Below are 68,681 nucleotides of genomic sequence, written 5' to 3' on the forward strand. Positions count from 1 at the left end.
CGACTTATTCATCGTACTCCGTCGTTGGATCAAATGTACGAACATTAGAGTAAAAGGGGTTTCCTGAAATTTGGAGATTAAATACCATATTCATTTTCCACATCTCAGAGATCACAAGCGATAATAAAGTACGGAGATTGACAGCGTAGGTATTATAAAACACACTAAAAAGTAATTAAGCTTTTCCCTATCTTTAGTAATTCCGTTAATTATATTATTATACTAATTAAACATTTATATAGTAAATTTTAAATAATAAAAGTATTATAACTTTTATTAAATTTTAGTAAAATCGTTTGAATTTATTAAAAATTAAAGTTTTTTATTAATAATTCTATTCTAAGTTTATTTAGAATAGAAACTTTTAAAGGGTTTAAAAGCTTTTAAATTATAGAAGTTGAAAAAAAGTAATAAAAAGCTTTAAAATTTAAAAATTTAAAAGGGATGACTAAACATCTCATAAATCTAATCAAAGTAGTATTAGAATTTCATAAAATAATAAGTTTTATCAAAAATAAGACTTATAAACTTATTTCACTCCCCTCTATATTAAATAAAGTTTGAAGTTAAGTCATTCGTATGGAGAAGAAATACTATATTTGAGACATATGAAACTCTAATTTTATGATTACGAGCGTAGCAAAATGCTTGATTTGATATCAAACCAGGATAAGCAGAACAAATTATGCTCACAGGATATGCTGTACGAGCCTAGAATATCCAAGCCTCGCATCCTCTTCAACATAGCCGCCACTTGATCATCAGCTTGAAAATAACCTTGATTTCACATCTTCATTGTGTTGTGTTGTGTTGTGTTGTATTGTATTGTATAGTATTGTGTTATTGCATACATCTTTGCTTTCATATTGCCTTGTACTTTTCAAATATATCAGTCTTTGTTGTATGTTGCTATTGTTGATTGTTCATCAATCAATAAATTATCATTCCCATATAATAACCAGGTTCGCCTAGTGAGGTCACTGCGTCACTTAACATCTCTAAAGATAACCTTAAGAGAGTCCCTGTTTGCGGGCATTACAAACATCACGACATTCAACTGTCGATATTGATTCCATTTTCAATTAGAGAATATTACCAGGATTTCGCAGACGATCACTTATCAATCCTACATATCATCGCAAACTTTTTATATCCCATACACGTTCAAGAATATCGACTGTCGTCGTACCTAACAGCTAATGCTACCGCCACCGGGCTTGGAGCCCACATCAACATCAACTTTCCTCAACGATGTCTCTCCCACTTCCATTATTTCCTCTGCGATAGCAACTTCCACGGCACTGTTACTCGATCTCGTAAATCCATCATCTACAACAGCGACAATGCTCGCCACCGCAAAAGATGAAGATTCCCCGGATTCAGACACTGGAGAATGCCAACTTCTTGGGAATTTTGCCATATTGGTTCAGGGTTCGTTAGGTCTATTGGCTGTGATGGCCTTGGTATTCAAAAGATGGAGAGAACGGCCCCAGAGACCTGTGAAAATTTGGTTTTTTGATGTTTCGAAACAAGTGGTTGGAAGTGTGTTGGTTCATATCGCAAATTTGTTGATGAGCATGTTATCGAGTGGGCAATTCAGTATCAAATTGGATGCCAGTAATGTTGCGAAAAGAATGGTGGATGATTCGGGGCAATACAAGCCAAATCCTTGCAGCTTCTATCTCCTGAACTTGGCTATTGATGTAAGTATATTCGTCTATGATATAACATTTCAATATATGCTAATGTTTGACTCCAGACAACTATCGGCATTCCGATACTCATATTTCTCCTTCGAATACTTACTTCGCTTTTTGTTATGACACCATTTGGCAATCCTCCCGAGTCTATCGAATCAGGCAATTATGGCCACCCACCAAAAGCATTTTGGTGGTTCAAACAATCTATAATTTATTTCATCGGTTTGATGGGTATGAAAATTTGCGTGCTCATCATCTTCCTTGTCCTTCCTTGGATTTCACGGATTGGAGACTGGGCACTGAGATGGACAGAGGGTGATGAAGCATTGCAAGTGATATTCGTCATGTTGATCTTCCCAGTCATCATGAACGCCACTCAATATTACATCATTGATTCATTCATCAAGAATCAAAAGCCTGATCATGAGCTTATACCAGATGAGGATAGCGATAGTGATCTTGAGGGGAGAGACGGCCGTTATGCTGATCCCAGCAGAAGCGTCGATGGAATTCAGTCTGAAGGAGAGGGAGATGATGAAGTTTTGGCAAAAGCTCATAAAAACACTAGACCAGAAACACCAAGAAACAAACGTGCGGGTTTGAGGTCGGGAAATAAAGACTATGACCCTCTATACGATGGTGAGAGTAGTCCAACGGTAGTGGGAAGCACAAGTTCGACACCAGAGGATGATAGTGATAGCACTACGAAGAAATAAATTACCCCGCCATTTTGATTTGAGAGGAAATGGATGCAACTGTTAATACGAGGGATTGGTATATGACTTTTGAGTACATACTTGAGCAGAGTACATTATGCAAGGTGTTTGTGGAGTTTAGCACATGGGATTTTCTGTCGTCGGTCACACATAGACACACATCATATTGGTCGGAAAGTTTTTAGTATGGATGAATTGGCGTCTTCACGGTATGACATACAATTGGTTTGTGGATTTTGGCTAGGTTTGGTCCTGTATAGGGCTGTGAATAAAAATATTCTTTCCACTTTTACAGGTTTTCAATGTTTGTAATTGCATTATCTTCTTTTTGTATTAAATGGTTGTGAATCTGATTGCTTTTGATGTGATGTGATTTATATATGTTCTAGCAAGTGCTGGTGATAAGTATTTAGAGATCTGCTCTGCTGGCAATTAATATATATACGAGTACATGAAGGCGTTCCAGAGTTGGTATCTACTCCTAGGTATGCATGCAGACATTTTCGGATCTCCAAACAGCGGGTTTGAGTATCAACACTTGACATTTTTCAAAATTGTGATTTTGAATAAAGAAAAGGATGACTACTTATTTGAGAGAAAATGTATAAGGATCGAGATATCATATTTTGATATACTCGAAATTTGAAAACATGATATACTCGAAATTTGATTGTTTCGATATGCGTACTGTTTAATATTAAGTCGAGAGAAAAGAGAGGTTAAACGAGGAGAGCTTCCTATGTAAGGTCAATATTTGGCGGTTCCTACTGGGGAATTGATATAATACTACGTTTCTGATCTGATGGGATTCGCAAACGCGGTTGGATTTACACTTGGAGGTGTGGAGAGTGGGATACTGTTTATATTTATATTCATCGTTGAGATGATTTTCTGGGTATTGAGATTTTGGGGATCTTTAGGTAGGTAGATAGGTAGATGGGTAGATAGGTGGATAAAAATTACCCTAACTTTGCGGGAGGGAGGCAGTGCCTGAGAAGTTTTTAGTTAGTCGGGCGGTTAGGAACTAGGAGATAGGAGCTAGGGTTGAGTTCCTGGCGTTAAGGGGGGGGGGGGGGGGAGGTTGGAGGTTGGAGGGCTTGATATTATATATGAAGGAGGGGTTTTGAAATTCTTTGGATAAAGTTTGTGGTTTGTTTGTATTCAATCAAATCGCTTTTTTGTTACTTTATTGTTGTTGTTGTGGTTGAGAGGAAAGGAAAATACTATCGAGTGAGGATTTTTAGGAGATTAGGTATTCAACGAGGAAGGATATCATTGAGACTTGGTTGAGTGAGAGAAAGAAAGGAAAATATGGATTCAAATCTCTTTCCTCAATTACCAGGACAGTGTTATACACCTGGGAAAGCGATGAAATCAACTCCAAGATTAGAGGAGAGCGTGTGGGGACAACCTGTTAGTTTTTTCTTCTTCTTCATATTGCTTTGACTTGAGAGGGAAGTAAAATTAACAAGACATAGTGTCCACTCTCCTCAGGAATGTCTATGCAATATCCTACACAGTCATCATCTCCAATCACGCAGTTATCGTTGCAATCACGCGTGGATCTTATTATGGGTGGGCAGAGAGAGGAGAGGAAGGGCGGAGCGAAGGGGTTTTTGGATGGTGAGATGGGGGAGGGCGAAGAGGAGGAGGAGGATGAGGGGGAGAGAAATACGCATATGAGAGGGGGAGGGACGATTTGTGATTTGTGTGTGGGGATTTGTGCGGGGTTGTGTGTTTATGAGTGTTTGAATTGTTGTTGTTGTTGTTTTTAGGAGGGGTGGGAAGGTGGGAAGAGAGGGATGAGTTTTATGCGTTGTTTTGGGGGATGGGAATGGGAATGAATGGAGTTTTGGGTTGGAATTAAGTGGATGGAGTTTCAGGGTGCGGAGAAGATGGACGGAGAGCTTAATGCTACTGATTTTGCTTTTACTTTTGCTTGGGTTTGGTTTCTGCGAGGAGAGGATATTTTCATTGTTGATATTTGATAGTTGATATTTGATTTCTTTATGGAGAAGTGGGAGGAGTAAAACGTTTCGTATGGGATGGTCTAGGAATTTGGGAGCTTAACTTGGAGGTACCATCTAGATATCCGGTTTGCTAATTCGTTACTATCTGTCTGTCTTTCTGTCTGTGTCATGAGTGCTTTTGTGGTCGAAATGTGTTGTGTGACGTGTTATGCTATGCCTTCAGTTTTATGATCTGAAGATTTCATGAAGTCTACATATCCATGGATACTTACTTGCGAATTATCTAGCCTTGTACTGTTGTGCTAGAAATTACTTCATTTGTAAATTGCAACTTCCCTGAATCTCGTCGATTCTATTGCACATCTTCTATCCTATGCGGTTCACGGTGATATCTAGCAATCTAGAAGTCTAGAAGTCAATTACATAGCGACTTAATCATCACAACACATCTCATCCCATCTCGTTTCAAAAAGTTCAGATAATATCTCATAATGCATCATACCACGTGTTATTTATCACATCAGTAGGTAGAAAGTTTTGTTGCATATCTGACGCGTATTGCTTTCGCTAGAGGGTTGAGTCTAGTTTGTTTGATGGCTATAAAAAGTCGCGTTGTACGGTGTGTAGAAGCTAGCAGAAACTAGCAATAAAGAAGTGCATATATCTTCTACAGATATGCAACAAAATTAATGGGGGTTGGATATTCACTCTTTTGTTTAATGGGTGTGGCTCGGTAATTTAAATTATTCGGTAGGTAGATAGCGATTCATGTGGATTGTTGGGGAGGGACTGCTGTGTGTCTGATGTTATTCTTTTTTATTGATGTTAAAGAGTCGAGCTAGGAAATGATACAGAGACTGATGGAAGCTAGCTGGTGAGCTAGCAATGAGCTAGCAGTATACCACCGTCTATTTTTTCTTCGGGTGTGCAACAAAAGCATTGGGGGTTGGATATTCACTTTTAACAAAATGATTTTGGTAGGTTGGATAGCGTAGCAATGGTGATTCTCTTAGATTTTCAGGAGTTTTTGTTGCACATCTGACGCTTTTCTTTCTTATTCTGGATACAGATTCAAGCTAGCAATCAAATGAAACCCGATAGTGAGCTAGCATTGAGCTAGCATTGAGCTAGTATCATATCACCGTCTATTTTTTTTTCAGATATGCAACAAAAAGATCAAGACATCGGATATTCACTTCCTCGTCCAATAAAAATATCTCGGTAGATAGCACAGCACTGGGTAGTAATTCAATCGAGGGTTTGGATACTTTTGTTGCATATCTGATGCGAGTTAATTAAGCTAGTGTGAGAATGTCTGCTAGCAATTGTCGAGGAAGTACCTAGTGGTGATATATGTTGGCGCTAGTATTCTGCTAGCGATATAGTGGTAGCTATATATTTCTTAGATGTGCAACAGGAGGGTTGAGATGTGGGGTATTTGCTACTGCTGTTTCGGCTGGTAGATTTACGGGGAAGATGTGGTGTGGAAAAGTGAATATGGAGAGGATGATATGAAATGAAGGTGGTGAGATGAGATGAGATGAGATGAAAGAGAGAGTAAGATGACAGGTGAGAGGATGAAAGAATGGAATAAACTGGTACGTTTTGTTTTGTAAATTATAACATCACTTAGGGGATGAAGTTATGATTAATTGAGTAATTTATTATTCCTCCTTTATGTATTAATCTCTGGCTATCTATCGAGGATTGGGAAACAACGCATCCACGCACTCCATCCCATAAAAACACCTCTTGAATTCAAATTATCTACGCACTCTTCTCTTTAAGCAACTCCTCAATCTGCGCCTCAATAATGCCAATTGGATCCATACTATCCATTTCCTTTTTGATTTCCTCTACTTTCTTCTTGTACTTATCATCCGAAATTACTTTCTCCACCTCCCTTCTCAAAAACTCAGCATCGGGTCTCGCAGTCTTCAGATTCACACCAACACCAATCCATTCACATCTTGCGCAGTTTTCCGGTTTATCCTCCGTATCACCGCCCATCACCATCGGAACTCCATTACTCAAACCATGTTGAAATGCTCCATATCCTCCATTCGTAATAAATACATCACAATAGGGAAGGATATCATCGAAAGGAAGGAAATCCTCTACATAAGCATTTTTGGGTATCGTAACCGAGTTTGGTAATGAAGCACCTTTAACACCTAGTGCGGCAATGACAATAGTGTCTTCGTGATCTGCAAATGCTTTGATGGTGGGTATAATCAAATCTCCGTAATTGAGTGCCACAGTTCCTTGACTAACGAAAACAATCCGTTTCTTAGATGCGTTTGTAGTGACTTCCTCCCACCAGCTAGGATGCGTGGCATTAACCACATCTCTATGGCCTTTTGGTAAACCACCGGAGAAGACCATTGTCTTGGGCAGATCAGTCCGAGCATATTCTGCACTACGCGTGCAGAGTTGAATGACTCTATCAGGAAGAATATATGGCGCATCCAGGAAAAACAACCCTGGATTTTTTGCGCCACAGGCTTCGAACTGGTGGTGAAAAAGCTGGGTGATGTGAAGGAATGGTCCGTTTTGCATATGAGCATGCATGGCTAGATTACGCTCGCGTCCTTCAGGAGAACTATCTGGGAAAAGCCCTGATCCCATGGGTGGAACATCTGGACTTGATAGTACAATGGGTGTGATTCCCAAGGAGATAACTGCTGTGGGCTTAATGCCTGGTGCTCCCACCAATAGTGGGAAGACACCGGTGAAGATAATGTCCTGAATGATAATAATTGGTCTTCCTGGATCTTTATCCGTCATGAGCTTCAGAGCCGTCTGAACCGATTGGAATTGTGAGGGCATGGGATTAAGAAACATATGTTCCATATCGAAAAGCATTTGTGCTGGTCCCTGAAGAGTCTCTCGAACTGGCCATTTCTCCGCCATTCCGCTGGGAGAGTCGTTGAAATTTGAATAGCCTTCAAGAGGTACAAACGTGGCGCCGATCGCTTCAATCCCTGGACCGAATTGTGAACCGGTTAGGATGGTTACTTCGTAACCTTTGTCTATGAGAACTTTGGCTATGATTTTGCATGGTGCGTAATGACCCGACACGGGATTGCTGCACACAAGCAAGAGTGGCTTGATTGTTTCAGCCATATTTAGGAGAGGAAACGTAGACTGAGAAGTGGTATTTCAATATGTTGATGTCGCACAATGGTAAAGAAAAGAAAGTGAACAAAGGTTTGGCTAGTAAGATTATGATGTTGACTGAGGACCTTCCAAGCTATATAGAAGCCGCTCGGTTTGGGTCCATAACCAGCTCGTATAATAACGAATGCACGTTGCTCAATATTACTGTGTGATCGACGTTATATCATGCAGATTACAGATTCCAATCCATGGCGCCTCATGCAAGAGCCGCTTATCTATCCCAACCGTCAGATTATTGAATGGATTCATTCTCAACCACAAGCATATTGGCTATTACCACTCACCTGCATGAGTTGTAGCAGGTTTCGGGGTTCTTGATAAGATTCTTATTGTGAGAGCCAACAATCTACTTAGTTGTTGGGCGATGAAACATGCACAAATACTGGGTACAGCGAATGAAAGTGGCAGTGATTCTCATTGTCGCCAAGTCATTTGCCCAATAACAATGTTAAATCGTCGTTGATTTTGCTTGATATGAACGGTGTGGCCAAAGCTTCTATCACCCCATCGCTACCACGCCGCAATCATTTGGCCTGCCCTGTGTCAGATTTTAGACTTACCGCGCCGCACTCAGATTTCATAACTTGACCCACTAGATTTGTCAGAATGGTAAGGCTGTGAGAAAGTAAGCATCTGTTCTGAGAACCACTACATGCATAGAAGGATTTGTTGTCTGCAATTGATCATCATCGCATGGTGGCTAAATGGGCAGGTCCGAAAGAGACACCAACTTGTAGCTCGCGAGGCTCTATCTATGTAGTGTAACAAGAAATCTCCACTGAGATTATCCCACTATACAGTTCGATACAATGCTATCCACTATATTCCTGATATCACCAATAGGAAGAGCAACCGCCGAGCGCGACGAGCATGGGGTGTGATGTATCATCAGATTGCCGAATTGACCTTGCTCTCCTAGCTGGGGCTCTGGAAGAAAGTAAACCGAGTATACAGATTCCATGACAAACGTCGATCATTTCCAAAATGTTAGGATGAATTTTGAGATGGCATTGAATAGCCCGAATCCTATGCAGAAATCCCTATCACTCGTGCGAGGCTTTCAGTATTGCATCATGAAGGGCTCAGAGTTGCTGATCTCTGAAGTCATGATGATGCTAGGGTACTGATGGCGAGACAAATATATTATTTGACTAGGAGTTGTTTGACAATAATGAAGTAGGAGGTGAAGGGATACGAAAGCATGTAGGATATGGTAGGGTTTGCTAGACACTCCAAGACAAGAATTGACCTACAGGAACGAGGAATATCTTCTTTGAGAATGGATCAGAAATAAACAGTTTAGGTGGAATGGCGTCTTGGATGATGAGTAGACGCTCAAATTTTGCCTGCAAGAGAATATTCGGACTCTTGTGGGCGTGAGCTGAGGAGGTTGAAGAATCTTTCAGGAAGAGTTGTCTATACCGGATTCTGTGAAATGGGAGTATTGGAGGTGTACCAAGCAGAGAACCTACGAATACAAAGTATCATAGTTGCTGAGTGCGTATCATCATGTACAGCTGTCGGAAAATCAGGCTAAGGAATCCTCTTCCTGGGAGCAAATTAGAAGAATATCTATTTCTCGGGCATGTCAGGATATGACACTTTGCAGGGAAGAAGTAGATGTCTATCGAGAGCTGTGGACTGTGTGTTGAGGATATCAGATACTTTCCACGCTCTCAGGATTACTTGATTCAACCGAGGGAGTGATGATCTAGTATACTTCGCCACATGCTAGAGACAATTGCTCGAAAAGAGATAAGTAGGGGGACATTTGGACAGTAGCGCGATGAACAGTAAACAAACTGGGAATGAAGAGATCCACAGTCAAAGGAAAGATGGCAAGTTATAGGGTGCATAAAGTATTCCTATTGATACATACCGCCGTCCACGAATCTTCAGGTATATAATCTGAATCCAAAACATAACGAGGTGGCTCAGTGGATGACGTCGAACATCTAAGTACACTGAAAACTCCTATCTAAGTCACTAATAGCGATGACATGACTCATAGGGACATTACAACTGGAATTCACAAAAAGAGTCAATGACTTGATGATTCACTAGCACACCAAACGTATGGTTCTGCGGACTTTAAGCCTCCAGCCTCCACATCACTGAAGTCATTAGGAGAAGGATGACTCAAAGCAGATTTAAGTGATGAAGTCATACTAACCACCACTGGCTAGAAGACACAAGTTCCATTGGGTATTGACATCTACTATAGATACATACATAACCCATCATCAGTATCCCGGCCTTCTCAAGCAAAAAGGCCCCAAAAGATCCCAAAATCATCACATACAGAGGGTATGGTACAGTGTAACAATATAGCACCAGCCATAGCATCTTAGATACCACTCATATCATAAAGTCAAATAACACATTATAGAAGCCAAACCAAGCCAAAGGATAAAAACATGCTATCATATCCAACCATTCATTTCATTATCGACTTCCTGCCTCAAAGCCGCATATCTACTTCCATCCCACCTTTTTTTTCCCCAACCTCCACTCCTCAATTTCTCAATTCTTGCTCGGATGTCCTGTCGTTCCATTTCTGCTCTATCCTCATTACTGAGACCATCTGGAGAATTGAATAATGAAGGGGCAAATGAGGGTTGATTACTGCGTCGAGATTTGCGTACGTTTTGCATGTTATCGATGAGATTGTTGATATGTGTGATGTGGTAGGTAATTTGTGTTGTTAGTGATGAGAGGTTGAGATTATAGCTTGTGATAAGCGTGTTGTGAGAGGGGTAGTCCGGGGATGGTGATTGGTACTTGGAGGAGATGATAGGTCGAGAAGGAGTGAATGGAGATGGAATGGCGCGTGAAATGGTTTCGATCAAGCTTGAATCGTTGTCAGGGCTTTGTTCAGATATAAGTGTGGGCAATGCTGGAGAGAAAGAAACTTTCTTTTTTATGCGAAGTGGTGCTGGCTTATGTGGAGTTGTGGTAGTGTCTGTTGATTGTGTAGATTGTATCGATGCCATCGATGATCCGGAGAATGTACGGCTGTGTCTGGGGGTCTTGTTATCGTCACAACTCTCAAAAGAGTAGGACGAGAAAGCAGGTGAGAGTCTATCGATGGTAGAAGGGAATGATGTTGAAGAAAATACAGAGTCCACGGAAGAACGAGCACTAGATGTGGATGATATCGAAGATGACCGATTGCTTCGCGACAAGTCATTGTTTTGAATAGGAATGTCTGCGTATGTGATATATTCCTCTGCTTTCCGGAAGTATGACAAAGAATCTCGGAGAAGTAGAAGCTTTTCGGGAGAGTTGTTGGTAAGGTTCGATGCTGTTATTTCCAAACAGGTGGCACAATAAAAGGATAAGAAGAGTGAGTGAAGAGGATGAACACGATACTGTGACTTTATGTTAGTATGATGATTGCATAGCGCACTCACGACTTGACTTACTGGGTCTGTAATGCTATTGAGAACCTTTGTACATTGCGCAGCACACTGTTCGTATTGTCTTGTCGAATACAGCTTCTTGACTTCATCCATAATGACCTTCCAATCTCCCAAGGTATAAGGGAACACCAGTCTGCTCCAAATTGATCTTATCGATCTCGGCCTTTGCTTCTTAGTTGTAGACTTAATTGATGAAGACGTTGGTGTTGTGAAAGGAGTTGGGGTTGTAGAATTCCCTTCCACTGGCTGTAATTTAAGATGGATCATCTCTCCCATGCTTTTCAGAATTACTTGAGTGAAGATGACTATGCCGTAGTTGTTACTAAGACAATATATCTTTCCAATGTCTTGCCCCCGTTTGGAGAGACGATATCGATTTCGGACGGTAAACACTTGGTACCCGTGCTGCAAGCTCCCGTATCATAACCCAGAACGTCGGTGGCCACTGGGATGTTGCAGGTCGATGCGCTCAGTATCAACCCAGATATTTAGGTGGGTAATGATATGAGTAGATAGAGTATTTAGAAGATTCTAAATTGATGTGGTTCTATCTTGGGTAATTTAATCGATACTTAGGTATTCGGCGTGGTTTGTTTATATCAGAAATATTGGATAAGAATTAACACATTAGACACGAGAAATCAACAGAATACAGAACAAAATGGTATCATAGTACAAATGAGATGCGAAAGAAGCAAAGAATGAAATAAGACTTTAGATGCCTAGTCTTTAGTCTTATTAATATGATATTAGAGGATAGAAGTAAGTAACCTTTGTACCCAAGACCTTGCGGGTGACTGTTTTTTCACCTCACCACCGACTACTTATTACTACTACTACTAATGGGTACTCACCACTCACAATCACTACTCACAGCCTTCACTTGTTCGACCATCAAGTATCATCATACTCTTAGTCTAGATCTGAGAGGCTTTCCCCACGTGTGATAGGATGATTTGGAAGAAAGATAGGTTCGTCAAAATATATTAGGAATGATCCACCACATTGGACGTCTGTGAGTGAGTGAGGTGTGGTTGAAAATTCGTTTCGAAACCAAACGCACTGATATATTTACAACATGTTGTGGCCCTTGTGCTTCACCCCTGAATAGCACAGACTTTCCTTACGAAAAGTCATCGGACTAGCCTGCGCCATTTTCCTTTATTTTTGATTACAAGGCTGGTTGTAAACTATAGAAAGGTGTGATCTGATATACTTTCATCCAATACTTTTTGTTCTGGCTCGATCTCAATCTATTAGCCAGTATTTTCATCCATAGACACTCCGCTCTTGAAATTTCAAACACCGACGTCGTTTCGTAATATATCCGAACAACCATCTAATATCTCATGTCACTAGGGAACTGCCGTTAAATCTTACGGATCTTGAAAGATCATGGTCATAGATGCCTCGAATCATCCCAATGGATATCAGAATGGATATATTAGATGAAATCATGATCTCATGAATAAGTCATTAGTGCATTGTGTCTCACACACCCTATGCTTTTGCGCTGCAAATATGTACATGTAAATTGTTGCAAAGAATTTTTAATTTTTCTTTAAGAAGCAGGAACCGCTCCTATAGCTTCTTGAGACAACGGACTTTCTTCTGCAGGCTTCTCAGTCTCTGAGGCAGGCTCGACACCCTCTGTTGATGGTGCAGACTCTGTAGGATTCGTTGCCGATGCCTCAGAGGTAGGTGCTTCTGCAGGGACTGCCTCAATCTTAGCTTTATCATCTTTAATGCCTCCAACAACCCTCAGACCATCAGCTTTTCGTGTCATGTTATCGATGTCAGCCTTTCTTTTCAATCGTTGCTTGACTTCGGAGACTAGTGCGTCAAGATTGACCATAACACCGTCCTTCTCCGGGTGGCCATCCCTTAGACCATTCTCCTTAATCTTAACTTTTCCTTGAGCAATTTCATCCTCGCCTAGGATGACGCTGAAAGGTACACCATTTACTTCGGCAGCCTTAAATTGATTTGGCAATTTTGGTTTGACTTTGTATAGGAACTCCGCCTAGGGAACCTGTTAGTATACGCAAGGTTCTTAAGAAACTTAAGAGAAATTTTGACTTACCTTGATACCAGCCTCCCAAAGAGTGGAGCAAATTGACATTCGTTCTTTCAGGAGCCCTGTGAAACCCTTTCCTCCAAATGCCATGACGAAGCAGTCTACGTCGTTGTTACGCACTTGCTCTGCCGTTTGCTCTTCCTCCATTCTAGCTTTAGTTATAGAGAAAATTCTATCTACACCGAACGAAATACCAACGCAAGGGATTTGCTTTCCTTTTCCGGCAAACATACCAACAAGATTATCGTAACGTCCACCAGCTGCGACACTTCCAACACCGACGCTAGGATCTGATGAGCGATCCTCATCAGCATCGGCCACTTTCTTAGGTTTCTTTGAAGATTTTGGCGGGGCAGCAGTGGCAGCAGACGTGCTGACAAGAGGTGCAGACCCTTCTGTAACAACCTCATAAATGATTCCTGTGTAATAATCAAGTCCTCTCGCTAAGCTCAAATCGAATGAAACATTCTCTAAACATTTGAATGCCTCGAGATAACCGAAAAGGAGATCCATATCTTCCAAGCCAGCCTTCATAGAAGCGTTGGCCATTAACTTCTCATCAGCTTGTAATTTGCTGAGGAGGTCTTTCTGGCCTTTCTGTACGACATACTCTCCAATTCTGTCTGCAACATCTTCTGCCAAACCTTTTTCTTCTGTCATCTCCTTGCGCACATCTTCCCATGGTAGTTTATCGAGCTTATCAACTGCCGAGGATATTGTGCGAATCTTGTCCTCTGGAACTCCACAAACTTCGAAGATTCCATCTAATATTTTTCTGTGGTTGAGTTTGATAGTATATCGTCCCTTCCAGCCAAGACCCTCGAATACTTCAGTTGCAACTCTGATAATCTCAGCATCAGGCAACATAGGATCATAGACACCAGCGATATCAAAATCGCATTGGTAGAATTCTCTCATGCGGCCTTTGGTCATTGCTGGCTGATCTCGTCTGTAGACTTTGGCAATGTGATATCTCTTGATACTTTGAACGCTTCCATTCATGGCCAACCATCTTGCGAATGGTACTGTTAGATCATATCTGAGTGAGCAGATCTCACCACCTTGGTCAGCCAAGTCGTAGATGAGTTTGCTGTCTTCGCCATATTTTCCTGCGAGAATGTCCTTTAACTCGAAAACTGGGGTATCAATAGTGACTGCTCCATGGCGCTTGAAGGCTTCTGTGATAGTCGAAAAGATTTTGTCCCGAATGACCATATCCTTCCCTTGCCCTATTGAAATGAGTATCATGTCACATGTTGGTGATGATTAGAGATAGGGACGGGATTGTGAATAGCAATGTGACAGAGATATATGGGGTTACCTACAATCCTTCGTCCCCTTGGGAGTCTTTAACTCAAACTTTGGTCCTTTAGCCATGTTTAATTCTTCGTAGTATTGCTTTCTTTCTGCTTTTGAGAGAGCGGGGGTTGCTGGGGCCCAAGCCGAACGCGAATTGGGAATCCTTAAAAGCTGTGGAAGTTGTGGAAGTCGTGAAAGTCGTGACGATCTCGCAGATCTAAGTAATTGAGTTTGAACGACCTTCATTCACTTTCTCACATCTATATGGAGTTCTGATAAGGTTGGGAGGGTCAATTTCTTTGATTCTGAGTCATCTGGGGTGCCTCGAATTTTTTGTTTTATGCACAATGGCGAGGCTGAGTACGGTAACTGTAGTGGCATGGAATTCGCTTGCAGTTTGTTGGTGCGGGGAGTTGCCTCATTCGATCGGTGAAATCTGGTAGAAAGTTCCGATGAAGCTTGGAACTAATAAATGATGGAACCTTGAAAGCTTTCAAGTTTGTTTGTCTGGACGTACGGGAACCTTAGGAGACCGATACAGCTACAGCTTGCTTATCCTGCACTTTCCTTCCCTCTCATTTTCATCAAATACGTGATCATTCAGCCCGCATGTAGAGCTAATCATGGCTCCTCATGCTGGGTTTGATACGGATCAGATTAAAGATAAAGCGAGGAAGGATTTATTATACTTATTAGAGGGTGTAAGTAAGGCCTCACCGTCTCCCAAGCTGCTCGAGGTTGCAGCTGACATGTTAATCCTCGCAGGTTCGTGGAAAGAAGAATCTCGTACTTGAACAGAGTTTGGCTGGTCCACTTGGTGTAATCGTCAAGTTTTCGACTCTTCAAGATTACGGTGTCGATAAGGTCTTCTTTTTAGAGAATGGCAATGCAGATGTTAGCCAGCAGAATGTCGTGTTCATCGCTAGGGGAGAGAGTGCAAAACATGCTCAATCAATAGCTGGTAAGTACTCGGTCAATCTTGTCACCCTTCATTCTTTTCTTATACCTTTGATGGGATCTCAAAAGTAGACCTTCTAGCTGTATCTCTCCAACTCTATTCGGTCAGTCTTGATCCCTATATGAATAATTATCATATATTTGAGCAACACGATCATAAGCATATATTCGATTTCAATTTCTGTTTGATGCTATCAGAACGTGCTGACAGTCTCAGATCATATCAAGCGCATGCAGCGAGAAAGCCAGACAGGACATGAATTTTCCATATTTTGGGTCCCGCGAAGAACATTGGTATCAGAAAAGATTCTTGAAGAGGCCGGCGTACTGGGTGATACTAGTATCGCCGAATTTCCTCTCTATTTTCTTCCGCTCGAAAAGGACCTCTTGTCATTAGAATTGGACGAATCATTCGAAGATTTATATCTTCGAAAAGACCCAACGCCGACATTTCTCCTAGCACGTGCTTTGATGCTCATACAACAAAAACATGGCCTATTCCCTAGAATGACAGGGCAGGGTGATAATGCGAAAAGACTTGTCGATCTCCTCTTACGAATGCGACAAGAATTGATCGCGGGCGAAGATTCCAATGAAAGCAATAAACTTGGACTCTCCCCAAGTAACACTGTCGAGAGCCTCATTGTTATCGATCGCGAAATTGATTACGCGACCCCTTTACTGACGCAATTGACATACGAGGGGTTGATTGACGAAGCGGTAGGTATTCAACATAATCAAGTCGATGTGGATTCATCTATTGTGGGGTCCGCTCCTCAAGCCCCTCAAGGGTCCTCGAAAACAGTCGGAGCAGCACCTGTACAAGCCAAAAAGCGGAAAATAATACTGGATTCGTCCGACAAACTTTATTCTCAACTGAGGGATACCAATTTCGCTATCGTTGGACCGCTCCTTAACAAGGTCGCACGACGCCTGAAAGATGATTATGAAAGTAGACATGGAACAAAAAGTACTGCAGAATTGAGAGACTTTGTGAACAAGCTTCCAGGTTACCAAGCCGAGCAGCAAAGTTTGAAAATACATACTGGTTTAGCAGAAGAGATAATGAAACATACTCGTACAGAACAATTCAGCAAATTGCTAGAAGTTCAACAAAATCTGGTCGCCGGTGCCGATCCTTCTTCGCAACACGACGCCATCGAAGAGCTCATTGCTCGTGATGCCCCCCTCCCAGAAGTCTTAAGACTTTTGTGCTTGGAATCATGCATCTCTGGCGGTATCAAACCTCGCGAATTGGAAACGTTCAAGAAAATGATTTTACAGGCGTATGGGTACCAACACATGCTCACCTTGGATGCTCTGGAGAAACTGCAATTGCTGCTCTCAAGGACATCTCCAATGGCATCAATGATTCCTATGACCGGAGCTGGAGCTCAAGCTGGTGCCAATACCAATTATACTTATCTGCGAAAACAACTTCGCCTAATTGTTGATGAAGTTAACGAGCACGATCCAAATGATATCGCTTATGTCTACAGTGGTTACGCGCCACTTTCGATACGCCTTGTTCAATGTATATTACAAAAGCAATATATCACTTCGATGACCAGAGGAGGAAATGCGAACAATACTGCGAGTGTGGCTACTGGCGGCTCTTCTCAAGGCTGGCGAGGATTTGATGAACCATTGAAGCATGTGCGAGGTCAGACCTTCGATGAAGTACAAAAAGGGGAGGACAAAGCTGTCAAGGCGAGAGCCCTTCTTACGGGCAGTGGTGAGAAAAAGACTGTTTTTGTTGTATTCCTAGGAGGAATAACATTTACAGAGATTGCAGCTTTGAGATTCATCGCGAAGCAAGAAGAAGGTATGCATTCCGTTATCATTCTCTAAACACTTAATCATCATTTACTAAGAGACATACAGCACGGAAGCAAATCGTTATATGCACAACCTCGATTATAAATGGGAATCGAATAATGGATGTAGCTATAGAGAAGGACTCGTTGGGCAGGAGTAGCGTGCCGGACGTGACATTATGATGAACAATAAGAAATATCATGAACAAAAGATAAAAAGGGGCAGACGTTCCAACTTACTTCAATAATAGTAATCTTAAATCAAAATATTTGCCAACAATGAAACTACGTGCAACATATCATCTTGACCTTCCTCTTCTAGGGGTCTGGAATGCAATACTACAATAAGATCGGAGTTCTTGCAATTTTAGGGTTCCTTGTCAACTTCGTTCTAAACTAAACAAACACCACACGTGATCGCTATCCGCATCTTTTGCCCGCCCGAGATTCCATAAGACATGATATATCCATATCGTACGACACAACGATCAACAAATCTTCTCGAGTCCTATAAACCCTTTCATAACTTTCGCCTGCGACTACCGATGACATAGGGAGAATTACACACATGAGACTCGGTGCGGTGTACGACAAACATCGCAATATGTTAAATGATAGAGGTGAGACCAATCCACGTGTAAGACGTATATCTCTATATGTTGGTTATATGAAGGTTCTAACACCATCAGAACAGATATTTGAGAGCACATCATATCGAATTGGACAATAATAAGGGGTTATTTCGGCTCGTGGCTCGAGGCTGTTCATGGGCAATTCGTCGTCTCGCAACTCTGAGCCTCCAAACATACTTTTATATCAAAGCATTCCAAGGAAAAAGTCACCGGGTTTAGACCTACCAGCATGGCAACCACGATGGATGTCCAGATAAGTCAACAAGATGACTTAGGTCACGATACATTGATGGGATTTCAAGAATTAGATTCCCATCTTGCTATATTTGAGTCTACGGAGAACCGAAGAGATTCATCTACTCCGGGTACTGTATCTACTCCTGGCTTCGATGCAACAATCGACATCATTGAAACGCAACCTGCTTTCGAGAACTTTGAGCATACCATTATCGTTGATACCTCGACTGATCATTTCCAATCTGATCTCAAATCCCGTGCAAGGGTCATTAAAGATCCTAAACCTAGTACTAACGGCGATAAGAAGTATGTATTGATGAATCATCTCCTCTTGTCTTTTGAAGTTCTCAATTGAGCTGTCAATGTTAATTGGCCTTTATTAGTAGAGCTGTACGCCAATTAAAACACGCGTCGGATGGCAACATACACCTACAGTCCGGAAGCGCTCGAGACTCTTTAGCCTCTTCAATGACTACAGATCATGATGATGGTTCCTCTTCACTGTCCTCATTGTCAAGCCATCCTAATTCTCCAACAGTCGATAAATATTCCGGCCTTGTTACAAAGACATCATCCTTGAGTGGAAATAGACCGACATATAATGTACGTCCGAAAGAATCGATACCAACGGATGTTCATCCAGCAGAATATGCCAGACAGTGTATTGCTGCTGCAGAATCCTCACGACTCAGCCCATACACTCTTCATCCAGAGGAGTATCATATGTTACGTAGGCATATAAGCCATCAACAGGTCACGACGTATCTCAATATCAGAAATGGAATACTCCGGCTCTGGACACGTAATCCCTCGATACATGTAATGAGAGATGAAGCTATTGGTTGTGCAAGAGACACCCGTTGGTTTGAAACTGCTCGGGTTTGTCACGAATGGTTAGCTAGGCGTGGTTATATCAACTACGGTTGTCTCGAGAACCCAGAGTCCAAGATAGATAAAAGCGAGATGCAAGGAAGTGGACCCAGGCGCACCATCGCTATCATTGGAGCTGGTATGTCTGGCTTAGGTTGTGCTAGGCAATTAGAAAGCCTCTTTGCCCAATTCGAACATCGTTTTCATGAAATGGGCGAGGCATTACCTCGTGTAGTCATAGTTGAAGGCAGAGACCGAGTCGGTGGAAGAGTTTACTCCCGTCAATTCGAATCACGACCAGAATATCCAACTCTGTTTCCTGGTAGTCGATACACTGCAGAAATGGGTGGCATGATTATTACTGGGTTTGATCGCGGCAATCCTTTGAATATCATCGTAAGAGGACAACTGGCGCTACCTTATCATCCGTTGAAGCCGGATACCACGATATATGATGATGGCCACCCAGTTGACCTTCAACGCGATCAACAAGCCGAGAAGCTTTTCAATTACATTCTCGATCGTGTTGGCGAGTATAAATTTAAGATTCCACTACCGCCTCTTATTGATGGTGATAGAGACCACTTAGAAGCAGGACGCGATGGTAATGGGGATGCATTGAGAACAATCAGCGAGGTTGAGAACAGAGCCAGTATTGCCCCGCAGTCTGCTGCGAGTGAAAAATCATCTGTTGCCGAAGAAATGGTGCCCGTGTCATCGGATAGGCTCACTGGCAGAGCTCATTTGGAACCAGGAATTCCAGCCGTGCATACTGCTGCTTATAAAGCCCGCGAGATTGGATGGAAGCTTAGGGATGGCATCGGCATTGAATCTGACCTCGACCTTGAACGCTCGACGAGTAAGGAGAATGCTACACTTGGGTCGGTATTTGATGACGCGATTCGACAATATATGAGAATGATTGATTTCACACCCCTCGATCTTAGACTTATCAATTGGCATGTTGCAAATCTGGAATATAGTAATGCGATTACTTGCAATAAGCTAAGTTTGGGGGGTTGGGATCTAGACGCTGGTAATGAATGGGAAGGCAAGCATACAATGGTCACAGGAGGCTACCAGCAAGTCCCCCGAGGTCTATTGAATTTCCCCCGGTTACTGGATGTGAAGAAAAAGAGTGCAGTGAAACGCATTTGTTACAATCCTCATGGTACTATCTCCTCAAGCAGGATTGACTGTGAAAATGGCGAGTCAATCGAGGCGAATTATATCGTCTCTACTATTCCTCTGGGTGTTTTGAAACAGAACAAGATCGAATTCGAACCAAAATTACCTTCATGGAAAACTGGGGCAATTCAGCGGATTGGATATGGAATTCTCAATAAAGTTATATTGGTCTTCAAAGAGCCTTTTTGGGATCAAAGCCGAGATATCTTTGGGACCCTTCGTAACCCACCCAACAAGTCCAGTTTAGAACAAGAAGAATATTTCACACACAGAGGAAGATTCTTTCAGTGGTTCAATTGCACCAACACTTCCGGCGTGCCAACTCTCTTAGCTCTCATGGCTGGCGATGCAGCTTTTTACACGGAGAAGACCTCAAACGAAGAATTGGTAACTGAGGCTACAACGGTTTTACGAGGAGTTTTCGGTGATCACATTCCTATGCCTGTAGAGTCAATTGTGACTCGTTGGGGTCAAGACCAATTCTCTCGCGGCAGTTACTCTTACACAGGGCCAAATTTTCAAAGTGATGATTATGGGGTTATGGCAAAGCCTGTTGGCAATCTCTTCTTTGGTGGAGAGCACACTTGTGGTACACATCCAGCTACTGTCCATGGAGCTTACATCTCGGGTCTCAGGGCAGCCTCCGAGGTATTAGAGTCTATCATTGGACCAATAGAAATACCAGAACGTCTTGTTCCACCTAAAGAGTCAGCGTCAAAGAGAAAGGCCGAGGCCATTGAAGTGCCCAAGGATCCAAAACAAGTTCGTCTCGAGGCGTATGAAATCGAAATATGGAATGCGATTTATGCCAAACTTGGTGATCGACCTTGGAAGCCTTCCAAGAATCACTCTAATTCCTATCAAATGTACAGTAAGGATATATGGGAAGAAGCCAAAAGGAAATGCGAGGAAGGACGACGACCAGGGAGAGGTAAACCGATTACCAATGAAGTTAAGAAAATGATCACGAAAATGTGGAATGAAGCTCCAGAGGATGTAAAGAAACCTTATATTGACAAGGCTCTCGAACGAAAGCAAATTTATCAAGAAGCTGTTGCGGAATATAATGTAAAGTCGGCAAAATGGGATAAAGATGCTTGGGATTTTCGAGTACAATACGAAAAGGATCACCCAAGCTTACCGGGTCCAGACGAAGATATTGGTAGTCCATGGAGACGGGATAGAAGAGCTAAGAGAACGAGCGGTTATGCTGAAGATTCTGGATCGGAACTGGATTTGTAAAATGGATTCCTGGGTTCGCATTGCATTCGCATTGTACGATAAGTATGTGTCATGATTCATTACAATGGAGTTATTACATTGGTCCGGGGCACTTTCAAAGGGGTGGTGGTTAAACTCTGGCGTATGGGTGAAACTCTGATGGAGGGAACTTGGTCCAAACAGGAGGACGGTGAATGGATGGGTTGCATATAGCTGGGTTTTCTTGCTTGGGTCTTTTTGACTCAAAATTGTATGTACGCCTGAAATAGCATATACATAATTTCTCAATGCAATACAAAATGTTGCTTGCATATATTCTGACTTACCCTTTTTTTAATGGATGTACCTGAAGTCTTTTCAAAATCTGCGGATATCTAATAGTCGTTATCGTTAATCAGACCCTTGCTTTCGCTAAAACGTACCTCTAACGTCAACCCCTCCATCTTCAACATTGACAACGCAAGCTCCATACTTCATACAACCACCTTCAAAATGGCAGAAGTCGATCAATTTGATAGCGCACTGTAAGTTGTTAATTCCTTTTTCTTAGCCCAAGATTCGAAATCTGCGAATGAAAACTCATTTACAGAAGGTACTAACTGATCAACCTCTACAGGGATCTCCTCCGCCGTCTCAACCCAAAACATACCACCACCCATTTAAACTCTCTTATTGACCTCGTTCCCTCCTTAACAGAAGATCTCCTAAGCTCTGTCGATCAACCTCTTACTATTTCCCGCTGTCGCAAAACTGGTCGCGATTACCTTCTTTGCGATTATAATCGTGATGGCGATAGCTATCGTTCCCCATGGAGTGGTGAATTCGAGACACCTGTAGGTGGTACAACACCGGGTGGTATTGATGATCAGGGAAACAATGATGGAGCTGGAGAAGGAGCTGTTCCTAGTGAACGGGTCAGAAAAATGGAAATTAGAGCAAATGAGGCTTTTGATGTTTATAGGGAGTTGTATTATGAGGGTGGTGTTAGTAGTGTTTATTTCTGGAATTTGGATGATGGATTTGCGGGTGTAGTTCTATTGAAGAAAGGTGAGAATCATTTCTTTTGATACTTTTTGAGGGGGTATATTTGGTATATTGAGATGAGAGGTGGTTATTTGTATGGAAGCTAATTTGAGACTTACAGTTGCACCTTCATCATCCAACTCCGCCGGTTCTTGGGACAGCATTCACGTATTCGAAGCTGTTGACCGTGCTCGTACCGCCCATTATAAACTCACATCTACCGTAATTCTTTCTCTCTCTACCAATGGTAATGAGCTCGGCGAAATGGATCTCAGCGGAAACATGACACGACAAATTGAAGCGGATTTACCAATCCAAGACGATGCGGAACATATAGCTAATATTGGAAGACTTGTCGAGGATATGGAGTTGAAGATGAGAAACTTGTTACAAGAGGTTTATTTTGGGAAGGCAAAGGATGTGGTTGGCGATTTGAGAAGTTTGGGAAGTTTGAGTGAGGGGGCTAAAGAAAGAAAGGTTAGAGGTGAAATGTTGGATGCTATGAAGAGGTAGATAAATAGATGAGGCATATATAGAGCGTTTTGGAATGGGGCAAGTTTAGATGAATGAAGTGGGATATGTGTTATGTTTGCATGAGATATGAAAATACAGGAGCATTTTATTCTTGCTATTGGAGCCCGTATAGATGAGTTCCTTTCCGTCACCTATTCCGTATACTATTCTTTCTTACCATCTGCTGGTCATAACATTTGAGCTCTTACAAACAGATTCGTCTGGGAGATCACTAGTGAATCTATGAACAAAACAAATCATGCCAAAATAATTTCTCAAATACATATTTGAATGGTTGAAGTGAATTGACACATTGAGTAATTTCAATTATCTAATCCGAATCTGAACATTAAAAGTATTTGATTGTTATGTTCGAATTGTAACATTGCCATGAGCTTTGTTTGGTATGTAGCTCGTTCGTCCCGTGAATTCAAATGATCAACCCCAAACACATCCCCATTCTATCAATGTCAGAATCTCTCTTTTCGATTTCCCAATTTCTTGTATGCATGGCGTACATTTTCTTTTTCTTATGAAAAACATACCTCAGAATCTAAATCGCATTTTCGCCTTCTTTCACTATTTCCTTTACGTCGCTAAGGGAAGGGGGTGAGGTGCTAACCCCCTCTCTCCAAATCCCCCTCCCCAATAGTAAAAAACCTCAAATCTTTATACAACGATAATTTAATATAAAAGACCATACATTACTGGTAGAATACAATCAAAAAAATACAATCTAACACAAACTCTTACAGCATACCAATATCCCATTTGTCAAAACCCTCGGTAAAATAATTTTCTCGCAGGTGCTAAAACAGTATCATCCTCATTCACTGATTCCACTCCAACAGCTCAACCTCGCATCTCCACTTACACTAAATGTCACTAATACTTTTCTTATCTTCGTCTTTCTGTTTTTTCTTCATCAAATATTTTATATACGTAAAATAACCCACACCGCCAATCAAATACGACTGGGCTTCTGGCGCAATGGCAACGCGTTTGACTTCGACTTCTGTTAGAAATTAACAGTTCTCTCCATCAAAAGATTGCAGGTTCGATCCCTGCGGGGCTCAAATTGACCTTTTGCCACTCCAGAGCGAGTCTGGAGGTGTAGGAGCTTCGTTTTGTAGTTGAAATTGTAAGAATTAGTTGGGAGTTGTGAGAGTTTGAAGTTTTTGGTGCGTGGAAAGGATGGGGATGGGTGGAACGGGATTGCGGGTTTAAAGTGGAGTTGTGGAAGGGATTGGACTTGGGAATGGAATGGAATGCTTTTGATAGGGATCGTTATGATTGGAAAGGAAGGGAAGGAAATTATTGTTAGAAGTTTTGTCTTTCTAGCGAAGAGATGTTGAAGAGGAATACACCGAATTCGTCCAGCCTGCTAATTCAACATTTCAAGCTTTGGGAGTCGAAAGAAGGTTACTGGGATTTAAAAACGAAATGATGGAATTAGGTTAGACCTATGATAGCGGTGGTATTTACCGGGTGGGGAAAAGGGAAGTAAGTATGTTACCAATTAGCTGTCTTTTGGGTATCTCGTTTTAGTAGAAGAAGATGAGATATTATTCTAGCTGCAAGGCAAACTTTTTGGATAGATAAATAGAAATATCGAAAGGGTTTTGTGAGAAGATATTGTCATTCTATTTAATGGAAAAGGTCTTAGAGATTCAACACCCGGTCTTGTAGGTAAGACAAGTTTAAATACTTTTTATATATATATTTTATTGACAATGCCAAATAGTTTTCGTATACTAATATATCATGGGATTTTCTGAACTCTTTATTTATCTAAGTGTAACATGTAGTAAAAGTGTGAATTGGCTGGGTAAAAAAGTTGAGTCGGAAGATACATCGCCTAAATTGTATTCGATTGTCTCCAGGAGGACGGAGAATAGGATACCTCATCGTTCCGAAAGAAACATAAATCAAGTATACTTATTACTATATTTCAATACTTCACATTAACTTGTTGAGGTGGTCTGATATCTTTGACGTCCTTATTTTTCGTCTTGTTGGTGGTCGTATCATCTACTGGTGAATATATCATCCTCGAGCATGAACTGTGACTAAACGTCGAAAGGTAAACATAAATATTAGTTTCACTGTCTAACGCCTTCTAGGCCACATGGTTTTATAATACACCAATATGAGTTTAATAAATTTAAAGTCGAAATTCATAGCCGATAATGAATCATCATCAAGAGGAGTGAAGGGGATCAGCTTTCCAGCTGGAAGTTAGTCTAGCCTCGAAGTCGTAGGTCAACATCAGTCACACTGAAATCAAATACTTTCAAGCCTCGAGTCACAAGTCGTGTCATGATCTATGAGGACATCCATGAATACAGAATCCTCATTCACCATCCAGCACATGTTATGGGATCTTCAAAAGCACGCACTCAGATCCCTGATCTCACAACGTCAACCGTAAATGGTCACACATAGTTTTCCTCAAACCACCACATCACATCACATCTACACCCAATACCCCCCATACATGCACGCACCCCACGGCAAAATGTCCCTTCCACCCTCCTACTCATTTCTCTACCCTCCCTCTCCTCCCTTGCCTTCCCCATCCCCTCCTCCCTGAAGACGCATAGCCCACACGTCCGAACAAATTATATATTCCTCAACTCCTACCCCGCGAGATAACCACAGTCAAAATGGCATCTCAAATCTAGATTTAATATATCCATATGCTTGTTATCCGTACGGATATACCACCACTACTGTATATGAATATGTGTATCCGGGCTCTTATTATCTACCGGTACATACTGCACAGGTCTCACGAGATCACATGATAGATCCGCAGAGGTGTGAGTTGAGATTTTGTGTACGATCGGAAGTTCAAGCTCAAGCTCAAACCCAATACTGATTTCAGCCTCAAGCAAGATTTTACCCTTTTCATTAGTTTTCACCGGATGCTTCATGTCCGCATGGGAATACTCGTTTTCTATGTCTATAACCGTATACTGGATTGAATTTACATGTCTGTCTCCCTGTCCTTTGTAAACGAATATGCAGTTCACGTATAATATGTAAATGTTGGGGAATGCGGAGCCGTGGTATTGGGGAGGATGAGGTTGAGGGGAATGGCTATTTGTGTTTGTAGGATGCATAAGATAGAGATATCATGGTGTTGAAAACTCGGGGAAATTCACTGTGAGGAGGCTACATGTCTCTGTGTTGATACGATGAATATACCGAAGTAGATGGGAGAGAGTGCATGAGCCTGTTGTCTGGCTTTACATCAAGATTTTGAGTGAGACGGAAGTGACGGAATAGTAACACATTAGATTAGGTAGTTCTTTGACATTACAGCGAACAAACTTGTCCTTTGGGGTCAGGCATAATGATACTGAAGGTCCGGAATGCTCATCCGCAGGGTGCCAATGTCGTTTTCAATCTATACTATCAAAGAAATAGCTCGCGAAAGATATTCAATTGATGATTCTTCCCTTATCTTCATGCAAAAGAGAAATGCGAAAGCAGTTACGAATCGAAAGATGCCAATGATACCCTGTGAGACCCGGGAGTTTCATCAAACATTCACACCACTTGTAATCAAGGTATCCGTTAGTCCGGACTGGCAGACTGAATGGAAGCTTTCAATATCTAAACGCAATTCCACATCGAAGATGAAATCAACACTTCAAGACATTCGAATGTTCCGATTGGATCCCGAATCCTAAAACTTTCCAATGCCGGATTTCAACCCGGACTATTGGGAAACCCTGCTTGTGCTACGATTTGGCATTCCAAGTTTCACCACGCCCCCAAAAACGACATCAAACCTCGTGTTGCAAATTTGTTCATGCATGAGTCTCAAAGTTAATCTCATCATAAATGAGGTGTTGATGTCTGTGTTCCAAAGAAGAAAACCATCCCAGTTCATGCTCTCATTTACTGTGCATATCTCCTGCATTCGAGGAAATTCTTTCGGAAATTCTGAAATCCTTCTAGAAAAGTCGGTACTAAGGCGCCACGACTTTAATATGCATGCAACGCTGAACAAAAGTAGTTGCACCCAAAAATATTGATGTAAATTCGCTTTTGATTTGATGGAACAGTGGTATACAGATGGACGGAAGAATCAAACACAACGAGAGATGAGATGACGAACCCCTTTACAATTTCCGTTTCAGACATTTCTATGCAGGAGATGGAAGGTTGAGGAAGGTGCCAGGTGGTTTAAATGAATTGGAGATGACTTGCATACTACTTGTATGTATGCAGGTGAAAGAGTTTCGAGAACTTTGCTCTTCTCGATTGTTCCTGCATGAGCTCGGCCACTGGGTGGAACTATATCCAATGTACACCATAGTAATAATATCTGAACCTCTTGCCTTATGAATCTTGCCAAATTATAGAGGCTCGGAGCGGTGCCTGAATAACAGAAAAGTTATTGTCGGCGCTTGAAGTGTTTTTCTTTCTTTCTGATCGCTTTGCCAAGTACCCCAGAGTTGGGTTCGGCATTACGGATATGAACTCTATTGTATTGCCCACATTGAATCTTGGGTCTGAATAAGAAAAGTAATATATCAATTGCCCCTCTCGATCTATCAAATCATACAACTGGGACCTCATTGCCTGTGCGTGCGTGATGGATGGTCATGCTGTATGATGAGAGAATGAGGCCTGTGCTAGTTAAATTGTGTACGGATTTGGCTTTCGCCATGATGTTTGCCGCGGAGTATGCCCCCCCCCCGCCCCCCCCCCCTATCTGTACTCGAACCCCGGCTACTGCTGACCCACTAGGCATAGGAGATTAAAGCGAAAACCTTTCTACCCATATTGTAGGCTTCTCATCGGGACTGGTGGGTAGGAATGAGAGCCCAGAGGATATAAGGATGGATCATAGGAAAATTGCGAAGTTCATTCGATATGATGAAATTGAAATGGCAGTATTGCTGTTTTCGTCTTCTACTCGGCAGCTCAATGTAACCACAACGGGAACAAGACTGTCGAGGGGAGATTGGTAGGTTCGCCTTCGATCTTCTTACCTCTCTATGTATCCCTCTCCAAGCATCTCGCCATCGTGTTTTACCATTTTACTTGCAGAGTGGCAATAAATCAAATGATAATATGTTCGAAGACAACTGTTCCTGTGAGATCCACCTATCTAATCAGTCAGGTGGTTGAAATCAAATCAATGGAGTGGTTTTTGGGTGCAGTAAAGAGTATAGAGTAGGGGTCGGTCAAGCAGGGTCTTAATAGTTTGGTAGACTAAAAGTGGTAACATCCGCAGGAAGCGGCAACTAAAAATTGAAATTGACAGGCACAAGAACAAGAACAAGGGCTGGAAAGGGTAAAACAGTTGAACTACTCTGAAATCCGTATAGTGTACTCACTAACAAGGAAGATTAGACGGAAATTTCGGGACCCCATCCACCTATATGATCTCTAACAGGAAATCCTAAAATCTTCTAGAAGAACCTATAATGGAACTCTGGAGGCATGTCGGGCTGAGATCCTAGAACGTTGTGCAGTGCAGTGTATACAGACACAGATAGTCATGTCGTCGAATTGCAGTCTACTTGCATGTATGAACTATCAAGTGTCAAGTAGAGTAGAGGCCAGTATAGTATCAAAGATTTCAAGATTCAGAAACATCAAACTACCTACCTAGCTGAACCAGAAACATATGATATGCAATGCGTAGTGCGTTGTGAATGGAGAAACCCCGAAGAATCAAGATATAACAATCAAAATGAGTTCAGTCCTTTTGAACCTTCTCTAACCATCCTCGAGCCATCTTCCGAGAACTCTTTTGCCTGATATATAGTATATATACGGGGATCCAAATGAGGATCATCAAGTTGTAGCCAATTAATATTTGAAGAAATCCACCTTTAAGCTTTTAATAATTTTGACATGTTCCACAAATAAGGAAGATCATAGAGGTATGTTCCTGTGCTCGTATCTAACTTCATCTCCATCTTGTAACATGCAAGCACGACAAGCAAGTAAATGTTCGGTTGTTCGCCATCTCTTCCATCTGTGATCCATTCCATGATCCATCCCATCATTCAAAGAAATTTCATCATTTCATCACATCACATCGAGTAGCCCCTGCAGAAGGAGACCTCGGAGACCCAGGGTGTATTAGAGTGCCCAAGTAAAATCCCAATTGCGGGACTCCCCATCCTTTAGCCATCGTATCGAAACACACACACTTACATACTGACTTCCATATACGTTTTCATGAACTTCCGAGATCAAGGCTTCTTGCATCACATAGCAAGTACATACTACCCACATAGTATGATCGTACTACCATATTGGTTTTTACCTTATATTCTACTGCAGATGCAAATCGATCAATATATCCCGCTTGATCATTGACAAGAAGGGATGACCTCCCTTCCCCCCCCCCTTCCCCAGCCCCAAAAGAACGCCCTTAAACTTGCCAGATCCGTGGGAATCTGTTCTGCATCTCAATATGTCGTGTATATCTTCAGATCTCAAGACTTTTATCCATCGATTTTCTATAAATTCCTTTTCTTGTGGCGTACATGTTGTCTTAGATTAAATTACCAGGTAGTATGGACGGTAACACACTATCCATGAATTTCTCCTTCCTGATTCGTAGATTTTCACTTGGTTTCTGCTCTGCCGCTCTGCCCGCATACATATCCATTTCGTAGCTGACGATCCTTCAGAAAATGAGATAGAAATACTCCGGCTTCGTGTTTTGTGGTTCATCATCCACGGAGCCCTAGGATGTTATTACCTTATTCCTTTATTCACTACTATATTGTTGATCCAAAGTGTGCATGGGTGATGTCAGGTATTTAGATAGCTATTTTGGAAGAGACGGAGAAGCAAAAGGGAGGATATGGAAGAAATGAGAGGAGCGAGAGGAACGAGAGAGATGAGAGAAGTTGAGAAAGTAGAGTAGCCCCCTATCATAGACATATTGTAATTAGACACCCGTGTATATCTTCACCAAAAAGGCAAAAAAAGGGTCCCAGGGACCTCAGATGTTAACCTTACAACTCGATAGGTATACAACTCCGTATACTATCTATTAATATTAACGAGGACCTAATTTTGATAAATATACATGTCCCTAACTTATAAAGAAGGAGAATGCTACTCTACTATATACGTAGGTAGTATATATAATTCTCACCCTTAGTTTTTTACATGTAAATTTATTACTCTATAGCATATAACTTTATATATTCGACGAATTAATTAAAGACGTATAGTACAAATTAAAAACAATTATAACTTTAACATTTTTTAATAAAATAAGCTAGAATTAATATATATAGTTAGATAATATAATAATTCTATTATATTGAAGTTTTTAAAGAACTGAAATTGAGATGATTGAAATAAAAGTAATTGAAATTATTAAATTAATTCGAAAAGTACTTATTTTTTTATATCTTTTATATCTTGAATAATTTAATCAATTTGATATCGGTATTATTAAAACTTAGATATGTTATTAAATAAAAACTTCGTTTTTAAATAAGTATATTTTTATATAAAGACTTATATATAATTGAAAAAATTATTTAAATTAAAAGTAAAAAAAAGTATTAGATTTATTACTTTTGAAAGAATAAATTCGTTTATTTTTAGGAATTCTAAATATAAAAATTCGAAAATTAAATTTCTTTTTTAATTTTAATCTTGAATAACTTTCTGAAAATAAGAAATAATAAGACACCTTTTTTTAAATCAAATTTTGTTTAATTTTAAATCAAATTTAAAAGTTTTATAAAATATAAACAAAAATTATAAAGATATAAAAGAAAGTATTAAATTATACTTATTATTATTAAGTAAATAATTTTGATATATTATTTCTCTTTCATTTTTAATCTAAATCTTATAAAACTTTCTTATTATATATACAATATATGAAAGAATTACTCTATTAAGTTTTATATAATTTAGTCAGGACTTATAGAAGTTATAGCTAATTCTAATATATACTATATATTGAACCACCTAGACCATACACCATCAAACAAGACAAGGGAAAGATTCCCTCCACTCCCCCCCCCCCTCGCCGCACACATACAGATTAGATTAACCTTACCCAAAGCCCTACCGCATACCGACTTTCAAATAAGTTATATTCTTTGAAATCTTCATGGAATGCTCCATCTACAAACAAACTTTGATATTTCGTTAATTTAAGAACACGGGAAATCCATCCTCTTGGTGTCCATCATTCTTTCACATCTCCATATTAAATACTTCTGAAGGATAACCACAGACCACAAGAAGACCATAATACCTCGTTCAATAATATCTTCAAATCTTCATCCACAAATCCACATCTCGTGCTTTCTGCGCAATAAACCTTTTTCATTGTCCCAAGATCCTCCCCCGAAAACCGTCAATAGTCAAACACCAACACCAGGCGAGATACACAAACATGGCGGAGAAGCCAGCGGTTCTCATCATCGGAGGTCTCGGATACATAGGACGCTTCCTCGCATTACACATCCATAAAAACAATCTAGCATCTGAAGTTCGGATTGTGGATAAAGTGCTACCACAACTAGCATGGCTGGCGCCAGAGTTCGCGGATGCTTGTTCGAATGATAAATTCATGCAAGCGGATGCCAGTAAAGAGCGTATGTTCACACATCTTCTATCCTTTCGTCTTGTGTCTTTGTTGGTCTAACATTTTACGTCCTCTCTAGAATCGCTACCGAGAATCTTCGATCGCGCGGATGGGAAACAATGGGATTATGTCTTCAATTGTGGAGGAGAGACAAGATATTCACAAGAAGATGAGGTTTACAAAGTTCGCTCGCTGGCGCTGAGTATTGCGGTTGGAAAAGAAGCTGCAAAGAGGGGTGTCAAAGCTTTCGTAGAATTGAGTACAGGAATGGTTTATAGATCAGATTCGACACCAAGTAAAGAAGGGGACAAATTGAAGCCTTGGAGTAAGATCGCGGCTTTTAAACTACAGGCTGAGGAGGCATTGGCTAAGATTGAGGGGTAAGTTTGAATTTCTTATCGGGGACTTTTGCGTGGCTGAAAGGGACACATGAGGGATTCTCAGAGAGGCCTCATATTCTCCTTGCTTCCTTTCATAACTAACCGACCATCTTCATTTAGATTGAATCTCATTATCGTTCGGTTGGCACATGTATACGGCGATTATGCTTCACAATTCGTTTCTACTGCCCTCACAATGGCACGAATCTATCAACATCTTGACGAAGAAATGAAGTTTCTGTGGACGAAGGATTTGCGCGTGAATACAGTAAATATTAATGATACGTGCAGAGCGCTTTGGGCGGTCGCAGAATGGTATGCCGTCTCTGATAGGCCAAACTGGGACGTCAAATCTATGGGCAACATTCCTACTTTTAATGTTGTGGACAAGGGGGAAACATCTCAAAGAACCATGGCCGAACTCATTGGTCAGATCTTTGGCATCAAAACTGGGTTTCAAGGACAGCTCGTTAGCACTTTCGCGAAGATGAATTTGGATAGTGTTGTGGATGATATCAACGAAGAGGTTCTTGGTCCCTGGGCTGATCTTCTCGAGGAAGCGGGTATTACACGACCAGGCCCTCTTACACCATTCATGGAGAAGGAATTGTTGAAGGATACCGATTTGAGCATGGACGGGAGCAGAATTGAGAAGGTAGTCGGGTTCAAGTATGAACACCCGAAAATTACAAAGGAATTGTTGCAGGGTATGATCGATAGTTACATCCGAATAGGCTGGTGGCCTGTTGCAAAATAGACACTCTTCCTTCTCCTTCTCCTCACCCTCATTTTCCCATCTTTTAATCCTTCCCGCTCCATTTTTCACAGGAAAATAAGACAGGAGGAACAAAAAGGGTTAAACATACCATACCCACATCATTGTCAAATACGGACCCTATCCCGGAACACCTCTGCTACTTAAACAGCACTCCTCTATCACCCAAATCCTTGAAACGAAGTAACGATAAACGAGCAACGGACGTATGCGAGAACATACCCACGAAAAGTCAAAGTTAAAAGATTGCTTCATACCTATTGTTCTATGTATTCCTGCTCTCTTGTTTCCTGCGCCCGCCTGCTTTGTTGTCTCTCTTTGCCTTCATTTGATGGCGAATGGAAAAATATTATTCGACATTGATACCATCTTAGCATTTTCCTTGCGTTGCTTTTCTTCCTGGCTTTACCTTTTTTCGTTTCAATTTTCATTCATCTCGATTCATTTACTTGATGCTTTCAAATCTATTCAATTCTAGAAAGTAGGACAGAGGAGAAAGATCACTTGTATCTGTACGTACTTATTATTCATTCATGTATATGTATACCAAAATATTTTACAGATAGCTCTCTTCGCACAGAATCTTATGCACTCGACTATCAAACCCTCTCTTGGCGAATATGAAGGAGGTGTCCTATCTACTCTTTGCATGGACTTCTATTTGTTTCTCCCTCCTCGACCTAGTATATCACAATCCATTCACTCATATTTTCCGATTAGATTTGCACTAATGTAACGAAGGAATTCCAAAGCTTTGAAAGTGAATGCGCAAATCCATACACTGATTTCTTACACGTATCCTTCTAATCTAAATGCCTGTCTACATCCTGTCTGCTATCTTTATCTTATCTGCATCTCTATTTCTCTCTCATCTCGCAACACCAGGTCAAAGTATCATACATCATAGCTTTAATAAAGTTCACGGGCGCAAAAGCATCCAAAGATGGAAGATGGGAATAAAAGGAGGATGTAAGAGGATTGTGTGTTAATTGAAAGTGTAGGGTTTATATTAATAGACGGAAAAGTCAATCGGATGGATGTATTATGGAGAAGAATCAGGGGATGGCATGGGAAGAAACGAGGAGAAGAAGACAAGGAGAGATGTGCACAACATACCTAACTACCTACATACATATCCCCCCGAGCACTTCAAAAATATAAAATAAATGCATTCAAATTTTTAATGCAGTGTCTGCTGTCTCCTTGGTACATGACTCTCTTCATTTATGGTGTCAGTCAGCCATCCATTCAAAGGTTTGCTTTATTCCTTCTCCTCCCTCTTCTAGTTGCTCTCTCCTTTGAGTTGCGTTTGAATTTACATTTTGCACTCTCATTCTTTCATTTTCATATCTATGCATCTTCAAGCTCTCGAATACCTACGACTTTATTTCAGTATACACATACATATGCATAGTATCAAACTAAATCCGTTAAATACATAAGAACTTCATTTCATTTGATCCCCTCTCCCTCAAAAATGCCAGGGCACTCAATTCAAAGTCACTACGAATCCAGTCTCATACAGTCAGATTCCCAATCAAATTCTCATCCATTCGTGCATGTATTCATTCTGTTAAAAACGCCAATCATATCACGCCATATCTCCATCTTCCATCTTCATCTTCTCAATCCAAATACAAATTTGAGATTACGCATCCCATCTAACTACCTACAAATAGGAAAGATGGTATCAACGACGCGCATATCATCCTTATATCCCTCGCAATACACCCAGAACTTTCTCCCGCTACCCAAAAACTCAAATTTGCATCGCTAAGCCATCGCTAAAATCATGTCATATATCATTTCCCCGTCTTCCTTCTCTCTCCTCATCATGAGGACTAATTTCTCTACTATCCCTTCCTCTTTCAACTTCACCGATACTCTCTGATGAACTATGCTCTCCACTCGCAATCTCGGCATCTTTAATTCTAAAGCCCTCGATAATTTCCGCCAACCTCGCACCTTCTTTCTTGCCCCTTTCTACATTAACAAAATAGATCAATGGAGCGGGTAATCCAACTAGAACCGCCAAAAACCAAAAGGCTGGTCTAATTTCGCCCGTTCCATCAACAATTGCTCCAACAATTGCGGGACCAAAAACACTAGATCCTTTGTCTGTAATAGCGTATAGGGCATAGAATGCTGCTTCGGATCCCGGAGGAATGAGCTCACCAAATAGGGAGCGACAATAACTACTTAAGCCACCGAGGACGAAACCATAAATGAAGCCGAGAGGATACATTTCCCAAGGTTGTTGGAGACCGATAACGTTCCAGCGTTTGACAATGGGGAGAAACCCTAAGAGACCGTACAAGGGGATCAATTCAAATATGCATATACATGCAAGAATCGTTTGATGGGGTTTCAGTTTAAGAGCGCGGGAAATAGCCGCCCATGAGAATGCACCTAGGACACCTGCTGTAGTCGCGATGACATTGATGAGACCGAGTGCTTCAGGTGCCATGCGAAGTTGGGTTTTAGCATAGAGAACTGCTGTTCCCGAGACAGTTGCAATGGCATCGGAGAGGAGGAACCACGCTGCCAAAAAAAGGGTTATATCTTTCAGTCGTCGGGCGAGTTTCACAGTGCGGAAGAGAGATGACCAAGCGTAGATAGTATAAGCCAACCAACTTCTTGAGCCCTTTGAATTTCCGTTACCAGTGGGTGGTAATGGTGGTCCTGGTCTAGGTCGAAGCCATAACGCGGCAGGGATTGTGAACAGGAACCACCATAATCCTATGAAAAATAATACGAGTCGTAGGGAGAAGGTTGTACCTTTGAGCAACCATATAATGATAATGGATACGCATTGGAGAAAGAGACCGGCACTATAGCCGATTCCTATACCAGTCGATGAGATTTGGGTAGACAATTGAAGCTCAATTGAAGTGGAATCTGTAGATGGCGGTAAAGGTTCCGTTACATCAGGAGCTTCCGAAGGGGCCCTATTATGTGATAGGAGTGCACTTCTTTCATCATATACCTCAACCTCTGGCTCACTCAGGGAGTGTTCTGGAGGGTATTCACCGACAAAACTGGGATGTAGCTCTGGTGAAAAATCCGGCGTACCATATTGAGTTTTCGGATGATGTCGAACAAGTAGGGGGAGAAATGAATTTAACAGCACAAAACTTGCCCCAAAGCAGGTATTTGAAATAATTGCCCAGAGAGCCCCTAACAAGTAAACTTTCGGGACCACTGTTAGAAACAACATAGTCGTTATAGATCCGGCGAATGCAAAGAATAACAGCAGTCGTTTACGATAATTCCCATGATCTGCAGCACAGCTAATCGAAACTACCAATATTGCTTGGAAGAGAACACTGAGAGAAAAGCTATACATAGCAAAACTAGCAGTATTTATCTGTAGTCCGCCAAGATAAATCACACATTGTGAATCCTTTGCATTTCCTGGATGTAAACCTGGTGGTAGATGTGTAGAGCTCGAACCGCATGGCTGTGTTGGATCTGAAAGTAGGACTCCATTCTCTCTTGCCAATTGTTCCAAAGTAATTGGGATGAAGGATCCTGAAACATATCCGTTAGCCTCAGGAAATACGTTTTCTAATAAGCTTAAGACCTAAACTTTTGTAATGAAATTCGAATATTTGAAGGTACAATGCCGTCATTGATAAGTCCATAAGGCAAGGCTGACAATGCTGCCCCCTTAACCTCAATGGATAGGTCTCATCGAATTGCAAACAAATTGACCATTTTGCTTCAATAACCCAGATACAGGATCGAAGAAAAATACCTCAGACGTACCAATACCACAAATGACGAAAACCTCCGCAGCAAATCCGTAGGCGTACCATCCTGACAACTCTTTCCGACTCGTCAATCGTGTATCCTCACCCGCATACTGGGCAGGAACATCTCTATGTGCAGAACCAATATCGGGCCCCATACTATCGTGATCAGCAGAACTCGATCTCTCGTCATCTGCTTCGAATGATGAAGAATAAGATCTGTAGGATATTTTTGTACTATTAGAAGGAGCGCGTTCTGGTTCGGGGCGAAGCATGGGTTCGCTGATGCGAGGGACCATTGCGCGCTGGATAAGGTAATTTGGGGGACCAGTGAATACCTAGGTAGCGATAGGCGTTTAGAACATCATGCTAACCGGACTAATATCTGAAATGTTTAAGATGATTCTGAACATCTTCCTTTGTTTAGAGGAATACTAGGGGCTATAAATGATGAAATAAATAAAAGTTAGCAAATCATGGAAAGTATGAACAAGAGAGAGAGAGAGAGAGAGAAAAGAATGAAAAGCACAGAATAAAGATTTTTATTCCAAGAATCCTCTTACCTACATCCACACATACATATGATGCATTAATGAAAATGGAGGTGAAGGTAAAATAAGGGAAATGGTTAGCTATTCATAATACGATACCCGTACCGTACATCTCTCGAGACCAGCACAAGTGACGAGATAAACGCTTTAACCTGGGTGGAAATAAAAACAGGGGCATTCGGCATTTGAGCAAAGCACCACTTTTCAACATCTTTGGGAGGGGAGGGAAGGACAAAGAAAAGGAAAGAGAAGTCTAAAGTTGTAAGTAAAAGAGGGAGAGGGAGAGGAAGAGGGAGAGGGAGAGGAAGAGGGAGAGGGAGAGGGAGAGGGAGAGGGAGAGGGAGAGGGAGAGGGAGAGGGAGAGGGAGAGGGAGAGGAGAGGAGAGGAAGGAGAAGGAGAAGGAGAAGGGAGAAGAATAGAAAGGGTATAAAGAGTGTGAGAATATAAGAGTATAAAAGAGAAATGAACATTGCCCACCCATCTATCTGGACTCCTCTTGGATACCTATATACCTACCATAATTGCTATACTGGTTGAATACACAACCTACTAGATAAATAGATACCCAAGGATCTTTAAGGATTGTCATTGTCATTGTTGTTGCTCTTGTTGTTGCTGTTGTTATTCTCATTCTTATTCTTATTCTTTATGATTAATCACTGTCATTTGTGACATGCAAACAAGAAGGGTAAAGAAGGTTCAAGACAACGAATACTTCTTGGATTCATGTATCTTACATATACATATATAAATAGAGAGAGAGAGTAATAAGTAACAGCAAACCAAAGAGAAGCAGCACACCTGGGCATACTATTACTACCTACCTAATAATAAGTACTCCAAGAAATAATTAGATTCACACCCACTGCACCGGTCTGTTCATTGATCTTCCAAGGGTTTCTTATCGTTTATCTTTTTTTTTCTGTCTCTCTTCTCTTCCCTTCCCTGATGCTTTCCTTTCCTTTCCTTTCTTCTCTACCAATCATCTCTCTTCTCTTCCTTCTCACCCAGATCTCCGGTAATCTACCGACCAGAACAGGACCTAATCGATGATCACATGACGTGGATATCGGCTTTCCAGTTTGATTCACGAATGCCTAATTGGGTCTAGCCTTTACCCGTCCGCAATTCCAGGCAAGCCAGCCGGATTGTTTGATTGTTTCTTTGATTTCATACAGTAGATTGAAGGGGACGATTGATTTGAAAAAGATTAAAGACTTCTTATTCAACCACAAATCATTCCCCTCAAATTTGGTCTTCAAAATCAGTCGCATATCAAAATATCACCCATTCGACTCTTCCAAATTATTAAGACTCCATCAAAACTCGAGTCGTACCCATAAAAGAGACCCAGCCATCCTTTCATGCAAGGTCGCGCTGTGCGTTTCCAACCCTACAAAGAGCTATTGATAATTGGCACCACATCTAAGATATCGAATTCGACCTTCGACTGCTAGGAAGAGCTCGTAAGCCTTATTGCGCACATGTTCCTAGATTCTCCGAGGTAGCGCATGCGACTTTGCTCCTACGGCCCCTCCCCAAAGTCCCGAATATTCAAATCCTGTGTCGACAGCCAACATAGAGTCGATAAATCATATAAAGGTCGAAGAGGGGGCTGCTGTGGGCGTACCGCAAGGAGGAGGAGGTCTGGTAGGTGAGCAAGGGCGAGATAACATGCCCGGCGTCATCATGGATAGTGCGAGTAGGAACGGGTCGCATACCAACCACGACAGAGATCGACAGTTCAATGGTTCCAATGGTGAAGCAAAGGCTCCCGAGAAGGGACGAGATAAAATTCAGGCACGATCTGAGCCTCAACAGAGTATGACACCGATCAGCCCAGCGGTTCGTAATGGGATAAATGGCAACTCCACGGATGGCCCAGCGCACCAACAGAACTCCGGAGAGGAACCGATTCCAAAGGATATTCTCGATCGTATACACGACCTTCCACCCGAAGTCGAACATATCACATCGAACTTCTTACCTCTAACAGAACTGCTGAATCGATTAGCACAGTCTACGCATAACGACTTAAGGCAGGAGATCATGAAGTTGGCGAATATGCCAATACCCCAGTCAGCGATCAATACGAGCTCGCCCCATATCACCAAAGAAGATGATACCTCCAACGACAATGTGAACAAGAAGGTAAGCTTGTTAAATTTTGCCCAAACTCAACATAGTCGTTGGGTCAAGCAACTGGTTCTACTAAATTGGAGTCGAAACGCCGAAGAAGTGAGCAAAATCATCGACTTGAACATCCATTTATGCCAGAAACGAGGGTTATACCAGTATATCCTACACCATATGAGTGAAGTAAAAAGGAAGCTATGCGATGTAGATTCACCTAGGCCCGATTTAAAAACTGCCGTAGAAGTTTTGTCAACTGGGAAAGCCAATTGGATGCCAGACGTAAGTCTCTTGCTCAGGTTTTGGGATTGTTCCTAACATTTATTAGCTTGGATACATCGCGCCACCTTCAATGACTCCCAAGGAGATACTCAAATCCCTGGAAAAACTTAATACTTTACTATCCATCCGTTTGAATCTACACGAGTACGACAAAATCCCCTTACAATTTAAGAACTTTACGATTAAGTCTGGTCGTGTGACCTTCAGAGTAGCAGGGGAGTTTGAAATCGATTTGACTGTTGCAGATGAGAATCAAGAATTACAGTTCTGGTTTATTGACTTTCGATTTTTATTTTCCCCCTCTCTTAGCGAATTACCACCCCGGCACCAATATCACATAGAGAGTAAAGTCAATGCCGCACTAGAAAAAGTTGGCCTGTCTGGCTGTTATAGTTATCTACATGAAATGGTGTTAACTCATAAGATCAGCGAATTCAGGAGGCAAGCAGTTGAGCTGTCTAGAAGTACTTGGATTGATGGGGTTAAGGTTGAGCCACTCCATCGCGCCTTATGCATCCAATATTGGTTGGATAGATACAAGAAAAACGGACCACGAAGTTGGATCATTTTGGGAGTTCATAGTGGACGGAGGAAGGATGGGTATCATGATCCCAAAACGACAAGCCGACTCTCTATAAGATGGTTTCGAGATTCAAAAGAAGTCAAAGATGTGGACATTCCATTCGACACGGTCAACATCTCGGCTGAACAACTCTTGAAGACTGTTATTGCAATGCACGTCAACCACATCTTGAGTTCAACCTACAGCAAATTAGCCGTCGAACCTATCTTTGCGAATCGCGAGGCATCCTTGTCACTACACACATCTAAGACTGAGCCAAAAGAGTCCGTACTCGGTGTACAATTGACGGAGAAACAGCATGTATCAATCACTATAGAACCGGTCACGGGGATTTTCATCTTCAGTCCAGCTTCTCGAGTAATCACCTCGTCACAGAATAAACTCAACAGCCTGGATCGCGATCCTGCAATTGACGCGCATTTTAACATCGAGAATCTTCGATGTTTAGCCATTTCGGAAGAGCTCACCATCCTTGGCACTAGTGTTGGATGGAGAAGGGCGGACAATCCCGGGATATCTAGAGAAGACCTGAAACGCAAAATTCCGAAAGACACGAAGCAAATCACCTGGTTTAGGAGACTTGGATGGCAAGAGGATTGGCTTGTTGCTGTTACGCTGGGTATGAGTGGAGAAAGTTGGTGGTTGTTTCAAATGTATGTATCTCCAAGGGCCTGTAATTTTCATACTAATAAGGATAGATCGAAACAATCCACGGGCGTTAAAGTCTTAACCTCTATTCACATACCCATTAAAGCCGTCTCACCAACGCCCTCTTATGTGTTTATGTCTACGCTACACATTTTTGCAGGAGGTCTCATCTCGCAATATACTAATCTCAAAGCTCTGCATGATAGGCGCATTCGTCATACTGTCCGACAGTCTGGTCTACCTTCACCCGTTAAACTTCCTTCAATTTGGATACATATCCCTGGACTATTTCAAGCCAGGGTGAAACCAACAGCCCATAAAACGTGGGCTACAGATTTCCTCAAGCTTAATTTTCAGGGGCTGGAACCAATTTCAAATCTCCCACCTCTTCCATCTCAGTCACCAATTGATGATTCGCAGGCTATTGTCCCTAAGCCTGAGCAGAAGACAGTCCTGGTCACGGTTGTACGTATGGCAGTGCCAATTCCAGCTCTTGCGGTCTTGAACGAAAAGATAGATAAAGATATTGCCTTTCAACCTAAAACGGGAGAGATTGCTTTTAGATTACGGTCTCAAGTTGGCGAGTCGATTATTCCCGCCCTGACAGAGCGGTTGTTCCAGATTGAACGTCTCATTTCTTGTACTGCCGTGCTTCGTAAGCATGAAAATGTCATTAAATGCGACAGGATTTCACTACAGGAAATCGAATTTTCGTATGGATTGCCGCCAGTAGCTCAGACAGAATTGGTCACTAGCGCAGACAAGACAGCGTCTCTTTCATATAAAGCAGTGGTCAGCTTAGGATTAGTTGAAGGCAAAATGAAACTTACGTTGGAGATAGGTAACCCACACATACGCGTTTTGGATTCTTTGGACAAAGTCTTGAATATTGCGAAGGGTGGATTCGATGCCGTTGCGACTCTTCTTCCACAAACTCTATATTCTTTGCGAGCTTTTGAAACGATAGAAAATGCTTGGGGCCCTCTTCATGACAAAGGCGAAGTATTCGTGTTCGTCAGGGCCTTTGAGTGGTTTAGACTACATTATGTTTTCAAGCCAAGCACTCCCAATATGCCTCCACGAGCAGTCTCATTTGAAATCAAAATGTGTCATCGCAAGCAAAAACCATGGTGGCTTGTCCGTCGTACGGAAAAGACTGATAAGGGCGTAAGAGGAGATGCAGTTCCGGATGATGAAATTGATCTCCGTTTGAAGTCAGTGTGGGACTCCCGAGGAGATGATGACTGGAAGGGCATGCGTACCAGCGCAGTTGGCCGTAATCGTGGCATTGAAACCTGTCTCGAGAAGATTGATGCAGTGATGCGAGACCTCTCTCCAGAAGATCTTGCAATTCAACCATCGCAACAATCACAAACGAATACGCAAGTACAAGCTGTAGGACCACAAGGACAACAACCTTCGCACTCCCAGCAGCAGAGACAATTACAATTACCCACGCCAGCAAACTCTCAGAATCATCCACAAAGTCAAGGAAGTAGCCAAGGACAACAGCGGATGCCAACTCCTAATATGACCATGAATCTGAATATGAACCAGAACATGTTGAAGAGAAAATCTTCCGGTCAACCCATGAACCCTAGGGCGGTTAAGAGAGAAGTGGTAGAAATCGATTAGTAAATTTTGCTTAGGACAAATGAGATGGGGCAATGATATAAATGGTTTTCAAGCATGCATGCATAGGCGCACGAACTCGAATGAGAGATAATTACGTTATGGGAAGATACGAATATGCCTTTTTTATATTTCTTTTTCACCTTGTTACAATACAACATTATATGGGGGGTGGTGGCAGGCTGGAGGCGACATTCACTTTACATAGCGTTAGGCCTCCCCTCTTTCCTTTTATAATTTAGAGGCGGAGGCAGAGAAGAAGCGGAGATTTTGGAGCGCGGAGGGCAACACAAGCTGTAAAAAGAAAACTTTATTGATGAAGCTGGGTGGCATGGCGTTTAGTCGGGGGTCCGACTTTTTTTGGGCTTTCCGAGGATCTTTCCAAATTTTCTCACAGAGCGGGATGGCGGTGCATCGGATGGGGATTAGTGGTTTTAATGCGAGCCTTTTGCTCTTTTTCGTTGGTTCATGCACTTGTCTTTACTATAGGGGCGGAGGCGAAGAGAGTGGATGAAGAAGCGGGCTTGGGATGGAAAACAAAATGGGAGAGAGTAGTTTGCGTGTACAGGATGGGGATTTAAAATGGGGTGGAGAAAGAAACATGATAAATACGATAGGTGAATGGATGGGTATGATAGGGGAGGAGAGACTTAAGCGATGTTCTTTGGGAGAATATGGAGGGGGAGGGGATAGGATAGGTTGGAATGAGAAATAGATGATGCATTCATGCTTGTATGTATGTATGTATGCAAGACTTCACTAGTAGTAGTGGGTAGTCAGATAACGTTTATGTTAACGTTGGTTTGATATTCTTATCTTGTAATAGCCTAGATTGTGAACGCAAAAGGAGTGGTGATAGATATCTATCCACCTGAAGAATACTCGAGACAAGAAGAAAATAGCTAATCGATATGAATAACTTTTGATTGTTCGATTATTACAGCTACTTGTAGAGGGTGAAGATCTTGAAAGCTGGAACTGATTAGAAGGGATATTGTGTATAAATATATGATATTCATATACCTGTTGTCATCTTAGATGGAGCAGAGAAAATTATAAAACACCTTCCTCGTGAGTAAAACTACAACAATAGATGAATGAATAGATAAGCAAGCAAACGAACAGATAAGTAATTAAATAGATAAATACACAAGAAGTCGTATATAGAGTTACGAGAATAAATTATTTAGAATAATCATAGATGGATAGATATTATACACTTAGATACAAGTATTAACACTGCCTATCTCACATTCTCATCATGATTTTTCTGAGATATCGTTTTCGTTTTCGATAATATATTTCGTTTGTGGCTTACTATAGAATACAGAATACAGAATACATCTTCGCTACAATGGATAAGTAAACAAGTATGTACCTAGATACTTAATCTACCTACCTAGATACCCAACATTTCTTCCTTCCTTCCTTTCTTAGAAACAAAAACCCATCCATTCACAATCCATCGGCTATTCAGCAAGATGGTATTATAATGGAACTACATACAGTACATAAACTTTACATATGTGTGCGTGTTGTACTTCGTATAATGACCTAGGAACCAAAGTATCGGGTCTGTATGTCGCAGACGATTTGTTTAGGAATGAATTACGGAGGTGTTGCTGGTTGTTTTGGCGGTATGGATGGATATTGGACATTGGATTGGATCACTGGTGGATGTTGGAGTGTGAATTTTGAGATGCGTGCATATGTGATGGTGGGTGGTAAGTGCTAGGTGGTAATAGGAAGGAGAGCCGATGGGTGGTTGGTTTGGAGGGCTGGGGAGCCAGGAGGGGGTGGATGGGTTTGGAACTTTGGATGGGTAAAATGGGTGGTGAGTGTGTAGGCGAGTGAGTGAGTGGAAGTTGGGAAGGGGGTGGGTTTTTTGGTACCGAGGATGCTAAGGTATGTATGAATGAAGTTGCTTTGTTGAGTGTTATTATGCTTGTTTCTTAGGTATGATGGTGTTTTGTGCCAAGCAATTGTGGTTTCTTGAAGAGTTTTGGTTGTACAATGTGGTGGTGCGAGGAGGATTGTGGGTAAGTGTTTCGAGTCATACTCCTCCGTAGGTACTCGTGTGATTTATTGGACAAAATTGGTGAGAAGATGGAAAACATGAAGGAGTAGAATATCCGAGAAACTAGGGGGTTGTTAATGGGGAAGCGGGTAGTGCCCGATTTTAGTACTTGTTTAATCGTCGGATTATTTTCAAGGCGGAAGAATAATCATGGCGGAATGATGAAATGTGTTTTCGTAATTCGACTTGACGTTGCTGATCTTGGGTGTATGGAGTTAGATAGATATGTATGATGAATGTGATGGTCGATTTGACATGCAGCGGTAGGGAACCGTTTTGATAGCTGATAGTCGCTGCATAACACTTTTCTAGAAATCTTCTAGCGAGTCTCCCGAATTTCTATTGAAGGAACTTTTTGCCGAGCAGAACAAATGATCGATCGTCTACTCGGTACTTTGAGGGTGTAGTATATAGACAAGTAATCAAGTAATCAAAGAATGCGACGAGTAAGAAAATGCAATTGTACCGTATCAAAATCGGCTTAAGAAACAGTTGTATCCCATCCTGATTCTTGATCATATGCCACTGTAAATATCCGGGCCGTGGAGAATTAGATGGGGTAAAGGCGATTGGATATGGTTTTTGTCGAGCTCCGTCCTTGCATGGGAGGCTTCGTCATTGCGGATACTTGCTTGCTAGGAATAATTCAATGTTTCGTTGAATAAGTACGCAAGTGTGTTCTTGTAGAATATGTGAATACCTTCTCAATTGCATCGCTAGCTCTCACCATTCTTCGAAACTTCAACATACCTACCCAAATGTATAAAAATAAACCCCATCTAAATGAAACCCCGGCTTCCAAACCATTGAGTAACATCGGTTTTTTCCCGAGTGCACACACATCTTCTCATACATAAAACTCAAGGTCCAGCCAATAAGAAAGTTTTGACTCCGGATTTTCCCTCCAAGTTTTTCACTGGCTCGAATGGCTAGTCATTGACCCCACAGTCTGATCCCAAATGGAACCACAAGAACCTCGAAATAACGTGGTGGGAGGGGATGTGAGCGGGTGCATGACCCTGATCCTTGACTCTTCACGAGGTGTGGTCTGGAGGGAAGTTATGTACAGAGTATATACACTGTAGATGTGGTGCGGAGCGTACTCCGTTGGGAGAGAATGGATGAGTTTTAAACGAGGACAGATAGAGATTTGGAATTTGTTGGATGGCTTATTGGCGGAAGATAGATATTTGGGCTATGGGGAGAAAAAGACAAAAGAAGCTTTGAGAAGTAAGCCAAGTAGGTCAGTGTAAGTAGGTTCTAGCTACCTTTATGCGAGCATGCGAAGGCGTATCGTATCGGCTTGGATCCTGCAGAAGTAAGAAGGTGCAGAAGGAATATAATTGATTGGGTGTAAGATGGATGAGATGCATATTCATAACATTCTCTGGTGGTACAAACTCTTAGAGGGATGCTCATTATAGAGAGTGGCTTTTGACTTGCATCGGGGAGTGTTGCGAAGTTACAGCTTCCCTTCGACCTTCTTTCTCACTTCTTCCTCGTCAAAGGAAGCTTGGCTTTGTGGTACAGCTTAGAAGTCACACCTCAGCATCCTCTCCTTTAATTTATTGTGCAGGTACAATAGCATCAAAAACAAACGGTTCATTAGAGGGAGTCTGGAGGGTTGGCGAGTATTAAGAAAGATATCGAGTTAGTTGTATTCACCACCATATAAACTGCTAATCGAGAGATATGTATGTCTATTCAACCACTGTACAAGTTGTCTCTTCCTAGTAGTCTTCATCCACGCATCAAGCCAGTATTGAAGCAGAGATTCTGTAGAATAACACTTGTTATAACGGCCAGTAAGCGTCGACAACTTTTGAGTTCAAGTTTGGGGTTTTACGATGCTAGGGAGTAAGTAGTTTTAGCTGATGTATTGAAATTGTAACTTTGTAGTTAGAGATTTAACTGGAATATGAATAATTCCCTACTACCTAGATAATCAAGTTGATAATATACCCAATGTATCTTCTCTTCTATTAGCCTCTTCTTTCCTTTCTTAATATTACAAGCAAGATAATTATTATTAGCAAAGTAAATTTCTAATCTATAATTCACTTGGACGATGACTCGGATGAGTAGAATCGAAGCCAAAGAAGCTTAGGTCATTCAATGGTCTCTCTCACTCTCGCGCGCGCCCTCCCTCCCCATCCTTCAAGCATCGAAGCATCCAAGACCAAGCCATGACCAAGGCTCGATCAAACCAGACCTAGGAACTTCTTCACACTCCGTCCATACATACATCCATCCATACACCCATACATCCATCCACCCATCCTACAGGTACGCCTTTCTGTTTTTCCCATTCAACTTAGGTATTACATTATCTCCACTAGATTTATTCGTTCAATCTACAGTACACACATCTCAATTCACATACATTCATTTCTATCCTCTGATCTTGGGATCTTGGAATCACAATCACATTCCCATTCACACATAATATCAATGATTGGTAAATTATTCCAATCATTTACCATAAATCTGACCTCCTGAAGAGACAAGGCTTCCACCCCACGTTTTACGCCTCTTGTGTGCAGCATTGGTGCGAATACTCACTAGAATCAGCGAACCATCTCATCACTCTCCTTTTTAAGCTTGCTTTGCTTTCTGCAGATGAAGATCAATTCTGCTACAAACTATTCGAATTCGAATAAACCATTTGCGCATGAGTACAACTCAAAATAACCACTGAATACTTTTGGGTTTCTCTGTCGCGCCGCGCGAACCGTGAACGGTAAAGGACAAGGTCGAGAATCACCGACGAGGTCGGAATACCAGAAATATGACGTCTATAATTCGAATGCTTTCGCCGGTTGTTAGTCAATTCTTTCCTTTCGTCTTGATGGTGTGGCGGAATGATGCGGGTCTGATGTTCATTACGGAGGAAGTTCCGGCGCAGTCAGGATCGAGGAATCTCTGAATGGTAGCATTTACTGACAATTGGCTTTTTGTATAGACGGACAGAAATGGAAATACAGGTCGAAAAGGTCAAGATGTAGAGCCTGAACCCGAAATTACTCCACTGGTGAAGATGTTACAGAATGCTGGTCCCATACGGCCGGACGGAAGTGATAAATTCTTTGGTTTAGAAAATGTATGCTCTCCCTCGAATCTTTTCTCAATTGCTTTATACTAACTTCTTGAAATTAGTTCGGAAACACATGGTTCGTGTTTTGAGATTGATCCTATCCCAATAATACTAACACATCTCAGTTATGCCAATTCGATTTTACAGGCGCTATACTATTCAGTCCCGTTTAGAGAAAATGTTGTTAAATACCCACCGCATTCCCCTTCTGATACCCCCAATGGACATTTACCAAAATTAATCGTTCCCACGAGAGCTCCGCCAACGAACGGAGTGCCATTGTCGACGGCTAAACCAAAAGGCATATCGGCTGCTGAAGCCCTGAAGAGAAGACAAGGTGTGAACTCTGGCCAACCCGGACCTGGCGCAACAGGCAATCGACCAGAAGACAAGCCAGATTCGCCTGAATACAAGAAGAAACACGCGATGATGGCAGGCCCGATATTAGAAATCACCACGGAACATGCGAGTTCATATGGCATGGAGGAAACGACTTTTACAGCCTTGAAGGATATATTTACGGCTATGATATCACATCCTTCTCGGACAGGTGTTGTAAGCCCCCAAAGGTTCCTGGAAGTTTTCAGAAGAGACAATGAGATGTTTCGGACATCGATGCACCAAGATGCTCACGAATTTTATGGATTGATGCTTAATGCAGTGATCAATAACGTCGAAGACAATGCCCGACGCCTGAAAGACTCGGTAGCGCTTCAAGAAAAGGAAGGACTCAATGATTCAATGACAGCTGCTGTACGATCAGTTGCGGATTCCATGGGCTTGGCAAGTGGAGCGCAATCTCCAGGAACAAAATGGGTTCATGATATATTTGAAGGAAAGATGGTCTCGGAAACGAAGTGCTTGACATGCGAAACTACATCACAGCGCGATGAGACATTCCTGGACCTTTCAATTGATTTGGAGAAGAACTCTTCCGTTACGTCTTGTTTGCAAAAGTTTTCGGCGGAGGAAATGCTATGCGAGAAGAATAAATTCCATTGCGATACTTGCGGTGGTTTACAGGAAGCCGAGAAACGTATGAAGATCAAAACTTTGCCAAAAGTTTTGGTGCTTCACCTGAAGAGATTCAAGTGGACTGATGATCTAACCCGATTACAAAAGTTATTTTACACTGTCAACTATCCATATCATTTACGCATGTTCAACACAACTGATGATGCGGAGGATCCTGATCGACTGTATGAACTTTACGCCGTGGTGGTACATATTGGCACAAACGCCTTTCACGGACATTATGTTGCTGTAATCAAGACTGAGGATAGAGGTTGGTTACTTTTTGACGACGAGATGGTAGAACCGGTAGACAAAAGTTTTGTGCGACAATTCTTTGGGGACAAACCGGGACAAGCTTGCGCCTATGTGTTGTTCTATCGAGAAACTACAGTGGAGGCAATGCGAAGAGATCAAGAAGCTGAAGGTCTCGATCTAATCGCTACTGCTTCTGAATTAGCAGATGTTTCATCGGGGCAGCTTAAACAAAACGGCATTTCTCTATCTTCCAACTCGAAACAGGTTTTAGCAACACCTAGCACACCAATCGATAGCGACACTAATGGATTTGGATCCCTCGACCATGCACTAACAGCACCTCTGGTAACTTCGCCTATTTCGGGCAATCCGGTTCCAACTCGAGTTCCTTCTTCACCTCTCGATACCTTCAAGTCTAAATCTAAAGAAGAAAAGGGGCGAGAAAAGGGGCGAGAAAAGAAAGCCGAGAAAGAAGCCGAGAAAGCGGAAAAGTCTCGAAAGGCTGCTGAAAAGGCCGCTGAAAAGGCTGCAGCTAAAGAGAGAAAGGAAGCTGAAAAGGCAACTAAAGAAGCCGAGAAAGCCATTAAAGTAGCACAAGAAGCGGAAACGAAAAGGGCTATTGCTCTCAGCAAACAAACGGAAATTGAAGAAATCAGAAGAAGACAATCGGAAGTCAATATCCAAAAGGATAATAATGGGAATGGCAGCGAGAAGAGTGATGGTAAGGGATTTGGTAGTTTAAATCTGAATAGAAGTCATAAAGGAAGCAAGAGTATGAGTAGAAAGAGTTTTGGATTTTTAAGTAAGAATGGAGAGAAGGAAAAGGAGAAGAATGGGGAAAAGAGTGAAGAAAATAACATTATACCCGAATCGAGCAACAATACGGTGGTTGAAGGAACGGCGGGCCCGCAAACACCGGAGAGACATGAGAAGGTTAAAAATGCACGATTTTCGTTTGGATTGGGACGGAAGAAGAGTAATATGTGGAGTCCGACTGTGGATAATTAGGATGTATCTATCTGACAATTTTGCAGGGGATGATGAGAAGAGAGAGATCAAGGAGATGAGAGAGAGGCGTAAAGGGTCCGGGTCGGGACTAGGCTGTTTTTCTTGATGTTGATTGAGAAATGTCGAGAAAGAAATATTTGGGTCCCGTGTGAGACTTGCGATTGGGAGTTGGTATGGATATTGAGTGTGGGAATATATTCGCATGGACGCATGGTTGATATTGAACTTTGTTTTATTTATACTTTATATGCTTGCTTGCGTGTCTGCACGTATTTGTGCACGCATGCTATGGATAGGATAGCGAGCATTGGAAAGGGGGTTTCGGGTGAAATAGGAAATGGAAGGGGTGGGGAAAAGAATGTGTGGATTTGTTGCCTATGGTGCTTGTATATTCTTTTGATCCTCATATACCTCATATACCATACCTATCTGTTACACATATACTGTAAAGTTTTTGGAGAGGCATGGGCTGGATATACGGCTAGTCATGTACGGTTTGTAAATAGCAGGTAGTCGAGGATTGAAAATGAGATATTGAATATCATAAAATGGAAATTACAGAGGGTGTTTTATGACATTGTGATGTCTCTTAGAAATCTGCCTTGACTTATGATCCTCGAACTCCTCTATCTCTCCGCTGGCCTTACTAAATGCATGAATACATAAAAACGCCAATCATATTCAGTTCAGTTGTGTTCTGTGGTATATGCGCTTTTGAGTCCTTTCTCTCCTTTTTTTCTCTTTCACTACCCCCTATCTCGGTCGGTAAAGGGATCACTTTTTCGTCTGAAAGTCTCAAAAGAAGTACCCTTCTGTTATTACACTCAATGTCCAATACTCCATCTTCGATGCGCAATCATTTAGTTACCATTGAACAGTGCTTCCCTTGATGTTTATCCTTCATATCCATATTCTTTGGCGCGCGCATTAGATTGTGGCGGCTTGTCTAGAATGGAAATCTGGATTTGTGATTTCGAACTCGCATTGAATCATCCTAAGGCTAATTCGTAGATGATGATTACGGAGTTGATGCCTATCAGGGGGGCTGTGAGGGTATGTTAGTTTGTTTACTTGGTGGTTTGCGCGCCTCTCTTCTCTTTTGTTCGTTGTCTTCGCCCTTCAAGTCTTATCCCCTTTATATCGATCTCTCTCCTCCGCGTACTCTCCACGCAACTTCCTGCTCTCTTCCTCCCCTTTCTTCTGCGTCCCCTCCAAATCCTGCGACATTCTATCCTTCCGCTAATTCACAAGTGCGCAATTTCACAGCAATGGGATTGATAGGGAGAGAAAAATAAAACATACTCCTCATGAGCGTCCTAACACTCGTCATCAAATTCACTAGTTTTGATTTAATACTCGCGTCTGCGCTGTTTCCGCCAAAGGCTGGTTCGGCAACGGAGTTGGACCATCCGACTATTTGTTGGGTTAGTGGAGGGAACAGTGACCGAGGGTCTCGGGTTGGAATGAGAGATTGGGTTTGAGAATAAGGTGGAGGGAACGGAAAACTAACTGCGTGCAAGAAAACGATCTTCCGATAAGATTGCGACGGCATTGGTGAGAAGAACGATAACTAAAGAGGAGGAAAATGTATCAGTATATAGATGTATATGTAATATGCGATGCTTCGGATTATATCACGCATCGCATGCGCATGTATCTAGACAGAGAGTATGGCTGTGTGTATATGATTTGCGCGCGCGTCGGAAATTGATGCGAGGGAATCGGAACACATACTGTAAATCAGGTTTCCGAATATGAAGAACATTGTGAGAAATTCTGTGGTTGTGCTGATATATAATTGTCTTGTTTGATCTGATATAAGTTGAGGAGGTGGTTACTTATAGACAAGGCTGTGGAAATGAAGAGGTCAAGTTGTCCACACAAGCTTGGAATCGTGCACAGACCAGACGAGGCTGACGCTGCGTGGCTATTGAATTGTGGTTTTTGTGATGTTGGGGGATTATTTGCTTTATATCTTGTTTTCTTCTGGTGATCTTCGAATTGAGATAATTCATTGAGGGTTGAGATATCGTACTATGATGATTTCTTGAATTTGTAAATATTCACTTTCGCTGGCCAATTCTCAAAAAGTATATCTTGTAGAAGAAAGTTGAGTGGGTGAAGCTTGCTCCTCATTTGGAGCTCTCATAGCTCTTGAGATACAGCCTCGTTCTTTATTGCATATATTCTTTGAGAGAGAGATAAAATGAAGGGAATAGGTACGCTCATCCTGCCTCTCTTTCTATTTTAAATCTGTTATACTAATTTCCATTAGATATCCTTCTAACCCTCTCCCTCCCTACCCTAATCCTCATCCACCTCCTCATAGCTCCCTACACCAAAGTCGAGGAATCCTTCAACATCCAAGCCACTCACGATATTCTAAACTATGGCCTTCCTATCTCAAACATCTCTACTACTCTAGATACCTACGACCATACTACCTTTTCTGGGGCCGTACCGAGGACTTTCTTCGGAGCACTTTCTCTAGCTGCAGTTTCTAAACCCATTATACTGCTTACGCAAGGAAAATATGCACAGCCTATTGTTAGAGGTTTGTTGGGATTTTTCAATGCGGCCTGTTTGATTAGATATCGAAATGGGTTGACCGGCGCTTTCGGAGTGGATGTTGGGAGATGGTATATGGCGTTGCAAGTTACGCAGTTCCATGTGCTTTATTATGCATCGAGGACGTTGCCTAATATGTTTGCTTTCGGTCTTAGTGGGTTCTCCCTCTTCTGGGTCTTGACGATGAATTGTCAAAATACTGATTTATATGTAGCAACTTTGGCATTCACGGAGTTTCTTCCAGCGACAGGAGGAAGTAGACCCAGAGTTGGGATATTCCTCTTCGTCTTTGCGGGTGTAGTATTCAGGTCTGAAATTGCTCTGTTACTCTTCACGCAATTAGCGTATCTACTTGTTTTATCGAGGATATCGTTAAAGACAGTCATTCCAGCTGGTATACAGAGTGCTATTTTAGCTCTGGCTGTATCAGTGCCCATTGATTCATACTTTTGGCAAAAGCCATTGTGGCCAGAATTAGCCGGATTTTATTTCAATGCTATTCAGGGGAAGTCTGCTGAGTGGGGTACTTCTCCCTTTTTACATTATTTTACCTCGTTGTTGCCGCGTTTACTGATGAATCCTTTGATTTTATTGCTATTGCATCCTCTGGCTTTGACTCTTCCAGCAACGAAGCACACCTCGAAAGATTTAGTTATTCCTTCGCTTTTATTCGTTGCAATCTATAGTCTACAACCTCATAAAGAGTCCAGATTTATCATCTATGTTATTCCGCCTCTTACTGCTGCAGCTTCTCTCTCAGCTTCATATATCTGGACTCGTCGTTCGAAAAGTTGGCTTTATACCTTTGGGTCTTTGGCCTTGCTTGGATCCGTCGCAGTGAGTCTTGTAGCTTCATCGGCTATTCTCATGATATCTTCCTTCAATTATCCAGGCGGAGATGCTCTTTCCCAGCTTCATACCCATATCCTCAAGGATCTCTCAAGATCTCCTCGTACACAGCGCACGCAAGAGCGAAATATTTCAATACATATGGATGTTCTGTCTTGCATGACAGGAATCACCCGTTTCCAACAATACCCATCTCTTCCACTGCGTTTTCCACAAAATCAAAATATCACGCTGAACTACGATAAAACAGAAGATTCTCCCGAATTGGGAGAAGCAGCTTTCTGGATGAAGTTCGATTATGCGTTGATGGAAGAACCTGGTTTGGCGATTGGCAAATGGGATGTTCTGGATACGATATTTGCATATGCAGGTATTGAGATCTTAAGGCCAGGGGATGGAAGCAGTTTCTCGGAGAGGTTGGAAGGGGTTTATAGGGCGAATAATGTCACTGTTGGGGGCGAGGGAGAAGCTCCCAGTGCTGAGGATGTCAAGAGGATAGAGGAAGAGGGGACGCAAAATGTGGAAAGGAATAGAGAAGGGAAGGGATTTCTTGATCTCAAGACGAAATTGATGTTTGAAGAAATGAACAAATTTGGAACATACAATTTGCTCAGGGATGCGGGGAGATTAGTAACTGGTGGGTGGTGGATAGGTCCCAGGATGGAAGGGAGAATTAGGATTTTAAGAAGAATAGGAGATGAAAAGGATTGGAAGGAGGAACAGGAGGAGCAGAGAGAAAAGGAGAGACTTAGGGAGGGTGAGAAGGAAGATGGCGAAGGGGTGGCGATCGGGACGGAGTGAAAATTGGCGTGATACGGTTTGGAATCTATGTCATTGTGTTTATAGAATAAGATTGAGAAATCTTTTGGGGTGGACAAACAATGGTATCTGTGGTTTTGGTGATCACTGCCGGCTAGTTAATTTTAAGGCTTAAAGTGCCACGCTTTCTATTTGTACTAAGGAAAGATATCATATTCTGGGGCCAGGATATAAGAAATTAAGCCCGCCTGTCCCCTTGTCCCTCCATCGCTTACTATGTAACGCTTTTTAGGCTCGTCAAAACGGGAAAAGTGGTGGGAAAAATGACCTGTTCGCTGAGATGTTCTGCATAGTCCAAGTCAAAACTCGCTTGGCAGAGGGACGTAAAAAAAACTCACCGACTGTTGGCAAAAATGCGGTTTCATTGTTGTCACTAATCCATATCCATTATATCTCTCCTAAAGCCGGCATATGTCCTGCCCATATGAAGTTTTGATTGCGGTCAAGTCTACAATCATTTGCGTTGTTATTGGGGGTTTGTAAATTCCGCTTCTTTCATTTAGAGCATTGAGACTATAACGACTGTAGCTTCCCACGTTCGAGACACCTTTTAACTATTGTAATAATCCTTGAATATTCTTACTCGGAAACACACGGAGACTTCGGAATTCGTTCTGGTGCAGTTCAATCTAATGTATTGGGGATTTTCCGGATTCGCCATTCTTGATACATGATGTAGGGGCTGTTTCTAAAATTTGACGAAGTATTAGAAGCGTTTGAATTAGACAGTTTTAATAAGGTCTCTGAGAGTTTGGATATACCTTGCGCAAAGGTACACGAGTAATCATCAGTTTGAGTTGTGAGAATGCGATAATGGGAGGAAATAAAATACCCAGTTGTATAGGTGCTTGCCAGATAAATCTCTAGCTATAAAAGATATACATTGGCTTTGCTTCTTATCCTGTATGTAGATTAACGTTGTTCTGAGACCAATCGATGGGTTTACAAGGCACGCAACTTGTGCTCGGCATCTGAGAGAATGAGTGGGAGTTGAGAAGAAGTAAAGAGTACTCTCGGGTTATTACTGGAATAGCGGTACTGTTTTTTTCGTCGTTTCATCAGTCTCGCTAGCGGCCCCTTTTTCATTAGTATATCGTTGTCAATTTCACTTCGTCCGCTTTCACTGTCAGTGCAGTATAATCTGCACACTAATTCACCACGTACAGCGAGACTACACCAACGTCTCCTGGTTGAAGAAGTTGGAATGGGAGAGGTAAGTTATCTAGCCGTAGCATTCGCTGTGTCGGTAAATTTGCTGAGATACTCCTTGGAGTCTAATCCCCCTGAATTTAAAGAACGCTCAAACCTCCCTTTCTATATCCTCTCGTCGAAAATTACTTTCCGTATAAAGATAGTACAAGCGAAAATAATATCAACGTGACATCCTCCCCATATTAAGCATGTACTAAAAATATTACCGTCTATAAAACCCGCCTCTTCTCCTTTTCTCTTTCTTTCCCTTCTCTATCTTTGCGTAGTTGACAGATTTGCATTACCGATCTTATGTAGATGCAATTCAAACTTGTCAGATTCAGAAGTAAGATAATCTTGATTGTGATTTCCCATCTCCGTATTCCAAAGAAAATCATGAAAGATTCAAAAAGACGGATAAAGAAGATTGCAGTGATTTATTCTTAATCTCGTATTCATGAACTGTTTAGCATACCGGTGACAATACTTGAGCGTCGATATCATTTCCACTGCCAATATCCAAGTCGGTTAACTCTACTCGCTACCAAAGTTATACACATACAAATCGTAACTTCTTGTATCTCGACCGCCTCTCTCGATGATAACTCGACGCAGAATGCCATACTTATATTGTCTAAAATGTAATCCGCTGATCATGGGCCACTCGAAGCTAGGGCAGATACCGAGCCTAGGCGTTTTCTGAGTTCTTCTTGGTGTGCGTGCTTGAGAAGTGGCTAGACGCCAGAAAGGGTATTTTATAGGCTCCTGTAAAGCTTGCGTACGTTTGTGGCGGGAAGGAAAAAAGTGAATTGTGGTCAAACAGAGAGACAGAGAGTAAAGAAGGGGCGCTTATAAATAAGAAAGAATTCCATCTCCGATAATGTATCTTTGGTGAATAGACTGTGTGAGAAACGTGACATGGCAGCTAATCCCCATTTTCCAATCTCCCAATCTCCCATTGCCTCAGAAGTTATGTTTTCTACGTCTTCGCACGTATCATCTGAGGCTTGAACAACAGATATCCAATAACTGTGCAGCATAAGATGATAAAAACAAAATCAGTATCAAGGACTTCTATTGATTGTCATTCAATTCTCTCAGCCACAATTATTACCTCTCACAAAGCATCACTGCACCTTATTGATATCGGCTTATATAGCACCATATAAAGCACCATCTAACCTCCAAAATCCCAAGCTAATCTTCGACATTCTTAAGTCACATCGCTCTGCCTTTTAATCGGCTCCAAGGTCTCGAGCCCCATATTTCATATCATCATAATAGACGACATACAATTTGCGGTTTGGAAAGCCGTGAGGATTGGGTATATATATAGTGCAATACAAGTTTTTGGATTTTGTCCAACTCTGAGAGAGAAACAAGTTCCTAGTTCGAAAAAGACACGTTGGTTTTTTTCATGAGACACAGTGATACTAATCTATCTTGAAGTGAAAAATAGATTAATCTGACTATAAAACAAAGTAAATCTTTGGCTTTGAGTCTCTATCTGTGGAAATCAAAGCAGATGATAGCTGCCGATCAGGCTGGTGCCTTTCAACACATCGACCACTCGATATCCACTTCGTCTTCTCGAGTGTGAGAAAGAGCCGTCAAGAGGGTACTATAGCGTGACGAAAGAGTGATATGCGGTGGCTCGTTGCCATCATCACGTTTCCACTGTCAATTTCACGTTGTCTTTTTACCGTAGATCCGCCATCATCGTTACTATCATAAACTACAGCGAGGTTCGTGCCTGGTTTTTAATACCGCAGCTCACTGATATAAAAATCTATCATGTTGCACCTAGGATCTTGTTCTAGACATGTATGAAAGATACTTCTTGTCCAGAAAGAAGCCTCGTAAATTTTGCCTCGGCCTGGTTTCGAGAATGTTCAACAGTTCAGAGCCTACCCTGGTATCAATTTTATACTTTCTCACTAAGTTGTGATTAGCGAGTGTCTGGAAACTAGAAGGGGGGGTGATGATGATAATGATGATGATGATGATGATGATGATGATGATGATGAAAGGGCAGGCCCATTGATTAACGGCCGACTTGATTTCAACCCTGGTAGTATTTTTCTTTGAGCAAGTGCACGCTTCAAGCCTGTCAGCCATTCTTGCCTAGTGCCTATACAAAGCTTTTTGATTTATAACTTAAGAACATCCTGTCAATGAACCACGTAGACGATCAAAAAGAAATCTGTCGGATCAGTGGCCATGATACCACAGCCTACGGCATCACAATTCCAAGAACCACTTACGCTGTGACTTCAATCGCTAGGAGCAGCAGCTAAACAGCGATGCAAAGAACTACATAACAACAATATAAGTTATATTTTTCTAGCGTTGGAGGGCTTTGACGTATTGATTGCCGCACAGCATTGCTAGAAGTCTGATATCGAGATTCACCAGTTTTCACAGCTACATGAATACTTCTGGGGCTATTGCCAAATCCCTGATCAGCATACCATGATGGTAGAGAAATTGTTGATGTTTAAAAAGTCCAGCACTCACTCCTTTTATACACATATTCACTGTAAAACAAACAACACACAAAATTCCACTATACTATGTATGTATTGCCCAAAATTTACAAGTCGCATACCAAGCTATCAGCCATAAACAGCTGAACTTAACCTCAAGATCCGTGTGTGAAAATATCAAACCCCCATTAATTCTTCCGTGGAGGTGGCATACCTGGGAACATGAAAGTCGGCAGATAAAATAACGGTGCAGAGAAGCGTGGAAGAATGTATGGATCATTATCCCTAGTGACAGCGATGGCAATACTATATCTGTGTTTGCTAATCTTCTTCTCCTATCACTATCGACTACGCAATGTTTTTACATGTATATATTATCATTGTCATACATCTCTTAAATGTCAGCCAATATGCAGTTGACCATTTACTTCTACCCATGAGCATTATGTTCCTTCCCTTGAAGAAGCGCAAAGAGAACCAGAGTATGTAAGGTTCCTATAAGAACATGTAGGAGGGGGGAAGGGGGCAAGAAAGTCTCTATACATTGTTTTCTAGCCAAAGGAGAGGCGAGGCAAGGCAACATTGCTTGCAAGTAACGAACGAATAGCCGAGCTCCTCCACTCGAAGGACGATCGTTCATTAGACTTCTTGGGTGGCTTTAGGACCACAACTGAGGATAGCATGGAAGCAGGCTGAAAAGAATAGCAACACAGTTATAACATCAATATCCCATAGTTACATCCCCAAGCACAGCATACAAACACACGAGACATCAAGATTCCAAATTCCAACTCTTAATGCATTGGTATTAATGCATTGGCACAAAAGGGAATCTCATTTAACTCGGCTCCCAAGAGAATCTCGAGTCGTTCGACTAGTCTACATATTCACAAACCCTCTATTCTTCTGAAGCAGCAGCACCAGTAATAATTTCAACCAATTCACCAGTAATGACGGCTTGACGGGTTCTGTTGAAGAGAATTTGGTACTTGGTGATCATGTCACCTGCGTTCTTGGAAGCATTCTGATATTGTTTAGTAATTTATGTGAGTATGTGGAGGTTAGAGAAACTTACGTCCATAGCGTTACGACGGGCAGATTGTTCACAGGCATGTCCCTCAGCAAGAGCCCAGAAGAGGGAGTTGGCGAGAGCATATTCACGAAGGTTACCAAGGGTCTCATCTTCGATTTCGAAAGCGGAGAAGTTGGCTGGTTGAATATGTCAGCACTATCCCACATATTAGTCTAAATATAAGTAAAACTTACGGGAGTTGGCAATAGCCTCCTCAGAGAAAGCCTCGATTGGGGTGGCTTCGTAACTTGTAGCGTTGATGAACTTGTTGTAAACGATTTGAACGGAGGAGTAGTCGGTTGGCAAGAGAACGATTTGGTCCGCAATAGCTTGAGCATCTGCGAATGTAGGGACATCCTTTCCAACACCAGCGAAGCTCATGACAATGTTCTTTCCGCTGGAACGACTGAGCTGAGCCTTGCACTTCTCACCCAAAACAACAATATCGGCATTTGAGTCTGCAGCCAACATTCTGCGGACTTGCTTGGACAAACCGGAATGGATACCACCGCAAAGACCCTTGTCGGAACTGGCGACAACAATCAATCTCTTCTTGTCACTCTCCAAGGCCTTGGTCTCGGCATGTTTGAAAACGCTGTTGGAGCTCTCTCCGTAGGATCGGGACTCTCGCATAGCCTTTTGTGCTCGGGTAAGCTTGGTGGATGCAACAATCTTCATGGTTTTTGTAATTTTCTCGATATTGCGAATGGACTTTAATCTGTCCTCGATTTCACGGAGGGTCGCATATCCGGCAGCTTGAGGGGCAACTGGTCTGCAGGCCCAATATCATCAGCCTCCATATCCTGCACTATTTTCCTCATGTCCCAGACCCCGCTATAGTAGTCCCATCTTTATCACTTCATCAGGAAGAAGTCTTACCTGGCGGAAGCCGCGACGGCTGCTCGGAGAGCGGGTCTGGCAGTTCTCGAAAGCATCTTGAAAACCAAAAGAACGGTACCAACTAATTCAATATCGAGGCTTAATTGACCACGATTAAGTTAGGAATCAATTGACTGTTGCAATTCGAAATCGGTATTTCGGCTCGATTTCGTCGTTCAACGGGAAAAGCTTCAGAATGCGCTAGTCGATCACGTGTCTGTAAGTGGGCAATGTGATTGTGTTATTTTGCTCGGGCAAAGTCGGAATTTTTTTTGTTCAATTTTATATATCGATATCGACAACATGAAGCCATTGCAGATTGAGTGTCGCATAGGTGATTTGGAAAATTTAGAGAACGATGGAATCGGTGCATAAGAAGGCGGCAGAAGTCTAGCTGGTCCTATTGCAAGTCCACAAATGCTGATGTTAACACCACAAATGCTGTCTTCACGATGAATGAGTATGGGATATAGGTCACAACTCTGGAACTGATTTTTTGTCCTGTCATTTTCAGATTATTCTCCAGAGCTAGCTGTCATACGGCAATTCGTGGTGGTAAGGATGCGCATGGTGTAATACTTCGACAGGAAAGGCAGGAATGACAGGAATACAGCTCATTATTTTTGTCCTTCTCCAGGTGTATTCAATTTGACAATCCTCAACTATTTGCTTGAACATATGCGAAGCCATGGAGTGGACCACAAAGACTGTTCGAATACTCGGAGTGGTGTTCAGCCTCCAAAGGCCAGCCTCATCATGCAAGTGATTCGATTGGTATTCTTGGACAACTTTCAGAGTAGAATAGTTCGAGTTATTCATCCAGTACTGAACAATCGAAAGAGCTGCATCGCCGATGCATCTTACGATACTATGTTTGAGTGATTAGTTGTAGGGCGAAGAAAGAACTTAGCATGGCCGGTACTCGGGTCCAAGTCATTGTGAAGGAAACACCGGCATTACTTTCACAAACGAAGACTTCACGATACAAAGATCAATCTGCGTCGTTTGAAGTACTATCAGTTGGAGACTTGAGGTAGCCCTATAGATCCTCACCCTCTTGGCTTTGGATCTGCATCGACTCTTCAATTATCAAGACATGGTGAGATGATTTTACTGTGCTGTTACTTTGTGACTTGGAGCACAATACTGTAAGGATACTACGAAGTAATATGAGGATGTTAAGCTGGAGCGGATACACCAGTTGTTAATACTGAGTCAAATATTCTTGCAACTCTGTGAAAGAATACTTGGTGGAATAAAAGTTTCTTCGAAAGATAGGTATCTAAGTTCATGATTATTGAAGCCTCTTGAGATAGGTATCAAAATTCAGAAATCATTCTTGCAGAAAGCCCTGAAATAATACCTACCCGGTACGGTATATATAATATAATATCAAGCAGAAGTAAAAATTTCCCAATTGATGAGACTATAGGAAACCTTGACTGGAGTCAACAATGGCCCACGCGGACCGGCTGATCGGGTTATGAACAGCCAGCCTCGAGCCAGCCATTAATTTCATGGCACGATAGATTAATGGACAGATATTTAGGTATTTAGGTGGATATCTTCCTAGTGCTGATGTACATAAATAGAGTTTGTATATAAAAGTATTTATTATTAATCAAGGTCCAAGTACATGCATTTCATAGGCAAGTTTTATAAATATATTAACTGTACTGTACCGTATTAGTAATAAGTTTCATCTCATTGTGTTTTATATTTCTTTATTGCAGGTATTGTGCTGTTACGACGAACTGCAGTACCACGTGACTTTCACCTCGTATGCAAAAAGCCCATGTACCTTTCTGACCCTTGCTTCTCTCTGTTTGAAAAGTTGGGACAGTGGCGACCAATAAGCGCTCTGAACTCTGCTGCAAAGTGAATTTACCTCGATAATCTACTCTTTTTTTACTACTACCTACCTGGTATATCTACCTAGTATATAACATATAACAACAGACTAGAGTGACTAGACAGTGCCTCGAGTGCGATCGAAAGACGCACTAAAAACACGTGATCCCTCCATTTACCTGCACCTTCCTTCCCCAAGTCCTTCCAAAAGAATCTCAAAAATTCCGAGCGCCTTATTTTATTACCAGGTACTTTATATTTCACTTACTTTCATGACTGCAAAGCGCCTCATTCTCCAACCTATCTTTAGGATAATAGGGTTTCCATTTGTCAAAACAATACACATAGCCGATCGTACATCAATACGCGCTCAGAGGTACTTTTCTTTGGCTGAATCTTAAATTCGATACACTTTCAATCGCGGTTTTGGATCACCAATATACGCTTAAAAGCGCAGCTTATTGACGATACTCAGCTCTTACTCTCGAATCGCAACTTCCTCAACTTCTCATCTTTTTCGACTATACTCTCTTCCTTTCAAAATGTCTTCTTCTGATGATGATATGCCTTTGGCAAGAACAAACGGCACCAATGGCAATGGTAAGCAGCAAACACTTTTTCTTTCCTTCCGCTACAGCCTAAACTGCCATTACCTGTTCAACCTCTCAACCCTTCAGCTTTGCAACATTGTTGAATTTTATCTCAACTCAAGGGCAAACACTAATCATCTTCACAGTTTCGCAAGGTCATATACCGAAAAGTGTCGATAGAGCCATGGATAAGGCTAGTGGAAATGCGAAGGCTGCCCCCATTGGAATCTCTATTCGCAATGGACCTGTTTTGGACGATCCTATGGATGTAGACGGGCCTGCTACAAATGGCGCTTCAAAGCGGAAATCACGATCAAGCATTGGTAACGGAAAAGCTGTAAACTACAATGTGGATGGTAGCGGCAGTGAAAGTGAAGAGGTGCCATTGGTATGTCGACTTTTAGTTGAAGCATCCAAGCATATGATCTCTCTCATGATGTACAAGTTTGGCAATGGTAATATACTGATTGATACATTAGGCGAAACGACAAAGAACATCCAACAAGAAGAAAGTCGCTGATTCCGATTCAGATGATGACATGCCTTTGGCTGGCAGGCGCAATTCTAAACTACCTCCTAAAGTTTCCGCCGCTGCCATTGGAGAGTCATCTTCAGATGACGAGCCACTTACCGTCAAACTTTCCAAGGAGAAAGCTTCCATCGAAAAGCACGCCGAGAAGGAAGCAAAAGCCTTGCGAGCAAAGAAGGCAGCACCCAAAAAAGCCATCAAGAAAGAAGAATCCGATAGCGACGACGATGTTGCACCCAAAAGGCGGAAGGCCAATGGCGCGGTCACGAAAAAGGCCAATGGCGTAAAGAAAGAGGAATCTGACTCCGATGCGCCTCTTGCAAAGAAGGCTGCTCCGAAGAAAGTAAACGGCAAAGTAAAGGCGGAACCAGACACAAAGAAGAGCAAGGCCAAGAAGGAGGAAAGCGAAGAAGCAGATGAGGTTTATCGTTGGTGGGATGCACCCAAGAAGGAGGATGACAGTATCAAATGGGAGACGTTGCAACACAATGGTGTTGTCTTCCCTCCAGAATACGAGCCACTCCCAAAGAACGTCAAACTGAGGTATGATGGGATCCCACTTACTTTGTCTCTAGAATCGGAAGAAATTGCAGGCTTCTTTGGTGCTATGCTGAATTCGACCCACAACGTCGAAAATCCAACTTTCCAGAAGAACTTTTTCAAGGATTTCACCGATTCTGTTAAGAAAACTGGAGGTGCCAAGGATAAGGACGGAAACAAAGTTGCTATCAAGGATTTTAGTAAGCTCGACTTCAAGCCAATTTTCGAGTATTATGATGGCAAGAGTACCGAAAGAAAGGCTCGATCTGCAGCTGAGAAGAAGGCCGAGAAAGCGCTTAAAGATGAGGCCGAAGCACCATATAAGACTTGCATCTGGGACGGACGCAAGGAAGATGTGGGAAACTTCCGTGTCGAACCTCCTGGACTATTCCGTGGTCGCGGTGAGCATCCAAAGACTGGTAAAGTCAAGCTCAGAGTTACTCCCGAGCAAATTACTATCAACATCGGCAAAGACGCTACTGTTCCTTCTCCTCCTGAGGGTCATAAGTGGAAAGCTATCCAACATGACAATAAGGCTACCTGGCTTGCTATGTGGCAGGAGAACATCAATGGTGCTTACAAGTATGTTATGCTTGCAGCAAAGAGTAGTATCAAGGGCCAAAGCGATTTTAAAAAGTTTGAAAAGGCTCGTGAATTGAAGGAGCACATTGATCGAATCCGAAAAGATTACACTCAGGATCTCAAGGCTGAACTTATGGCCGATCGACAACGAGCCACTGCAGTTTATCTCATTGATAAGTTTGCATTGCGTGCTGGTAATGAAAAGGATGCGGAGAACGAAGCCGAAACTGTTGGATGTTGTTCCTTGAAATATGAGCACGTCACTTTGAAGCCCCCAAATACCGTCATTTTTGACTTTTTGGGAAAAGATAGTATTCGTTTTTATGATGAGGTAACAGTTGACCCTCAAGTTTTCAAAAATTTGAAGATCTTCAAGAAGGCCCCAAAGAAGAACGGTGATGACATTTTTGATCGTCTCAATGTAAGTACAATACTATGCTTCATTTGAACGACTACTGACCACTGCAGACTACACAATTGAACAAGCACTTGACAAATTATATGCCAGGTCTGAGTGCCAAGGTCTTCCGTACTTACAACGCCTCTTGGACCATGTCGGACCTCCTGAAGAAACTCAAGAATAGTGACATTTCTATGCAAGAGAAGATCAAGCTATATAATGATTGCAATCGCAAGGTCGCCATTCTCTGTAATCACAAACGGACAGTCGGGGCTAGTCATGAAGCTGCAATCGAGAAGATGGATGATGCAGTAAAGGGTCTCAAATATCAGAAATGGCGCCTAAAGCAAATGATTCTCGACATTGAGCCAAAACAAAAGAAGAAGAAGGGTGCTGATTGGTTCGCTTTGGATGAAGAGCTTGACGAATCTTGGATTCAAGAGCATCAAGCCTTCCTCGTTGCTCAAGAGCGTATCAAGATCGAAAAGAAGTTTGCAAAGGAGAACGAGAAACTTGTATCTGAGGGACAAAAGGAAATGAAGACCAAAGAACTTAACGAACGTCTCCAAGCCGCTACGGATTTAGAGAAGAAGTTTAAAAAAGAGAACAAGACGAAGAAGGTCGAGGCTGAAGGCAAAGGACCTACCGTCGATAAGTTCGAGGCCAACATTACGAAGATAGACGAAAGAATCGCCAACATGCTTCTCAAGCGTGAAGACCGAGAGGGTAACAAGGAGGTTGCGCTCGGTACCAGTAAAATTGTAAGTTTAAATTGGTGAATTGGTATGGAACGTATGGCTAACGAAATTTCAGAATTACATCGACCCACGTCTGACCGTCGTCTTCTCCCAGAAGTTTGATGTACCGATCGAGAAGTTCTTCTCCAAGACTCTCCGTGAGAAATTCGCCTGGGCCATTGATTCTATTAAGGACGAGGACGACTGGGAGTTTTAAACTCTGAACGATATACAAACTTTTAATACAGTTTCTTCAAAACGATTTCGAATTTCGAACCTTCTTGTTGCTTGTGTTTCAATAGAACAGTTATTCATTATTGCATTTATACATCATGGCATTGCATGGTTGAAATTTCTTGCATACCTATAGGCTGGCTTCGGGGAAGTGGGAAACCCTAGGGAACGAGAAGAACAGGATCTTCCAGAATCAACCATAGAGGATTTGTTTCTTCTCGCGCTTGAGTTGTTGCTGCTTATCCAGCATTCATTGGGTTCCACTCCAACCCCTTTCTGCCATGGCACAACAATAGCGATGGCGCACGCAATTAACAACATTTGGGCTCACTGCCATCTGCAATTGTACATAGTTTTACATACCCAGCGATAACGTAGAGCGGGACAAGCAAAATAAATCTCTATAAATTTACTCTGACATTCTGGCATCGTTGACAGGCAATGTGACTTGAGGGAATTGCTTTCGCTAATATTAATACTTCAATTAGGGGATCTCTAGACAGAGCTCTAAACAACCTGCAACTCAACGCTCATGTGTCCACCACCTCGCATTACAACCGTTTCAACTCTAAACCTCCCTCGATTCAAATTGTTTGGATATAACTTATAATTCGTTAGGGAGTAACATGGTGAGCGACATCGCTAAAGTGAGAATTCTGGTGATACGGCAGCGTCTTTGGAAATTAGTTTGGCTTAAGAGAGATTTCGAGCTTGTGGATTCGTCTTGTCAGTAACAATGTTGATTTTGATTAGAAAAACAAATTCGAGGTAGTTAGAGCAAGGCAAGAAAGCAAAAGGAGAGAAATAACACAATATATTTCTATTCTAAGCTCGTCCGACACAATAAAGCGATATCTACACGTGACTCTTGATTAAGCTCTGAAATACCTACTAGAGGGAGGAGTACAAGGATAGCTGGTAGCTGGTAGCTTCCCATTTCACATCGTCTTCATTTTTCTTTCTCTCGCTATAAAGTCGATATTGAAGATTCAGTATGAAGCCTTCGAATTCCTCGCTCAGAAAACTCAATCCTTACGTGTGTAAAGCATGCACGAGACGCATAAGAAGTTTCGCCACGACGGCTTCTGCTCCGGGTGCGACTTCGATTGCGAATGGGAAACAACGTCCGGTTGTGTATGATGTGGTGTGTGTAGGAGGGGGACCGGCGGGATTGAGTCTGGTTGCTGCTTTGCGTAGGTTTGGGTTCTTTTGTCTACTTTCTGGGGGTGAGTGTGCGATTGGAGAATGATGAGGATTAATGGAGATTACAGGCGCAAACCCCCTCACTCGTAATCTGCGGCTCGCGCTCATCGAACCGCAATCGTTATCGAAATCGCTTAATTGGAAAATGAGAGAGGGGGAGTATTCGAATCGGTGTAGTAGTTTGACGCCGAAGAGTGTGAGGTTTCTGAAGGAGATAGGGGTGTGGGAGGAGGTGGAGGGGAGGAGGGTACAGGGGTATGGGGGGATGCAAGTTTGGGATGGGGTGAGTGGGGGGAGAATTGGGTTTGATGTTGAGGGAGGGGACAGGGGAGAGGAGGTGCTGGAGGGAGAGGGAAAGGTGGTGGCGTATATGAATGAGAATGCGAATTTGGTGAGGGGGACTATTGAGGAGGATAGAGGGGTTAGGAGGGGTAGATATTTTGGAGGGGAAAGTTGCGGATATTGAGTTGGGACAGCAGACAGACGAGGGGGATTTCTCTGGCTGGCCTATCGTGACGGTGGAAGGACAGGAGAAAGGTCTCGCGGCGAGATTACTAGTCGGCGCCGATGGACAAAACTCCCCGGTGAGGAGATTCGCCGGCATAGATAGTCGAGGATGGGATTATGGTCGTGTGGGTGTAGTAGCGACTTTGGAATTGGAAGCTCGGCATGAAGTGGGCAAGATTGCATATCAAAGATTCCTACCTACAGGACCAGTCGCCATGTTACCTCTCCCAGGAAACCACGCAACGTTAGTTTGGAGCACGACTCCGGAAAACGCAGCTGTTCTGAAAGGATTGAGCGTGAAAGATTTTATCGCGATGGTGAATGCGGCGTTCAGATTAAGCACGGTAGATTTGAAATACATGCACACTCAGTCGTCGGGTCAAGCAGAAGAAGTATCGTGGCGTCTCCAACACACACCTACTTCCGGCACTGTTCCTGCCCCCGTCACCGGCGTCCAGGAAAACAGCATCGCTTCCTTTGCTCTCAAAATGCGCCACGCAGATACTTATATTGGGGAACGCATTGCACTGGTCGGAGACGCGGCACATACTATTCATCCGTTAGCGGGCCAGGGACTTAATCAAGGACAAGGAGATGTCGAGAGTCTGGTCAAGGGAATCGGGTATGCGGTGGATCATGGGATGGATATTGGGGTGCGCATGAGTTTGGAATCGTACAATTCGGAGAGGTATATGCAGAATCATGTGCTATTGGGGGTGGTGGATAAATTGCACAAGTTGTATAGTGTGGAGAGTGGACCGGTGGTTTGGGGAAGGACTTTGGGTCTAAGAGCTGTGGATGCGATGGGACCGTTGAAGAAATTCTTGATGAGTCAGGCTGCGGGGACGGGGACAAAGATCTTGTAGGATTATTACAGTGTCACAGAGAGTGTGAATAATGGATGTAGCTCGAGGGTTATAAATGACGTCTATACGTACGTACATGGTGGATGGGCGTATGATTGTATGAGTAATGAGAAGAAAGAAAAATCATGATAATACAACCACTTTCAGAAATTCTATTCATGAAACTCATGAACCTGTAATAAAATATGGAATGACGTGCCCAAAAAAAACCACAGCCACTCAAACGCCTTGCTGTAATGCCAGAGATCAAAGTAATCCTTTCCCAACCTTTGCAGTTATGCATTCTTGATCCATTCATGTCTTGCTTCATTCTTCATGTCCAAAAATTCGTCCATGCATTCGATTCCCTTGCCTTGCCTCACACTCGAGGAACACTCTTCTTCCCTAGCCCATTCCCTTCTGCCTCACTTCCTCTCCCTCAATTCCCCCATGCGCTCCATAGTTTTCTCTCTCCCTTTAAAACCTCTCAAACCCCATCATCATGGTAATAAAAATCGATATCCCTCGGTCTCTTGCGATTGTACTTCACAAACTCGTAGTCGCCCTCGGGACGCTCATTCTTTGTGTTTCCGGTCAACATGGATTGTAAAGACATGCAGATCGACTCGACGTTTTGGACGGGCGACCAGCCTTGGGTGCCGAGCAGATCGAGACAGATTATGCCGTTGGAATAGATGTGTGGGTGCATGGGGATAGGGCGGGTTGGGGTGGAGAGCGCCAGGAAGGTTACTTCGGGGGGTTCTGGGGAGGGGTTAGCTGGGGGTTCTGGGAGGAGGGGTGGAGGGGTGGAGGGGATGGGAGGGGATGGGATGAAGGATTGAAGAGGGGAGAGGGAGAGAGACGTACCGATAGGGTAATTAGGTGTGAAAACTAATTTTATTCTGTAGGTTTCTCCTTGGTAAAGAGGATTCGAATCTAAAACGCAAATGTCGACAAGCCATTCTTTGAAATCTTCGGCGGATACGAGAGTTATTCCTGGTGGGAGACTTTGGTGGATCTTTAGGTAGAATTAGGGTTAGAGATATAATTTTGAGGAGAGAATAAGAAGAGAAAAGAAGGAGTAATAGGTTATGGGGTTTGGGTTATGGGATGTAGGAGATGGAAGATAAAGAGGGGTTTGTATATACCTTAGTAAGTTCCTTTCCCAGACGTTTACTTGCTATTCCCATGGT

General features: G+C 42.2%; 17 protein-coding genes across 17 annotated transcripts in view; 10 read left to right on the plus strand and 7 right to left on the minus strand.

The window, feature by feature from the left end:
• Nucleotides 1–775: 775 nt before the first annotated feature.
• Nucleotides 776–2,764, plus strand: EAF01_007895 (uncharacterized protein). Its single transcript, XM_038916151.1, has 2 exons — nucleotides 776–1,703; nucleotides 1,760–2,764. The coding sequence occupies exons 1-2, from the start codon at nucleotides 1,200–1,202 to the stop codon at nucleotides 2,414–2,416; spliced, it is 1,161 nt and encodes a 386-aa protein (XP_038768622.1). The 5' UTR covers nucleotides 776–1,199; the 3' UTR covers nucleotides 2,417–2,764.
• A 3,389-nt stretch (nucleotides 2,765–6,153) lies between these two features.
• Nucleotides 6,154–7,512, minus strand: EAF01_007896 (uncharacterized protein; the record flags this gene model as incomplete). Its single annotated transcript, XM_038916152.1, has 1 exon — nucleotides 6,154–7,512. The coding sequence occupies one exon, from the start codon at nucleotides 7,510–7,512 to the stop codon at nucleotides 6,154–6,156; it is 1,359 nt and encodes a 452-aa protein (XP_038768623.1).
• Nucleotides 7,513–9,989: 2,477 nt separating this feature from the next.
• On the minus strand, nucleotides 9,990–11,621 carry EAF01_007897 (uncharacterized protein; the record flags this gene model as incomplete). Its single annotated transcript, XM_038916153.1, has 2 exons — nucleotides 10,992–11,621; nucleotides 9,990–10,937 (listed from the first exon to the last, which is right to left on the minus strand). The coding sequence occupies exons 1-2, from the start codon at nucleotides 11,262–11,264 to the stop codon at nucleotides 9,990–9,992; spliced, it is 1,221 nt and encodes a 406-aa protein (XP_038768624.1). The 5' UTR covers nucleotides 11,265–11,621.
• A 436-nt stretch (nucleotides 11,622–12,057) lies between these two features.
• EAF01_007898 (uncharacterized protein) lies at nucleotides 12,058–14,694 on the minus strand. The gene is made up of 3 exons (XM_038916154.1): nucleotides 14,391–14,694; nucleotides 13,072–14,294; nucleotides 12,058–13,011 (listed from the first exon to the last, which is right to left on the minus strand). Exons 1-3 carry the CDS (start codon nucleotides 14,608–14,610, stop codon nucleotides 12,550–12,552), a joined length of 1,905 nt encoding a protein of 634 aa, XP_038768625.1. The 5' UTR covers nucleotides 14,611–14,694; the 3' UTR covers nucleotides 12,058–12,549.
• A 293-nt stretch (nucleotides 14,695–14,987) lies between these two features.
• On the plus strand, nucleotides 14,988–17,321 carry EAF01_007899 (uncharacterized protein; the record flags this gene model as incomplete). The annotated part of the gene is made up of 4 exons (XM_038916155.1): nucleotides 14,988–15,065; nucleotides 15,130–15,325; nucleotides 15,539–17,146; nucleotides 17,206–17,321. The coding sequence occupies 4 exons, from the start codon at nucleotides 14,988–14,990 to the stop codon at nucleotides 17,319–17,321; spliced, it is 1,998 nt and encodes a 665-aa protein (XP_038768626.1).
• Nucleotides 17,322–17,999: 678 nt separating this feature from the next.
• On the plus strand, nucleotides 18,000–21,307 carry EAF01_007900 (uncharacterized protein; the record flags this gene model as incomplete). Its single annotated transcript, XM_038916156.1, has 2 exons — nucleotides 18,000–18,313; nucleotides 18,391–21,307. The coding sequence occupies 2 exons, from the start codon at nucleotides 18,000–18,002 to the stop codon at nucleotides 21,305–21,307; spliced, it is 3,231 nt and encodes a 1,076-aa protein (XP_038768627.1).
• A 471-nt stretch (nucleotides 21,308–21,778) lies between these two features.
• EAF01_007901 (uncharacterized protein) lies at nucleotides 21,779–23,085 on the plus strand (the record flags this gene model as incomplete). The annotated part of the gene is made up of 3 exons (XM_038916157.1): nucleotides 21,779–21,810; nucleotides 21,903–22,333; nucleotides 22,431–23,085. The coding sequence occupies 3 exons, from the start codon at nucleotides 21,779–21,781 to the stop codon at nucleotides 22,820–22,822; spliced, it is 855 nt and encodes a 284-aa protein (XP_038768628.1). The 3' UTR covers nucleotides 22,823–23,085.
• Nucleotides 23,086–31,229: 8,144 nt separating this feature from the next.
• EAF01_007902 (uncharacterized protein) lies at nucleotides 31,230–32,558 on the plus strand (the record flags this gene model as incomplete). The annotated part of the gene is made up of 3 exons (XM_038916158.1): nucleotides 31,230–31,431; nucleotides 31,501–31,801; nucleotides 31,922–32,558. 3 exons carry the CDS (start codon nucleotides 31,230–31,232, stop codon nucleotides 32,556–32,558), a joined length of 1,140 nt encoding a protein of 379 aa, XP_038768629.1.
• Nucleotides 32,559–34,371: 1,813 nt separating this feature from the next.
• EAF01_007903 (uncharacterized protein) lies at nucleotides 34,372–36,627 on the minus strand (the record flags this gene model as incomplete). The annotated part of the gene is made up of 2 exons (XM_038916159.1): nucleotides 34,372–36,107; nucleotides 36,345–36,627. 2 exons carry the CDS (start codon nucleotides 36,625–36,627, stop codon nucleotides 34,372–34,374), a joined length of 2,019 nt encoding a protein of 672 aa, XP_038768630.1.
• A 1,462-nt stretch (nucleotides 36,628–38,089) lies between these two features.
• EAF01_007904 (uncharacterized protein) lies at nucleotides 38,090–43,134 on the plus strand. The gene is made up of 3 exons (XM_038916160.1): nucleotides 38,090–39,295; nucleotides 39,342–40,531; nucleotides 40,577–43,134. Exons 1-3 carry the CDS (start codon nucleotides 38,555–38,557, stop codon nucleotides 42,159–42,161), a joined length of 3,516 nt encoding a protein of 1,171 aa, XP_038768631.1. The 5' UTR covers nucleotides 38,090–38,554; the 3' UTR covers nucleotides 42,162–43,134.
• Nucleotides 43,135–46,433: 3,299 nt separating this feature from the next.
• EAF01_007905 (uncharacterized protein) lies at nucleotides 46,434–49,606 on the plus strand (the record flags this gene model as incomplete). Its single annotated transcript, XM_038916161.1, has 5 exons — nucleotides 46,434–46,521; nucleotides 46,737–47,056; nucleotides 47,198–47,335; nucleotides 47,392–47,405; nucleotides 47,455–49,606. Exons 2-5 carry the CDS (start codon nucleotides 47,024–47,026, stop codon nucleotides 49,604–49,606), a joined length of 2,337 nt encoding a protein of 778 aa, XP_038768632.1. The 5' UTR covers nucleotides 46,434–46,521; nucleotides 46,737–47,023.
• Nucleotides 49,607–50,595: 989 nt separating this feature from the next.
• Nucleotides 50,596–51,371, minus strand: EAF01_007906 (uncharacterized protein; the record flags this gene model as incomplete). The annotated part of the gene is made up of 4 exons (XM_038916162.1): nucleotides 50,596–50,651; nucleotides 50,909–51,019; nucleotides 51,117–51,176; nucleotides 51,341–51,371. 4 exons carry the CDS (start codon nucleotides 51,369–51,371, stop codon nucleotides 50,596–50,598), a joined length of 258 nt encoding a protein of 85 aa, XP_038768633.1.
• Nucleotides 51,372–51,812: 441 nt separating this feature from the next.
• EAF01_007907 (uncharacterized protein) lies at nucleotides 51,813–53,824 on the plus strand (the record flags this gene model as incomplete). Its single annotated transcript, XM_038916163.1, has 3 exons — nucleotides 51,813–51,825; nucleotides 51,882–52,328; nucleotides 52,389–53,824. 3 exons carry the CDS (start codon nucleotides 51,813–51,815, stop codon nucleotides 53,822–53,824), a joined length of 1,896 nt encoding a protein of 631 aa, XP_038768634.1.
• Nucleotides 53,825–58,417: 4,593 nt separating this feature from the next.
• On the minus strand, nucleotides 58,418–59,526 carry EAF01_007908 (uncharacterized protein; the record flags this gene model as incomplete). Its single annotated transcript, XM_038916164.1, has 4 exons — nucleotides 58,418–58,543; nucleotides 58,595–58,728; nucleotides 58,786–59,363; nucleotides 59,471–59,526. The coding sequence occupies 4 exons, from the start codon at nucleotides 59,524–59,526 to the stop codon at nucleotides 58,418–58,420; spliced, it is 894 nt and encodes a 297-aa protein (XP_038768635.1).
• A 2,337-nt stretch (nucleotides 59,527–61,863) lies between these two features.
• Nucleotides 61,864–64,916, plus strand: EAF01_007909 (uncharacterized protein; the record flags this gene model as incomplete). Its single annotated transcript, XM_038916165.1, has 5 exons — nucleotides 61,864–61,921; nucleotides 62,058–62,299; nucleotides 62,391–63,983; nucleotides 64,031–64,723; nucleotides 64,776–64,916. 5 exons carry the CDS (start codon nucleotides 61,864–61,866, stop codon nucleotides 64,914–64,916), a joined length of 2,727 nt encoding a protein of 908 aa, XP_038768636.1.
• Nucleotides 64,917–65,927: 1,011 nt separating this feature from the next.
• Nucleotides 65,928–67,509, plus strand: EAF01_007910 (uncharacterized protein; the record flags this gene model as incomplete). The annotated part of the gene is made up of 3 exons (XM_038916166.1): nucleotides 65,928–66,126; nucleotides 66,205–66,557; nucleotides 66,616–67,509. 3 exons carry the CDS (start codon nucleotides 65,928–65,930, stop codon nucleotides 67,507–67,509), a joined length of 1,446 nt encoding a protein of 481 aa, XP_038768637.1.
• Nucleotides 67,510–67,571: 62 nt separating this feature from the next.
• EAF01_007911 (uncharacterized protein) overlaps nucleotides 67,572–68,681 on the minus strand; it is a 1,820-nt gene continuing 710 nt past the window's right edge. The window contains exons 1-3 of the mRNA XM_038916167.1: nucleotides 68,637–68,681; nucleotides 68,356–68,506; nucleotides 67,572–68,250 (exon numbers count right to left, since the gene is read on the minus strand). The exon at nucleotides 68,637–68,681 is cut by the window's right edge and continues 710 nt beyond it. Coding sequence (XP_038768638.1) covers nucleotides 67,976–68,250; nucleotides 68,356–68,506; nucleotides 68,637–68,681 — 471 coding nt within the window. The 3' untranslated portion in view covers nucleotides 67,572–67,975. The remainder of the gene's footprint in view (nucleotides 68,251–68,355; nucleotides 68,507–68,636) is intronic.

The sequence above is a fragment of the Botrytis porri genome (assembly GCF_014898465.1).
Source record: "Botrytis porri strain MUCL 3234 chromosome Unknown BPOR_010, whole genome shotgun sequence".
Taxonomy (NCBI): Eukaryota; Fungi; Ascomycota; class Leotiomycetes; order Helotiales; family Sclerotiniaceae; genus Botrytis; species Botrytis porri.

Excerpts from the sequence above, each read along its gene's own strand:
- EAF01_007895 (XM_038916151.1), top strand. The coding sequence starts at position 1,200 with ATGCTACCGCCACCGGGCTTGGAGCCCACATCAACATCAACTTTCCTC. Across the intron at positions 1,704-1,759 it reads TCCTGAACTTGGCTATTGAT|ACAACTATCGGCATTCCGAT; the intron begins GTAAGTATATTC and ends GTTTGACTCCAG.
- EAF01_007904 (XM_038916160.1), top strand. The coding sequence starts at position 38,555 with ATGCCCGGCGTCATCATGGATAGTGCGAGTAGGAACGGGTCGCATACC. Across the intron at positions 39,296-39,341 it reads AAGCCAATTGGATGCCAGAC|CTTGGATACATCGCGCCACC; the intron begins GTAAGTCTCTTG and ends AACATTTATTAG. Across the intron at positions 40,532-40,576 it reads AGTTGGTGGTTGTTTCAAAT|ATCGAAACAATCCACGGGCG; the intron begins GTATGTATCTCC and ends TAATAAGGATAG.
- EAF01_007898 (XM_038916154.1), bottom strand. The coding sequence starts at position 14,610 with ATGAAGGTCGTTCAAACTCAATTACTTAGATCTGCGAGATCGTCACGA. Across the intron at positions 14,295-14,390 it reads TCCCAAGGGGACGAAGGATT|GGCAAGGGAAGGATATGGTC; the intron begins GTAGGTAACCCC and ends TCATTTCAATAG. Across the intron at positions 13,012-13,071 it reads TTTGGGAGGCTGGTATCAAG|GCGGAGTTCCTATACAAAGT; the intron begins GTAAGTCAAAAT and ends CAGGTTCCCTAG.